This window comes from Hyaena hyaena, unplaced genomic scaffold (assembly GCF_003009895.1).
Source record: "Hyaena hyaena isolate Hyena2069 unplaced genomic scaffold, ASM300989v1 scaffold_146, whole genome shotgun sequence".
NCBI classification, from domain to species: Eukaryota; Metazoa; Chordata; class Mammalia; order Carnivora; family Hyaenidae; genus Hyaena; species Hyaena hyaena.
In genome coordinates, this window is record NW_024080778.1 from 2,033,230 (window position 1) to 2,096,308 (window position 63,079).

Consider the following 63,079-nt stretch of genomic DNA (forward strand, 5'->3'; position numbering starts at 1 on the left):
TTCTGTGCCCTTATTATTGCTTTACTGGGAAGAAATCTGGAGTAACAGCCACAGGCAGGTTATTCGTAAATGGCCTTCTCTGGCTACTCCCCCGCCACTGCCTCTTTAAATAACAACAGGCAGAGAAGGACAGATACCATATGTTTGCACACATAGGTGGATTAGGAGGAACTTAACAGAGGACCATGGGGGAGAAGAAGGGGAAAAATAGCGGGGAGAGGGAGGGAGGCAAACCATGAGAGACTCTTGAATGCTGAGAACAAACAGGGCTGATGGGGGTGGGGCGGAGAGGTGGGGGAGATGGGCATGAAGGAGGGCACTTGTGGGGATGAGCACTGGGTGTTATATGGAAACCAACTTGACAATAAACTATATTAAAAAAATTAAAAAAAAAAAAGCAGGCCAATGAAGATGGGGAATAGTTTTTGCCTAAATTTTCATCCTTTACTTTTGTAACTATTCAAGCATGTTATTACAATTTTAAAATTATACACGTTTATTTCAATTCAAATTTTCACCGATTAAAAGACTGCATTTTATTAGAATCAATTTACAGGCAGTTTGCAGCAACGATTTCTCATGGGAAAAAAGAGAGAGCAGACAATAATCATTCAGATTCTGGATGTGAATGAAACCTCTTCCTACAAACCAAGCACATGGAGATATTCCCACAATCCATCGGTATGATCTGAATAAAGACATGGCATCTTATGCCCAAAATGTAGGTTAAGGCTTCTTGAAGCTGCAGGCAGCAAATGTTCACATAGAGGCAAGACGCAGGCGCCGCCCAGCGCAGCACTCACAGACACCGCACACGCGTGTCCAGTGGCTTGTTCCTCTCCCGTGTGGCAGTGATGAACAAAAGCACGCACTCGGAGAAAGTGCTGTCCCCTTGACAAGTGAAGGAATCCAGGCAATTCTTTACGAAAATGATAAGGTTCAAAAGAAATGTTTGCTCCAAGGCACCCAGGGTGTAAAGCTTTTTAGAAAATACACAGAAATGAACAGACTAAAAAAGGGAATTAGTTCTCAATGGAGGAATCTGCTATTATTAGAACTAGTGTAAATCATTACTCCAGATAGATGACAATCAAAATGCACATGGAACAGCCTGTGCTGTGTGAGGGAACGTCTGACAGAGAACATTCCCGCGGGCACTTGGGGGGCTGCTGGTACGTGCTTACGGGGGTCCTTCCCGGAGCCGGAGAAGCTGTGCCTCATTTGTACTTGTAATAGCCTTCTCCGGTCTTCTTGCCAAGCTTGTTCTCTGCTACCAGCTTATTCAAGGACGGGCAGGGCTGAAACAAGGGGTTCTTTACATCCGCTTCATGCCACCCTATTGAGAGGAGGAGAAAGGGCTTGGGATGAAGCGCTGGGTTTATTTTCACATCGCAGCATTCCCAGGGCGAGTCTGGGGGCACAGACTGGGGAAAAGGGTCCCTACTCTTATGTGGGAGAGCCCGGAGGCCACCACACCAGGGGTAGGAGGCAGGCTGCCCCGAGGCGGCTGTATGAACCCTGAAGCAGACGAGAGTGGCCCAGCTGTACCCGGCCCACCTGCTTCCCCAGTCTCTTCCTGGAAACTGCTGATGCCAGTGGTCCAAGAACAAAACCAGAACCAGTTATTGTGCTGGATGGATCCCTCAGTGGCACAGCGAAACAACTTTTAGAACACATGTTAAAAATCTGAATTTGCTGCCACTGGTATTTTGCATCCCCATAAAATACAAAATTCGTGCTCAGTGAGAAGCGTCCTCACTCCCAGAAGTATTCTTTGTGAAACTCGGAAGCACGAGCTCCACTCAGCTTCAGTAGCCCAGTTTTAATAATTATCTTTCCTTGTTCTCAGAGCCACTCCAGTTAACCAGGTACACCTTTACATGGCCGTGCATTTCCATTGTGGTGGAGGTTACCCGAATCAGCATTTAGGGCAGAATGACACCACGTACCACTGTCAGTTTCCTGGCTGTGACACTGTACTGTGGAACCCTTAGAGGAAACTGGGGAAGGGGCACACAGGGCCTGTCTGTGCTAAATTTGAAACTTCCTGTGAATCTATAACTGTGTCAAAATGAAAAGTTAAAAAAAAAGTTTCCCTGTGAGGAGGCACTAGGCAGTCACATTTTTCCTTTTCCTGCCATCTTTTAACTTGAATCTTTAAGCCGGTGGTGGGGCAGAACTTTGGAAGGTCTAAGACCCCCTTATAATTTCTGTTTTAAATAGGCTTTATAATTCGTAGCTGCAAGAGACTACCTCAACTGAAGTACAGAGACACAACAGAGAATTCCAATTCCTACCGTCCACAATGAACTTCGTAGTATCCAGGCCCACGTAATCAACAAGCTCAAATGGGCCCATGGGGTACCCAGCCCCCAGCTTCATCGCGGTGTCAATGTCTTCCTTGGACGCATCACCTAAGAACAAGAGGGCAGCCCTTGTCATATAGTCAGCCCCAGGATTAACTAGAGTTTTACAAATTCGCACATTCAAAAACACATCCAGAGGCAGGATTTCTGGCTACAGGAAGATTTCATCTCAGAGCTACATGCCAAATAGATTGCAAGACTTCCAAAGCTACTCTGCCAAGCTATTCTGTGAGGTGAATTCTAGAGCACTGCTACCTGGTTCATGGAGAGAGAAGGGCCTGGTGGCCTGGAAACATTACTTCTTTTTAATGGATTGGGATTTTCCAACTCCAAAATTAATGTACTACAACTTTTAAAGCTAAAGCATGTTTTTTAATTGATAAATGGACTTTTTTAAAATAGAAAAGAACTAAGCTTTATATTTTTATGTGTATTATATGCATATTTTTCTTTTCCAGCTTTCTTGGTTTTGTAAGTAATGAGTACTTCTTTAAACTCACATCAACAGTTTAGTCAAGATGAAGTTTAAAAAGAAGGCCGAATCAAATTTAGAATTGCCAAAGCAAGTGTGAAAGTGTGTTTAGTAGAATAAGATAAGAGCCAGTGTGCTTTTTCCTTGGAATTTTACGCTTAACGATGGTCCTTGGGCCACAAGAAGTCTTTCAGACCAGAGGCTTGGAATGGGACAGAGAAGAAACCAGACAGGCCCTCAAGTACTCCTGACACAGTGGGAGGGCTCAGATGTGTAAAGCAAACACCCCACCAGGCCAATGCTGAAGGTTCATGAAGAGCCACACTGTGTGGGCAGAGGTGGAGAGATTTACTCACAGCACCAACCTGTCACCAAAACCCACTACTGAGGCCCAGGTCCTGAAGAATGAAAGGAATCCCAAGGGATGAGTAGGCAGGAAGGGCATTCCAAGCAGAAGGAACTGCATGTGCAAAGGAGAAATGAGCAGAGACACAGAAGCTGAGGAGCAGATTCCGCTCAGAGGGTTTTATCAGACCCCGAGGCTTCTACCATGTTAGTGACAGAATGCTAAAGGAAGGCCCACCACACCCTGTGCCTGCCCGCACCTGCTGCTCCCTGTGCTTGGTACCCTCCCTCCTCCAACACCTGACCTGTGATTGGCTCAACCCCTTACTTCCCACAGGCTTCTCTGCTCAGGTGTCATCTCATCCAACGCCCAAGCCCCTACCCACATAGAAACTAGCAATGGTAAGAACTCCAGGCTAGGACTCCCACCATCCTCTTTACTTCATCTTTCTCCACGATTACTAGTTACAATCTAACACGTGATCAACTGGTACATTTACAGTGGCCTGTCTCCCCTCACTAGCATATATACTCCTGGGGATAGAAATCTCATAGCCTAATGGTTCCAACTTACCTAGAGCCATTTAGTCATATCTATATTCAAGGACAGATGATGAATTCTAGAGGCAATTCTGTAATTCCAGAATCAGAGACTTACTTGAAGACTATTTCTTTACAAAAAATAATATGAAGATACAGCATATCAAAGAAAAAAATCTAAACAGTGTTATAAACTTGGCAACTCAAATTCTGAGTAATACAGAGCAAAAGAGGCAAAAAGAAAAGAGGGAGAAATAAAACAGAATGGTGTGTCAAGTGGGAGTTAAATATGGTATTGTGTTTTAGGCCAATAATTCCTAAACTTGTTTATAAAAACAAGCACTTCGCTGAGAATCTGAGCCCTGCCCCATATAAAACACACACATGCACAAAACTGCATCAGTTTGAGGAGGTTCCTGGAACCCCCTCCTTACCTCTCCCCAGTTATGAGCCCCTAACTCTAGACAAGACAACAAAGAAAAGCTTCCTCAGTGAACTCCTGGACCTCTGCATGGTGGGGACCAGGAAGCTGCTCCAACAGGTTTCTTCCGCTGGCTCATCAGCACCACCTACCTACAGTTCTTGGCATCCACAACAAAGTGGGGAAGGGGAGAAGGGGGGATACAGCACCCAGGGTCAGAAACCCCACACAGCCGCCATTCCTCTCTTCAGCGACAGCCACCTAAGTGCCTGTCCTATATAAGCACTTTGGGAATGTGAAGATGAGGAACGTCCCAGGTACTGCAGCAAAAAGAGCATAGCAGCAAAGAAAGACATGCACCATGCCATAGGGAAGAAGAGTGGCAACCGCTCTGAGGGAGAGCCAAAGGGTAAGAAGGTTAAAGTAACACAGTTTGTGTCCAGCTTGGAACACTGAGGATGGGGCCTTCTGATGAAGGTGGGAGTCAGGTACGTGGTGAGGACAGTCAGGGCAGAGGGGAAGGTGAGAGCAGGTTCCCTGGAAGAGAATTCAGTAGTCTACAACAGAAACACTAAGTCTTGAGCAGAGAAAAGGCAGTGAGCAGGATACCACAGTGAGTGGGGGACAGGCCAGCACAGCCCTCCCAGAGCAGCTAACCACCTGGCCCCAGCACCTGCCAGAGCTGCCTGGGACCTGTCAGCTGGGTATTAGACAGGTGTGGCTGTCTGCTCCTGGGTGCCAGCCTGCTCAAAGATCTGGAGAGACAGCCCTGGCCCACAGGGACAAGGTGACCAACTGCACCAACCAGGCCTCAGCTACAGTGTGAACAGAAGCCACACAGACTGAGAACACAGGCTGAAGGACCGAGAAAGAAGGCCCAAAGAAGCAGCTATGAAGCTAAGAGCGTCAGAGAACAGTGGCGGGGAATGATGTGCTACTACAGGGCACGGGGAGCTGGCGAGAAGTACGGGTGCAGGGCCCCAAGAGCTGCTCAGTTGCCACAGGGGCCAGAGTGATGATGAGGTGGCTCTGCTCTAATGCAAAACACATCCTCCTGATGGGCCCCCACCACTGTGGAGTATCACGCACACCTCAGGCTGGTAGTGTTTATGGACCAAATGTGCGTGTCCCCCAGAATTCACACGTGGAAGTCCTCCCCCCTGACGTGATAGTAACAGAGGTAGGCCTTTGGGAGGTGGTCAGGATTAGATGAAGTCATGACGGGGGAGCCCGAGGATGGCATGAGAGCCCACCTAAGAGTCAGGAGAGCTGGTTTCCTCTTCCTGCTCCCTGCCATGTGAAAATACAATGAGAAGTCAACAGCGTGCACCGCACAGAAGGGCCCTCACCAGAACTGCACCTTCTGGAACCCTGGCCTTGGACTTCCAGCCTCCAAAACTGTGAGAAATAAATGTCTGTTGTTTATATGCCACCCGGTCTGTGGAGCCGGAAATGACTAGGACAGTGTTGTACAGAGAAACCCTTCTCAGAGAAGTCTGGAAAAGGCTGGGCCAAAGTCACGGAGTGTCTTCGCTACACGAATCTGTGGCTGGACCCTGAGAGTCCCCCAGCTTCGTGGGGGCAGGTCCAGTATGCAGTGTCTCCTCACCCTCCTGGACAACATGACAAATGAATGGACACGACAGACGAGAGAGGAAGAATCCAAGACAGCTTCAGGTTTCAAAGTAGAAGCGATGCAGTCCAGCCGACTGCTCAGAATGGGCACGCGGAGACACGGTGGCAGGTGGCAGCTAAGCACCCAGCTCAGTGTACCAGAAGAGGGGGCAGCAGCATGGGGCATGGGGACACGGGAAGAAGCCTGAGGTGTGACCTATGGAGCCCTGACCGCAGTGTGGCTGCCGGGCAACAGCACCTACCCTAGGCGTGACCCCAGATGTGACCCCAGCTGCTCCAGAATCAGATGCTCTGGCTCACGGGCCCCAAGGAGGCATGGGGAACAGGGTGAAGGGGCAAGCAGTGCCGGACTGCTGAGGGCAGCTCCACGGGAGGTCTAAGAACACATCCCCCGGGGGTCGGACCACTTGCCCACTTCCCCTCACAGGTAACATGTGATGGGTAGGGTCGCCGGGCCCACTGCCAGCGCGAGGGGAGCAAAGACCAAAAAATGCCTTTCAACTTACAGTCAGATACAAGGTATATCTGAAAATATTATCAAAGTAACAGTATGTTTCGGTGGGGAAAAAAAAACCATTAAGAGGTGGATTACCCACATGCTACATTCTAAAACACTACATTAAAAAAAAAAAAAAAACCTGCCTTTCAAAGTTGGGTAAAATGCTTCATGCATTCTTTGAGGTGTAATTAGGCATATTTGTTGATAGATAAACACAGAAGTGTTGGTTTGATCTTGAAGCAAGTGTGGCAAATGATTCCATAAAACAGAGAAAGTTTTAATATTTAAAGCAGATTTTGAGGAAGCAAATGTGCTTTCATCTCTCTGGAAGAGCTGGTGTAAATATTTTGTTTCAAAAATGACACTCTCAAAGAGTGAGCATTTGTGAATGAAGTAATTGAAAACAATTACACTTGCTTTTTATACAGTCCTATTAAGGCCTATTTGCCTCTGAAGCAGACATGATCGTTACCTCTCCAGAAATGTGGTGGAGAAGGCAGGCAGGAAGCTGAATGCCATTCTATAACCTTGGGCCATATCCCAGGTTTTTTATTTCTACAACAGGGGAAATCATTCTTTGTCAATCAACAAGTACTGAGAAAACCATTTTAGACCCTTCTTCAGGTTTAAAAAGGAAATGCATCAGAGCATCAATTAGTAAGGATGGGGAAGGTTCTTATAAACAGTCGCTGTCACTTACCTCCCACCTGTCACACTGTCACACATTTTAGAACTTTAAGGAACTTTAAAGGTCCCCTAGTTCAGTGACTTTTACAGTATTATTTTTATTATAAGCAGGAAACCTTTTCATCAAAAGCAGAGATTTGGGATATAAATCCAGGCTGGCTACACAACTGCTCTGGCTGAGACTGTAAGGGGCGGAAGTGGGTCCAGAGCCACATCCCAAAGGCTCAGAGGCCTCACAGGGAACCCAGGAGGCCCAGGAACACTATGAAAAAGGTCCTCAGGTCCAGGGCGAGGCTGGTTCACAAAGCTAGAACACAGAGGCTCTCCCACACCATGCACAGCCCAGCCTACCCCGCAGCGCCTGCTCAAGGATGTCACTCCCAGTGAGCAGGCGCCAAGGGCTGTGGCCTGCTGCTCCCAGCCCAAGTCAGGACAGCTACCTCGTTCCTGCAGCCTGATTGCTTCCAGGAGGTATGGCACCAGGAGACGGTTCACAATAAACCCAGGAGTGTCCTGTTTTAGGAGAGAAAAAGAAAAGACGAGCGAGTTTTCAGTAAACTTTATCTTCTGTGAAGTCACCAGACTGCCCCTTCTCCCTGTGCATTATATCACCCACATTCATCAAGCTCTGCATTTTCAAAATTTGTTTTGAAATACCAGCATGGCCCTATTTCTATCATGCATGATAATTTATCCAACAATTATAATACATGAAAAAAAAATTCAAACCTACATGTCCCCACTGCAGGAATCCTGAAATAAAGGCAGATAGAGGCAGACAGGTCACTGGAAAGAACACAGCTTTGAAGTCAGGCAGATCTGGGCTCAAGTTTTAATAGTTTCTGACACTGTGATATCCTGAAATCAGCCTCATCGTTTGTGAAATAAGAGTAACAATTTCCCCACGTTGTGAAGATGAATCAGAAAACACATAACTGCTGCGCACATGGCTCTCTTTTCAAATGGTAGCCCTTACTCCTCTCCTCTCCCACATCCCTTGCAGGAATCTAGAAGAAGTGCGCTCCATCTTGAACAACCCTCACAGGAGCACTACTTCCCAGGCTCCATGGAGCCATTCTTGGGCTGCTCGGGAGTTTCTCATCCTCCGGCCTTTCGGGGCCCCGGTACCCTGGATGAGCCTCTTATACTGCACACCGCTTTCATTGACTTCCTCCTCATTACCATGCTGAATCATCTCTCCTGGAGGCCGACTGTGGGCTTTGATTCCACCTACTGATCTCTTTGGGGAACTATGGGGCAGGCTGGGTAATTTTTTCGATGGTATTTATGTGAAGCTGATTTCCACTAAGTAAATGGTGTAATTTTAACAAAAGGCTATGATGTTCCTGCAGATAGCAATCCTCACTTTAGCCCTGGGCCTTGTGTTCCATTTCTAGCACACACTAGCTACTCCATAAAGGTCTGAATCAAAGACGGCCTGCCTCCTGAATTACTCTTACAGCTAACCTGCCTGGATGCTGTGTAAACAGGCAATAAAGTCGCAGGATTTGTACCTCCTTTTACTCTAGACCAGAAGAAACCATGTCCTCCCCTAGCCCCCACTGGAACAAAGAAATGAACAGTTTTACCGGTGTAACCACAATTGTATTAATGAAATAATCTGACTTTATAACTAGGGCAAAAGTTCTTTTCAGCTTCAAAAAGAAACTCAAGCCATGGTATATGAAGCACCCATTTACAAGGTTAGAAGCCAGAAGTACTCTGGGGAAAATGTTTGCTCCAATTATAATACATGGAGCTTTACATAAAGTTAATATTTACATAAAGGGTGCACAGAGCTCAATAACGAAAAAGTGCTAAACTCACAAAATATTCAAACTCAGTAGTAATCAAAGAAGTACTCATTAGACTAAAATGGCATTTTGTCAATAACGTTATCGGCAAGGGCTTTTTTCCCCCCATCATACTAATATTCAATGCCAGTGAGGATTCAGAGACACATACACTCACGATTCTGGTATGTCAACTAGAATGTAAAGAGACACAGTCCCTTAATAAAGTAATTTAATTTTATGTAATTGTATACCTTACATTTTTCACGCTCATTTGATATACTTTCTTTACTGTACTTGCTATGTGCCAGTACTTCACAAATATTAATCCATTTGCTCCTGATAACAGCCCTGTGAGACAAGCACTGTTACTACCTTTACAGGGAGAGAGGACACTGAGGCACAGCTAGGTTAAGGAACTTGCCCAAGAGCACACAGCTAACAAGTGCCAGAGCCAGGATCTGATCCCGTCATGCTGGCGCCAGAGTCCATGGCCTTAGCCTTTATATACCACCTTCTCCTCACAAAGTTTCACTACAAAGAAAGACACATTCCAGGCACATCAGTGTCATTCTGCTACTCTGGATATTGGTCCACTGCAGTCCCACAGGCCACACCAAGCGCACAGTCTGCTTCTGTACAGTCTCACTGCAGTGCCGATCCTCACCCCTACTTGTACTCTCTCCTTGTGCTCCCCTTCCAACAGTAGAGCTGGGTGGTTTCAACAGAGACCGTACCTTCACCATCTGGCCCTCTACTGGAAAGTCTGCTGACCCTTGTTCTTTGTGGCTGCCTTATATTGTCTGGATGCTTCAGAGAGCCTGAATAACTGACTAGAAAGCCTTCAGGTATCACCTGGGGAAAGAGCTCTGAAATGACATAATGGGCAATTTTACAAGATCACAGAGTTCCCATCCCCACATCTGCTGTGGCCACTCCAATGGAAGAATGGGTCATCACTCTCCACAAATTAATGATTATGAGGCTGAAGATAATCACTGCATGTCCCTGAACTTCCACTTGCTCATCCAGCTTTCGACTTGCTTATATATCGTTGTTCTAACACCATTACTGCTTTTTGCCACTAACACAGCATAAACCAGTAAGGAAGTGCAGCTATAACATCTGATTATTGATGTGATTTTTTTTTTTTTAATCCACACAATTTAAAACAAAACAAAGAATGAGTGTTTAAAAACGAGACTCCCTGGGGCGCCTGGGTGGCTTAGTCAGTTAAGCGTCCAACTTTCGGCTCAGGTCATGATCTCACGGTTCGTGGGTTCGAGCCCCGCGTCAGGCTCTGTGCTGACTGCCAGCTCAGAGCCTGGAGCCTATTTCAGAGCCTGTGACTCCCTCTCTCTCTGACCCTCCCCTGCTCATGCTGTCTCTCTCTCTCTCTCCTAGAAATAAATATAAAAAAAAAAAAAAAAAATGAGACTCCCTAGTAACAGTCCTGGACAAGGGGACTAGTGGAGGAGTCCACTCTCTCAGGCCACGGGGGCCAGTCGACAGATGACTTATTCAGGTGATTCATGAACGATATGAGTTTTCATCGGTTACTAAAGTGCTGAGAGTTCAAACTGGAGAATACTTTAGAAAGGAAAAGTATACTGTAGGAAGAGCCACAATGACAGAAAACATTCTGGTCAGAAAAGTAGATGCATACTTATAAAAAATCTGTAATGGTAGGCACAGCCGACCATCTTGACACTTGACTGTGTCAAGTCACACAGAAGTGTAGCCCTAAGTTTTGGGAAAACTGAAGAGGAATGACAGCAAATGGAGACTGAAGGAAATAAAAACAAAGCAGGGGACAGCAGCTGCAGTAATTTCACATATAATGACTGAATATCTCATGAAGGGAAAAAAGCCCAGAGGCACGCTTCCCACTCAGCCATGCTTCTTAATGGAAAACAAGACACAAAACAAAACCACAATGCCACAAAGCTGAGAAACAGCTTCGTTAATACTACCTAGGGAGTGGGCCCTTCCTCTCTCATCACGTCCCTAACCACCTGTCATGTTCTTTCCCAATGTGAAGCGATGGTTTTCAGTTGGGAATGCAGGATGCATGTGCTCAACCGGCTGGGTCTGGAACACAGGCTCCTTGGCTCCCCTAAGCCCAGCAGGGACAAAAGCCAAAAGGGTAACAAAAACCATTTATGGAAACACAGCAACTCATCAACGAAGGCCAGAGACCCAGAGAAGTCTTCTATTCAGCTGAAGCTCTGGCTCCATTCAAATATCAAACTACCTACCTCACGGCCTTGGGCAAGGCGCAGGAAGCGGGCTCTGCTGCTGGCAAACTAGAAAAGATCCCCAGCTTGCTCTCTGCAGCCACAGACAGGCCTGAAGTTAAGAGTTCCTCAGCTTTCACATCTTTCTACAGAAGAATTCTACCCCAAATAAGTCGGTTCTGAGGAAAATGACCCCTTCCCAAGGCGCCTATACTCTACCTTACAAGAAACAGGATGCTTTCCCAGGGCTTTGCTGAAGTCTACCAGAGATTCAAATGTCTTCTGGCTGGTCATTGGTGTCTTTATGACCTGGAAATGCAAAGCAGAGAATTATGACCAGAGAGTTAGCAAACAACTACAACAGAGCAATTCAAGGAACCACTGATGTTAAATGTCTACACACAAGGTGGCAAGATAATTTTAGTTCCAGAATAGAAGGATCTCAAGTCAGAAACAAAGAGTTTACCAAAATGTTCACCTCAAGACACTGAAGTACCACACAGAATGTACAAAATCAAGGCTTAAAATATAAATGTGGAGGGGGGCCCAGGTGGCTCAGTCAATTAAGCATCCAATGTCAGCTCAGGTCATGATCTCGTAGTTCGTTGAGTTTGAACCCCACACTGGGCTCTCTGCTGACATATATATATATATGTATATATATATATATAAAATTTAAATCCCAGTTAAGGAACTTCAACAGGAGTCAAAGCAAACAGGCTTGGCTTCTACATTACATCCTTTATTTGAGGTCAGACAACTCCATCAGCGCCCGTGCCTCACCTCTCTACTATGCAATGGGGTAATATTTAGCACACTGTCCATCTTGTAAGAGAGCTGTGTGGCTTAATGAGCTTGTACCTGTGCAGAATGAAAGGTGCTATATAAATGCAGAGATCATCATTGTCCATGTTTAATGTGATCACAGTTTGGGGCGTGGTGTTACATTACAACACTAAGGGAAGTAAAAGAACAGCACAGAAAAAAAGCACCACGAAGACGGGGAGGAGGAATGGGATGAGACGGACCAGAAGTCTGCTCTGCAAACACCATAAATCAAACAGCAACTCAAGAGTCATTCCAAAGGAAGTGTCACAAGGCCTCCAACAGAACCCCACAGACTGAACTAGGACAAAAACTGCTAATTATAGTTTCAAACATAATTTGTCAGTTTAAAAGAATCAATGGTAAAGATCCTTTAACAGGAGTATGCATGTTTAATCATCCATTCAACAAACGGCAATGTGCTATAGATATTCTTATAGGAAAAAATACATATACACATGTATGAGTCCAGTCCCAAGTTGCTCAACAAGCTGCTCAACTCCGATACGATTCATTTTCATGCTCACCACCAGCAACACATATGCAAACACCCAAGAATAAAAACTGAATAAAGAGCACTTTTAGAAAATATTTTCTAGAAAATGGTAACATTTGCTAAGCATTAGCTGTTAACAATCAACGTGCTACATTTCCAAATACATAGATGTACATTATTAGATAAATGCAGTTGAAAACAGCATTACTAGAGTTTGAAGTAAATCTAAAAAATGTGTCTTTATCTCCAAAACACATGTACTGATACAGTAACTAAAGAAAGTAATTAACAGGTGCGGGGGGGGGGGGGGGGGCTCATTTGGTTAAGAAAGTAATTAGTCCCTAAGCACTGAAATGCTGAAAATTCCATTTCACCTCTTTGCTCTTTTCTGCATAAGAATAAACACAGTTTCTTTTATTACCCCCACCTCTCCCCTCCATTCCTCAACTTCCTCAAAAGCAGCCTTAGAAAGTGGGAGTACACTGGAAGAAGCGGAGGAGAAACTTTAGCAGAACAGATAAATTCCTATCACAGGTGGGTCAAGAGCTGTCTTTAACCATAAGGAAATCTAGTCATCACTAAACTGGAGGCAAAGCTGGTGGGGGTGGGGGCATGCAAGATGAAAGAGGGAAGGGCTAGGAGGAGAAAGCAGACCCTGAGCCTCTCCCAGAGAGCCCGCCAGTGCCGAGGTCTGCCTGGCTCCACATCCCCCACACTTCGCACGACAATAACTCTTCAGCCTCAGAACAAATGCTACTTTAATAGCGGCTGCTCCTCAGACCCTGTAATTAGCCCCCTGTAAAAGGCAAGCTGCCACATTTCAGGTGCAAATTGTCTATTGTGACTGTCTCCAGCAAACAAGCAGAAGCAGCCCAAACAGGATCACTGGGGCCTGCTCCCCTCCATCTCAAGGGTCTGTGGTCAGGAGGTTCGGACTACGGGGGGCTGTTTTAATAGCTGTGATCAAAACACATGGGAGATGTGCCTCATCTGGGGATAAGACAAAGGTCCTGTTACCTGGAACAGAATTCACCTCAGGAATGGTGGACAAGGTGGTACAGCAGCTCCTATGTAAAACCAGGCCAATAAAATTCCATTTACAATCTGGAGCAAGCTGACCCCACCAAGAGACACTATAAACACCTGTGGCTCTGCCCTCTGTGGTCTCGTCCAGCCAGTGGCCTTTGGTGCCGTCTTCCTGGTCAGACACCTCTCTCTGCACTGCCCATCAATTATGGAACAAGTAAGTACGTGACCTTCCACAAAGCCAGCAGCCCTCTGGGACATCGCTGGTCAGAACACTGGGCTACAAAGGAACAAAGCACAGCAGTCTTCCTAGATATCAGGTGCTCTTTCCTCTTCTGGCTCTGGAAGGACAGACTGTGGCCAGAGAAACTCAAGCACAAAGACCACCTTCTGCCCGCCCTTTCAAATCCACCCAGAGCAATCCCCAGTGGTGGCCAGGGTATGAGTCAGAGAGCAGGACTGGGAGAGCCGGCGGAGCCAGCAGACACACACAAGCCCACTGACCTCCACAAGCTTCATCATGGGCACGGGGTTGAAGAAATGGAGCCCGGCGAATCGGTCCTGTCTTGTGGTGGCATTGGCTAAGTCTGTGATGTGCAGAGAGGAAGTGTTGCTGGCAAAGATTGTGTGTCTGTGGAGAGAAAGATGGTGGAGCATTGGAATGAGTCCCATCTCTGGAAACACACAGGACTACTCTCAGTGCAACCACACAGGGCGACTGCCTGTTGCCCTGATCTGTTGTTCTGACCTCTGGAGGAAGTCAAGGAGAAGGGATCTTTCTACATGAAGCTGAAATCAAGTGACCAGATTCATTTAAATTCTGAAATTTTAAATTAGGTAACTTAAAAGTTACCTGTTCCAAAGGGTATATCTGATCTTTACCAATCTTCCTTTAATTTTAGGGAGCAACATTTCTCTACTTACACTAGTTAAATTTCAATGATATATAGGAAAAAAGAAGGCCGCTATTTAACCTCAGTCACAAAATGGAACCTAAATGAACACAGACTAATGAAAGAAAGGATGCATCACAGACCCTCAAAATAAACCAAAAAAATTTGTAAAGAAACACCTGAATCCTCAATGAGAAACATCTGATGAAAAACAGGAGATGAGAAACATGAACTAAGATCTTTCCTCCTCAAGTTAAAAGCTTTAATTTTCCACTTAATGGGAATTAAAATGAAAACAGAAGAAAACCAACATAGTCCAAAAAATGTTTTAAAGTTACACGGGTTGGTCTGGGGAAGGAAGGAGACATGTGCATCATAAATGTAATTCAAGGTGTTCTGCTTATAAAATCTCCTAAAATAGAAGTACCATCTATTTTGTGTGTGTATAATATTAGTTAATTTTTTAAAATCCATATTGATTTAAACCAAATTCAGTTTTTAAAGACCACAATAAAGTGGGGTGCCAAAGGTATTATAGGCAAATCTTTAAACAAAGACAAGACTTCTAGGCTTTCCTACAGCGCCACCTTGTGGGTAAACATACATAAAACTGCCTAATGCTATTTAGAACCACAATGGCCTCTTCAGTGCAGCAAGGGGAGGGGTCCCTTACTGACCAGATCTGGGGAGTCTAGCCTACCCAAAAGGCAATACTAAATGTGCTTAGAGTCAGGGGTGACTGGGAGAGGAGGGACAGGAGAAGAAACATGAGTGGGGCTGCACTGTGGCACTGTTCACTGCACAGCATGAACCACAGCATCAGGGCCACGGCCACCCAAGGCTGTGCTAGCAGGGGCTGTTACACTCATAATGCGGTACCTGTTTATAGGACCACCTGAAGGGCAACTTGTCTGCAAAAGGTACAAATGAAGGCACACTGGAGAGCACAGTTCGTTAAAGGGGCTCAGTCCAAGTGTCTCCCATCCAAGGCACTCCCAGCATGTATTTGAGCAGAATGGGAATGATGTCACTTCCTCACACACCTCTCTCAGTAGGGCTGGGCCAGCTCTGCTTCTAACAGCTCTCACACTGCCCTCCTTCCACACACACACAGTGTGTGGACAGATTAAACGTACAGGGCTGCCTTATTTTCCACAAAAAAGTTTACCCTCGGGGCACCTGGGTGGCTCAGTCGGTTGGGCGTCCGACTTCGGCTCAGGTCATGATCTCACAGTTCGTGGGTTCGAGCCCCGCGTTGGGCTCTGTGCTGACAGCTAGCTCAGAGCCTGGAGCCTGTTTCGGATTCTGTGTCTCCCTCTCTCTCTGACCCTCCCCTGTTCATGCTGTCTCTCTCTCTCAGAAATAAATAAAAAATATTAAAAAAAAAAAAAGTTTACCCTCTCCATTTTCCCTGAAACACTCGACTCTTGACCGTCTTTGGTTTTTCCCTAACACTCAGGGACCCAAAAAACTACTTTTCTCTTGAATGTACTTAACAGAAAATCGGTAGCACAAACATGATGATTGTTAGCAATGCCTTCAAGCCTTAGTACGGAGAAGGCAAGGTACGGAAGGAGGTGGTGGGGCTGAGGAGGACTGGAGAGTCCATACTTTGTTGGAAGTGAAAAGACGGACTCAGCTGGGACCGACTGTGGGCCCTGGGCAAACTCTTCCCTGGTACTTTTTGTACTGCAGTTAGGGAAGTCATGTTCTTTTCCAGGACACCTCAGGGCTCCCACCTGGAACTCTGATGCTAGAACTATTTATTACTCCTGCTACAGGATTAACTAAAACTTAACCATAAAGTATATCTCAACCAAGCTGCCTAAAAAGACAAAAAACAAAACTTTGTAGGTATTCAGTAAAGGTGGTGGTCTAAAATGAAAACAAGAGTGTAGCAAAGGACAGCTGGTGTCCAGAAGCAGAGTCACATCTATGGTGTGCCTACTCTGCTGTGCCCTGTCACATGCCACAACTGTTTTATATCACCTAAGTGAAAGAGCCTAGTACAATGCCTAACACACAGCAGGTACTCAGGAAATGTGAGCTCAATTAAATTAATATCCTCAACAGCCCTGAACAATAGGTGCCACTGCTCCTATTTTGCAGATTACTAGGGAAACTAGTCTTAAGAGAGTTAGAACTGTGAAGGTCTTGGAAATTATATATCCCTAACCCCCAATTCCAATTACAGATGATAAAAACTGAGGGCCAGAGGGGCGCCTGGGTGGCTCAGTTCGTTGAGTGTCTGACTTCGGCTCAGGTCATGATCTCACGGTTCGTTGAGTTCAAGCCCTACATCAGGTTCTGAGCTGTCAGCCTGCTTCAGATTCTGTGTCTCCCTCTCCTGCTCATGATCTGTCTCTCAAAAAATGAATAAACATAAAAAAAAAACAAAAACAAAAAAACAGACAAACTGAGGGCCAGAAAGGCTTCAGTCAGAGAGGAAAAGAGGTAGGGAACATGGCCGCAGGCCACCTAACTTTCCCCTAACAGTCCATTACTCACGCTGACACGGGAGAGGAGTCAGACCAGTCACTGTCACTAAAGAATGACCACCATTTCAGTAAAGGCCGAACTTCCTGACTACACCCTTCCTGGGGTGGGAGGTGGTTTACTATCTTAGAGGGCTTGCTTCTCTCTTGGGAGCCAATACCTGGACCAAAGAGTCCTCTGTTTTTGCAGGCTATAAATGTCAGCGTGAAGTGAATGACACTGATCAGCAGAGTGACACATGGGTGACAGAGATACAGGTGTCTCCTCTCTGTCAGGAGCAGGACTTCTCCAGATCCCAGGCCACACAGCTAAGAGGGCTCACACTCCAGCAGGCTGGGATGAGAGCGTTCCTCTGTAGCCACTGGTCGCTGGCTACCTAAGAACTGCTTCTGTCATATAATCTTATTCTGACTTTCAGTTCTAAACAGGAAAAGTGAAGTGTGGCTAAGCAAGCCCCAAGGAGAGCATGAAAAAATCAGCCAGGTGTCACAACTGTCAAAAGCCAAAAGTCAAATTCAACTGCAGGCTCTGGATTCTGAGAACAAGAGCCGCACATGTGCAAAAGCTTGCTGACACTTGTTGGCACGGCCAGTTCTGAGGCCCTGTATGCTTCACCTACGCAGGGCTGACTCACCTCTCCCACCCTCTGCCAAGAAACCTGGGAAGAACTCAATGCTCATGTAATGCTCCCAAGTGTTTTGACTTAATCCAGATAAAGCTCAAGATAGGAGCGCCCAGGGAACTTTGTGTAGACAAAGAGGCACTCCCTTCAACTACACCATTCTGAAGGTTGTCCTCAAAACAAGTAGTTTTGTCACAAAACTACAGTGAGTTTCCTCAGCATACATCTGAGGACATGCCCAAGCCTCCTTGTTCTCTGGCCTGCGAGGGCCCATGGCCCAGACACTGCAAGAGGCAAAAGACTGTCCCTGAATGGATCCTCCACTTTCCCTGTGGGAAATTCCACCCTCATTTTGGATCAGCTGGAGGCAGCCCAAGCCTAGGGAAGCAGACTGGGAGGATGAATACAGTGTCAGGTCTTCTGGAAACAGCTATGGGATAGTCAATAGAGAAGGGGGCTTGGTGTCAAAAGGTACCCTCCTGGGAGAAAAGCCATGCCGGGCAAGGGAGCCCTCGAACCCAACAAGAATGCCCAAGGGTCACGTACTCTGAGGCAAACTTGTCCAGCCTCTTGAAGAGCTCGTTCTTCAACTTCAGGTTTTCCACGATAGCCTCCACAACCAGGTCTGTGCTGTGGACCACAGATGCTGCGTCCGTGCTCGTTGATATGCTGCTCAGGGTTTTCTCCACAAATTCGTCACCTGCCTAACACAGTGGGAGAAAGGAGAAGAGAGCATTCACTGGACTCATCCGAAAATGCTGTGATTTGCTGCTGAGGCGGAAGGAGAGAGGAGGGCAAGGACAAGTGAACACGGCCCAGAGGCAACTGGAATGCTCCCTGAAATTCTGAGAAATAAAACTCCCTACTTTTCTGCTTAGGGACGATGGCGTCTCAGTATACTTCTAGACACCAAGCAAGGGGCAGCCTGGGAACATCCCAACTGCCGTGTACAGGTCCTAATCCTTCACACTCTTTGGCAGCTCTGCTCCAGTTAGCATTGGCCTGCTATCTATCTGTTCAGAGAGTGAGCAGACTGCCATGCACAACAGGCTTCTAGAGAGCCTGGAAAAGAGTAAAAGCTTAGCTCAGCAACACTCTTCAGTCTGAGAGGTGGTGCTGACTATTCATCTTTTTTTTTGAGAGAGAGGGCACAAGTGAGAGAGGAGCAGAGAGTGTGTGAGAGAGAGAGAGAGAGAGAGAGAGAGAGAGAGAGAGAGAGAGAGAGAGAGAGGGAAAGAGAATATCCCCATCCCAGGAGGGGCAGGCAGAAAGAAGGACAGGCAGACAGAGACAGAGAGGAGCAGGGCTCATGGTCACCTGATGTAGGGTCACACTCATGACCCGTGAGATCATGACCTGAGCCAAAGTCAGATGCTTAACCGACTAAGCCACCCAGGTACCCCTGACTATTCATTTCTAAGAGAAGATAGACAAGAGCTGAGTGAGGGCGAGAGATGGTAAGAAAGCCAAACAGAGCAATCCTTCCTCAATAACTGCCCATTACCAACCAGCAACTGGTGTTGCAAAAACATGCCAGTCATGGCCTCTGCTTGCAGAGAGCTTGCAGTCCCATTTTTGTCTCATCTGTGACTCCAGATTTCCACAGACATACCTCAGGACAGACGACAGCACCTCTAACAAGTGCCATTTTATTTCAGGATGTAACTCGTCCATGGGGCATCAAAATCAGCAGCAGCAAAGGCATCCAAAACCATCATGGAACAAAACAACTCTCAGAGCTTTTCCACAGAAATATAATGTGAGATGATGGCAGGTGATTTTAAATTTTCTATTGGCTGCATTTTAAAAATTAAACATGTAAAATTAATTTTATCTAACCCAATCCATCTAAGATACTATCATTTCAACATTAATCAATATAAAGAGCAGTAAGAAGTTGCTGGGGATACCTGGGTGGTTCAGTTGGTTAAGCATCTGACTACTGGTTTCGACTCAGGTCATGATCTCACAGTTCATGAGTTTCAGCCCCGTTTCGGGCCCCACATCGGGCTCCACGCTGCTGGTACAGAGCCTGCTTGGGATTCTCTCTCTCCCTGCCCCTCCCCTGCTCTCTCTCAAAATAAATAAACTTTAAAAATAAAAGGCAATGAGATGTTTTACATTATTCCTTCCTATTAAGTCTTTGAAATCTGGTGTCTGTCTTCCACATGCAGCATAAATCGATTTGGACTAGCCCTGTATCGAGCTCTCCACAGCCGCTTATAACAAGTGGCTGCTGTGCTGTTCTGTGCAGAACAAGAGGCATACGGTGCGTCAATGAGGCTGAAGCTGACTCATCCCTCCTCCAAGCACGTCTCAGGCAGAAATGAGAAACACCAAGAGACGAGACTCCCGAAGAATCACTCATCCAGAGCACACGCATCTTTTTTTTTATTCTCCAAGTGGGGCCCAGAGCCTTTGCTCAAAGGGGACAAGCAGCAGATGTGTACAGAATAAACAAATGAAAAATGCAAATTACTTGGGTTCAGACTCACTCTGTCCTTGACTCCAATCTCCAGGGCTCTCAGCACCCCCACCTGGACCTTCATCACAATCTGCCCTACCTCAGGTCCCCCTATTATTAAGGATATGGGGGACAGGGACAGGGGCACCTGAGTGCCTCAGTCAGTTAAGCATCCAACTCTTGGTTTCAGCTCAGGTCATGATCTCATGGTCAGTGAGTTCAAGCCCCGCATCGGGCTCCATGCGGACAGTGCAGAGTCTGCTTTGGATTGATTCTCTCCTTCTCTCTGCCCCTCCCCTGCTCACTTTCTCTGTATTTCTCTCAAAATAAATATACAAACTTAAAAAAAAAAGAATATGGGGGACAGGTAAGGTGACAGCTGTTAATATGCCTGTGTTATCTATTGCTTGGATTTCTTCGGGGAGAGGGCAGAAGTTATCTCCACTCCTACCCCTCTGATTTTAAAAGGCAGCTACATATTTAAAAAAATGCAAACCAGGGCACCTGAGTGGCTCAGTCAGTTAAGCGTCTGACTTTTGATCTCAGCTCTGGTCATGGTCTTGTGGTTTGTAAATTCGAGCCCTGCCTCAGGCTCTGTTTTGACAGTGTGGAGCCTGCTTGGGATTCTCTCGCTCTCTCTCTCTCTCCCCCTCTGCTCCTCCCCTGCTCATGCTGTCATGCTCTCTCTCTCTCAAAATAAATACATAAACTTGAAAAAGAAAAAGAAAATGCACATCAAAACCACAATGAGATACCACTTTACACCACCCATAATTGATATTATGAAAAAAATAAAAAGCAAGTGTTGGCCAGGATGTGGAGAAAACTGGAACCTTCGTACGCTGCTTGTGGGAATGAAAAATGGTTTCACCACTGTGGAAGACAGTTTGGTGGTTCCTTAAAGAGCCAAACACAGTACTGTCATATGACCCAGAAATTCTACTTCTAGTACATATGTGAACGAATTAAAGAAGGACCTGAGCAGATAGTATATCAATGTTCCCTGTACCAAAATTCGTCAAAATGGTCAAAAGGTGAGAACTAAAAGGTCACTGACAGAGGAATGAATAAACAAAATGTGGTTTATAGACATACAGTAGAATATCCTTCGAGCATGAAAACAATGGAGTTCTGCACATGATACAACCTAAAGGAATCTTGAAGATAGTATACCAAATAAATCAGTCAAAAAAGGACAAAGAGCATATGATTCCACTTACCTTAGGTCCCTAAAGCAGGCAGAGTCAGAGAAACAGAAAGCAATTAGAGGTTACCAGGAATTGGGAGAAGGAAGGAATGAGTAGTTATTACTTAATGAGTATAGAGTTTCTCTTTGTAAAGATTAAAGTTTTGTAAAGAGTTGTGATGGCTACACAGCAGTGTGAATGTAATTAACACCACTGTACCTTTAAAAAAAGCTAAGATGGGGGCACCTGGGTGGCTCAGTTGGTTAAGCGCCTGACTTCAGCTCAGGTCATGATCTCACGGTTCGTGGGTTCGAGCCCCACATCGGGCTCTGTGCTGACAGCTCAGAGCCTGGAGCCTGTTTCCGATTCTGTATCTCCCTCTCTCTCTGACCCTCCCCTGCTCACACTGTCTCTGTTTCTCTCTCTCTCTCTCTCTCAGAAATAAATAAAAAACATTTTAAAAAAATAGCTAAGATGGCAAATTTTATTTGACATATTTTATAATAAAAAATTACAAAAGGCAGGATACTTGAGTGGCTCAGTCAGTTGGACATCCAACTCGTGATTTCAGCTCAGGTCATAGTCTCACAGTTCATGAGTTTGAGTCCCATATTGGGCTCTGCGCTGGCAGAGCAGACACTGCTTGGGATTTGCTCTCGCCTTCTCTCTCTGACTCTCCTCTGCTCATGTTCAGTCTCTCTCACTCAAAATAAATAAACTTTAAAAATTTTTTTCAAAAGGCAACTAGACACACCACTGTGGTCACTTGAGGCAACAAAGAGAACAAACACCCTACCTGCACTCTTCTCTGCCTGTCATCCAAGACCAAAGGAAATCAATCTTAAGCAACTTTAACAAGGTGACAAACATAAAAATTTACTTGGTGACCTCAGCAGTATTTCTCATTAAATGTGAAGGCCCAAAGAGAACGAGTCAGTGAACCAGTGTCCAGCCTTCTGGGGTTCCTCAGGTTCTTATACCCCTTCTGCTACTGGGAAGTGAGAATGAGTCACTCTGTACTTTCCTCTCTGATAATGACATTATAAATGGGCATGAGATATTATCTAAGTATTCAAAATTTTCTATCTAAATGCAATGTTTATTGCATCACTCCATTTTTAACTTACAAGTACAAAAATTATCTTCCTGTTTCACTCTCCTCCATCAGTATAACAAAATAGGTGTTAATCCTAAATTCTCAATGACAGAAGGAGTTCACTACCTGCAGAAACCTTCTCCCCTACCTCAAAATCTACCCAACAATACAGTTATTTATTTCTCCTGTTTTGTAATCAATCCTCATAGAATGTTCAGTGATTATGTTATTTATACTGGTCTCAAGTTATGGGAAAATGAGCTTTACAGAGCAAACTGAAAAAGAAGCAAAGGCCATCAAATGTGATATGGTCAGAGGAATGATCTTGAAATCATATAAAACAAAAATTACCTTGGGGTTTTCTGCAAACTTCTTCTTGGTCACTTTCCTAAGGTTTTCCTGAATCCCCTTTCTAGATTTCGCTAGTATGTCCTCTGTCTGGTCCACCAACACTACTGTGTGGCCAGTTGCTGCAGCAACCTAGAGCAAAAAAAGAAAGAAAAGTTAAAAGAAAAAAAAATAGTAGCGGTTCATATTCCACAGGAACTTTGCCATCATTCCATTCAAAATGCTGAGTAAACATAATAAGGCAATATTAACCTAACATATACCTCTTGCCAGGCACTGCTCTAAAACCTTTCCGTGGACGACAAATTCTCAAAACCACCTTATAAAGATAAGAAGTATGTGTGCTGTCACACAAGAGGTAGGCAGCAGAGATGCGATCTGAATCAAGGCTCTGAAGGCCACACAATAATCCCTTCCCTGTACAGCACTGTCCAACAAGGGAGCCACTAGCCACATGTGGCTATTTAATTGAAATGGACTAAAATTCGAAATTCAGTTCCTCAGCTGCACTAGCCATATTCCAAGTGCTCAAAAGCCCACTCACAGAGCACTTACTCCCCATCCACCATCTTTTTCCCTTAAAATTGGAGCATATCCTATGTGGCTTGATCACTTAGCTCATCTCTTCTGCATCCTTAGATCAGTAAAAGGAAGACTTTAATAACTGTGGCAAAAAGATTCCAAGGGCTATTTAGTGACATGGCTCCCATGAAAGTAGGTCTCTGGTGATCAGCCAACTTAGGAAGGCAGTTCCCCTCCCTTCCCCATCCCACCTTGGCTAAGTCCTGAGGGGGTACATTTAGTGACGCTGCTCAAAATTTACCTGAAGCCAGCTTCGTTTAGCTACACTCTGACAAGTCAATCACGATTTCACCATAATTTGCCAACAGCTTTGGCAAGGACTGTGGAATAGGTAGTGTAGCTAAAAATAGGTCATTGGGTCACATTACAGGTAGGCATTGTACTCAGTTCAAGCTGTAAGTAAGAGGACACACGTGGCCTATAACACAAATACAAATGATGCAGGACACTAGCACAACTGGTATGCCTCTCAGGGTCTAAGAAGACCCTGCAGGGCCACTGCTTCAGAACTCCTGTGAACCAACAGTGAGTTGGGGAGGGGCCAGTTAGCTGAAATGAACCTGCCCAGAGATGACAGGAAGAAATGGTTCTAAACTACTCTCATGATGGGAGAGTTTTTAAACTAGGCAACTAAAATTCAAAGCTGAAAACCAGAAAGGAAAAGTAACAGAAAAGCAAAACTCAAAGGCAAAGAGGTTCAAAGCCCTGAGCCAAGATTTCCGAAGAACACTTATAAAAATTATAAGACAGGTTTTAAATGGAAGTTAATTACAATAGCACTTAGAGCCTCTTCCTGAGAAAGCTTCATAAAGAGGCTGCAAGTCTGAGCCTATGGGGCCTGTAGGCAGGCGGCCTCAGTACTGCCAATGCCCCAGAACCCTCCTGGGGACCAAGAAAAGAAAATGCTGCCAGGACAGGAAGGTCTAACAACCACAGCGGGGTAATGGTGGTAACGAGAATTACCTTCTGATAAAAGGACAGAGGCAAGCAGTGAACTTGCCCTGTTGGCAGAAGCACAGGCTGAAGGCGGGCAGCACGGCCAAAGTAAAACAACGTCCAGAAAGCAAAACCCCCATCAATCCAGAGAAGGGTTTCTCCCTAAGTAACAGCAGACCCAGGCTCATCTTGCCAACACCGCAAATCACATGACACAAATCTGAACCTCTAATAAATTCAGAGTAAAAAAAGCAAGGGCAAATTTAGAAACAGTGCAGAAAAGGCAACACTGTAGGCCTGAGACTGTTATCTTTAGAAATGCCCTTGGCTGGGCTGGCACCTGGAAACTCTGATTTGGAGAGGGTTCCCATCCTTCCCGGAGAAGAATGGGTCTCTGTGCCTAAACTGCTTATGCATTGTGGTTTTTGCTGAGCACCTGCTGTCCTTCTGGAAGTTGGGAATTTTGGCATGTGCCAGGCAGAGGGTGCCCATGTGACCAGCCCCAGTGAAAACCAAGGGCCCTGGGTCTACAAGGAGCGTCGATGGTCGACATTCCATATGTGCCACCACAACTTATTCCTGGAGGAACTGTGTGTGTCCTGTGTGACTCCACTGGGAGAGGACTCCGGAGGCTTGCCCCTGCTTTCCTCCGGACTTTGCCCCAGGCACCTTTTCCCTCTGTGGTTTCTGTTTTGTATCCTTTTGCTGTAATAAATGGTAGCTATGGGTATAATTACATGCTGGGTCCCCAAACCCGGAGGAGTGGGGGGGATTTGGTGGAGAATCCTGATACAGAAACTAAGAAAATAAATCTCAAATTCCAGATGCAGTTGGTGATAAAATTAAACTGCCTGGAGACAGATAAGCCCTGCGGAGCAACAGCTGAAGGGAAGTGTGAGGACCACGGATGGGGGCACCTGGCCTGCAAGGTAGGGTCAAGCAGAGGTGCTGGCTTAGGGACCTTCCATTTTTGTTTTGGTTCCTCTGAGAGTACTTCTGGAATGACGCAAGTGATTTTCACTTTGTCCCTCTTAACCTTTAACCTAGATTATCCTTTGACAAGGCCAGAAAGGATTCCTCCGATTTCTACATGACTAGGTCCCAATCCACTTTCCCCCTCTGTGTCTCTAGCAGGTATCACTCAGGCTTTTTTGCTCCTCACGGAAAGAAAATTTAAGTACATTTGGCACAAGATAGTACCAAAGCTGAAGGAAAGAGAGATAAAGAAAGAAAATGAATGCAGTGTCCTTCTGCTTAGGGACTTTATAATCACACTGATAATACATGGGGGGAAAACCCAAATATATAAGGCTCCATACGTGGGAAGTCAAATAAAATAAAAACTGCCATGGTGAAGAATCCTATCAGGCTTCTGAACTCAGAAGGCTGGAGTAGAGGAAGACATCTAGAATGGGCCAACTTCCAAGGAATAAAGGATTAACCATAAAGAGGGGGGCAGGGAAGGGACCAGTAAGGGGTGATTTCACACCTTTTCTCTAGAATCCCACTTTCAAAGTTATTATAGTCATGTTTGATTTTGACAGTCATGGGGCATTTTTTTGTTACACAAGAGATAAGCCACAATGTTTTCCTTATACAGTTGACCCCTGAACTTGAGGTTAGGGGCGCTGACACCTGAACAACTTGGGGTTAGGGGTGCTGACCCTTTGCATCACTGCAAATCCACGTGCAACTTTTGACCACCCAAAACTTAACTAGTAAGCCTACTGTCGACCAGAGGCCTTACCAATATCAATTAAAGTATATTTTTGCATGTTTTATGTATTATATACCATACTCTTACAATAAAGCTAAAGAAAATGTTGAGAAAATCATAAAGAAGAGAAAACACATTTAGAATACTGTAAAAATCCATATTTAAGTGGATCTACACAGTTTAGACCCAAGTTGTTCAAGGATCAATTATAATTACTTTGTTTAAACTGCAAGCAGAACCAAGCCTAGAAAGGAAAGTGCCCTTAAATATTCAAGTAAACTAGAGACATGTGCATTATAAAAACACTAAAATTCAACCAGGAAAAACCATGGGCCAGAAAAGCATTTTCAGCCTATATCTTAGAGGATAGGATACGCCTATCCTCTTAACCAAACTCCCCCTGCCATTCCTTCTTCTGTCCTCCAACACTCCAACCCCCGCAAGAAGACACTGAGCAGGTGGGTCCCTGCCTTGCTTCACTCTGAATGAGCACACGAGAGATAATGTGTGTGTGTAGACACTGGTCAAAACAGCCATTAAATCAAGACTCTCCAGGCAATGTTCCGAAAAAGCAATGTGCACATGTCAAATGACCATGTCAAAGCGAGCGTGTAAAAAACATTTGTCTATTTTCTCTCTCAACCAGAAGACGCAGGAGGCACAAGGAGGGGCCAAGCCTAACAAGAGAGAAAGATGACAGACCTTCTTTCCCAGCGTGTTACTGATCACATTTTTGCTCTGCAAAACTTCCCTTAGCTTCACAGTGCCTCACTGGTCTGAAAAAGGCTCAATTTTTTCTTGTTTACTCAAATGTCTAGAACATTTTCTAGGATTTTGGACTCTCCAAAGTGCCTATATTGGTACTTCTGGTCTAATGAGAAGGCAACAATTGTATATTCTAAATAATTCTCCCTGACAGTTTTGTTTTTGTAAACATTTTCTACTTCAGCTTTTCTTTCCTTGATTAACTCATAAAACTTAAGGAAAGTAAGAAGGAAGTCTTATGGTGTAAATTTAAATTCCTATTTAAAAATTTTTTAATGTTTATTTATTTTTGAGAGAGACAGAGAGCACACATGTGTGAGTGAGCACAAGTGGGAGAAGGTCAGAGAGAGAGGGAGACACAGAATCCGAAACAGGCTCCAGGCTCCTCAGCACAGAGCCCTACGCAGGGCTTGAACCCATAAACCATGAGATCATGACTTGAGTTGAAGTCGGACACCCAACCGACTGAGCCACCCAGGTGTCCCAGGACATTCCTATTTAAACCCTGAGTGGATATGTATGATTTGGTTTGAATGGAGAAAATACAGGTGGAAAAGAGAAAATTAAATTCTCCATGAAATATTTTCCATTTTATGAAGCAGCTTTTTGGTGCAGGACACAATTTATTACATAGAAACAGGTGAACATTACAGCATCACTTCAGATGATTTCAAGTTACAGCAATATTTTCATTCTAACTACTGGCAGACAGCACCCAATCTGATGTTCAAGTTCCCTGCAATCACTTCCTGCAGACATATTCTAGGGATATCACGTCAGCAAGATCTTGAAGACAACTTCATGTCCTATTTGTCTTTGCAAACCTAAGCTCATGGCCCATAGTCAGCATTCAATGTTTACTTGATAAATAAATAAATAAACAAAAACAACTACCCCACTGCCTGGTGCATATTAGATGCTTTCCATAGAATGAGTCCAATGTTCTTTGACTATATTAACCTACTTCAAATGGGATTGGTATTCCTTTCCTACTGTCGTGTGTCTAAACCGTGCAGCACTGAGATGGACTCAGGATAAAGAAGTCTGTCCCTTGCCCCCCTGCGTTCCATGCCAGACCTGAGAACTGCATGACTCTCCTCCCAGACTGGCTCTATGAGCTGCGACTGCTGTAAGCATGGCTGGACAGCCACAGGCCTCTTAATGAAGGTCTGCTTGCTTCTTTCTAAATTATTAATGCACTTGTCTTCCTTCTCCTGTGAGACCCCCAAGAGCTAGGAGAGCTTACAGAAGTTAACAGTCTCTACCCGCAATTACCAGAAAGAACACAAACCCTTAAAAAAAAAAGGGGGGGGGGAAGCCAAATGCAGCAAAATTAAGAGATGCAATGTACTGAGCACTTACTATATGCCAGATACATACTTTGCATCTTCCAAGACTATTTCTGATCAATCCAACAACCTTGCTGAAGTAGACATCAACCTTGTTTTGCAAATGAAGAAAAGGAATTAGAGAGGTTGAGTCACTCGCCCAATATCACTCAGCTGTTATGCTGTTAAGTCAGAGGTCAAATTCCAAGGCTGCCTGGCTCCAAAACTTTTCTTGTCCTCTAGTTAGAGGAGTACAAGGAATGCTGCCTTATTTGCTGAGACAACCAGCTTTCAAGATACAAAAATAATAAAACACATTTTACAAAAACTTCATTGACTTTTTTGTATTCTCTTTTCCCCCATGCCTTCCTTAGTAACTATCATGGACTTGGCGACATCTATATAAATTCCCCTTAAATAACATGTCAGTTTTTCTCCAAACTGGAGTCCTAATACACTTTTAACAGTTTGATGAAATCAGAAGAACCATTCCACTTTGTAGATGAGGTAAACAGGGGCTTAAAGAGGTTCAATAACTTGTGTATTTCCCGTGGTTTAGGGAGAGAAAGTGGTATAACAACACAGAGAAGCAGCTTTCAGTTCAATCAAATCACAGTCATATTCACAGCAAAAAATGACTTGATAAACAAGAACATCTCTTCAGATAAATGAGAGCTTCCATGTGAGCATTAAAGCCTCAAAAGACACCTGAAACAGCCTATGTTTCTAGAACAGGAGTTCTCAAAGTGTGGGTCCTGGACCAGCAACATCAACCTCAGCTGGGAACTTGTTAGAAATTCAAACTCTCAGGGCGCCTGGATGGCTCAGTTGGTTCAACATTTGGCTCTTAGTGTCAGCCTAGGTCATGATCTCATGGTTCATGAGTTCAAGCCCCAATTCGGGCTCCACCGCTGACACTGTGGAGCCTGCTTGGGATCCTCTCTCCCCACCTCCTCTGCTTGCTCTCCGTCTCTCTCAAAATAAATAAAGTTAAAAGAAAAAGGAAAGAAATACAAATTCTCAGACTCCACTCCCAATCCAATAAATCAGAAACTATGAATTAGGGTCAGAATTTTAACAAAGTCTTCCTGGTGATTCTGATGCTCTATGGTCTGTGCGCAAATCTGGTTGCCGGTTAGAATCAGGTGGGGGACATTTAAATCAACCAATGTCCAACCCTCACCTGCAGATACACTGATTTACTTAGTCTGAAGGCACTGGCATTTTAAAAATACCCCCAGATGCTTCTAATGCACAGCCCACCAAAGCATCACTCTAAAATAAAGAACGTGTCAGCCCTGATCCCTATCCCCACCCCACCCCCAGCTCTCCTGCATTGCCAACTATCTGCTCAAACCACTGAGAGGCCAGCAAATCTGTCCCTAAATCAGTAGGGTTTCCAGGTCTTCCTACTGCCCTACCTTTGAGAAAGTTCTAGATACTATCCAGAAGCCTCCTCTCCTCTAACTTGTTTCCAAATTCCTCAAGGAAAAATCAGGTCCCACCAGGCTCCTACTTCTGCCCAGGACTCTTGAACTTCAGGGTCTTGCTACATCTCCCCTAAAACAGAACTTGCTTCTTAATTCCTTTCTTGAAGGTCAGACCCTGAACACTTGTTTCCTTATTATGTTCCAGTACCTTCCCTTGAAATGGCTCTCTTTTAGCCTTGATCTCTGACCACATTTGCATCTATACTGATCTTTGATGACTGCTGGTTCCTGGCTAACTCCCAACAGCCTTAAGCTAGCCGCTCCCTATCTTCTCCACAGGCCACAATGCGAGGGTAAAATCCTGAGCTCTCTGGAGAAGAAATCCCTTTAAACATTCCACAACAAACCGAAACCAGAGGCCACAGAGGTTTGCCGTCCCTAGTAACAACTACAGTTTAGAGTGCTTCCTATATGCCAGACATCAGGCCTATCCTATCTCGTTTAATTTTATTTAACCAATTCTCAAGCATCAAATGCCAATTTTAATGAGGTGTCACTTTATGGTTCTGTAGTCTATTCTCTTGAAGACAATTATGAGATTAGAACCTACAGTAAGGGCCGCCTGGGTGGCTCAGTTGGTCGAGCGTCCGACTTTGCCTCAAGTCATGATCTCATGATTCGTGGGTTCGAGCCCTGCGTCGGGCTCTATGTTGACAGCTGGCTCAGCCTGGAGCCTGTTTCAGATTCTGTATCTCCCTCTCTCTCTCTGACCCTCCCCTGCTCATGCTGTCTCTCTCTCTCAGAAATAAATAAAACATTAAGAAATTATTTTAAAAAACCTACAGTAAAAGAGCATATGATTATTTTTGACATCTGGAACAGGAAAATACATTATGCAGTTACCACTACTCCTACAGCTAATTACTGATCCCAAGACAGGATCCATGTAACACAAGTTATCTACAACATGAGTATTGTGCTAACCACTGAGAGAGGCTCAGTTCTTCAGCATTCAGAGCACTTACATCTTTACCAAGTGCCTCTAATTGTTCCATTCTCCCACTTCTTTCTTCCATTTACGGCAAAAGGTTCTTGGAGGAGGCACTGTGTCTTCCCTTGGCACAAGTAACATTGTGTTACTTGTGTACAAACAAGTGTACACACTGGCATTGATGTCTCAGATCTTATTAGTGGTACAATAAACATTCATGTCATCCAGAAGATGTTTAAAATTTCAAGATCATCAATGAGATGAAAACACCTAATTTTTAAATTTCTTATAGAACTTTCAGAACCTCAAAATAAGCTTTCATAAAGACCCTAGTTTGAAAAGCAACGACCTCATCAAACCTTTCTGAAAACCGTAAGATCAATGTTAAGAAAGAAATGTATCCAAAAAAATTATTGAAGGAGGAGGAGGACGAGGAGGAAGAGAAACTTCCATAGCAAAAGTCTCCCAACAGAGTTTTCCCCTTTCAAGCTTATCTCTCCCAACCTTAACAGATGTTTATTTCATTTTCTTAAAGTGCAAAAGTCTCCATGGGTTCATGGTGGTTAGGGGAGGAAGAAACATGTCTAAACAGGTCTAAAAGTATAAAACTCGTAACTTCTAAGGCCGTCCCACACAGTTTCTTCAGCTGCTTCTTGTCGGCCTTAAAATCTCTTTCCCGGGGTTGGGGCGCCTGGGTGGCTTAGTCGGTTAAGCGTCCGACTTTCGCTTAGGTCATGATCTCGTGGTTCGTGGGTTCGAGCCCCGTGTCAGGCTCTGTGCTGACTGCCAGCTCAGAGCCTGGAGCCTATTTCAGAGTCTGTGTCTCCCTCTCTCTCTCCCTCCCCTGCTCATGCTCTCTCTCTCTCCTAGAAATAAATAAAAATATTTAAAAAAAAAAAAATCTCTTTCCCGGGGCGCCTGGGTGGCTTAGTCGGTTAAGCACCCAACTTTCGCTTAGGTCATGATCTCATGGTTTGTGGGTTCGAGCCCCGTGTCAGGCTCTGTGCTGACTGCCAGCTCAGAGCCTGGAGCCTATTTCAGAGTCTGTGTCTCCCTCTCTCTCTGGCCCTCCCCTGCTCACGCTGTCTTTCTCTCTCTCTCTCCTAGAAATAAATAAAAATATTTTTAAAAAATCTCTTTCCCATCTAACTTCTATCAGTCTTACTTGTAAGAATCATTCCTTTTTTTTTTTTTTTAATGTTTATTTTTGAGAGAGACAGTGAGTGTACGTGAGGGGGGGAGAGGCAGAGAGAGAGACAGACACAGAATCAGAAGCAGGCTCCAGGCTCTGAGCTAGCTGTCAGCACAGAGCCCGACGTGGGGCTCGAACCCACGAACCGTGAGATCATGACCTGAGCTGAAGTCGGACACTTAACCGACTGAGCCACCCAGGCGCCCCGTAAGAATCGTTCCTAATTGCTGCTGAGGCCCACTTCTCTCCTATGACAGATACGGTGCTTTAAGGTTCTGGCTTTCCAATTACTCCTCCCCAATGAAATCCTGAGTCCTTCAAGTAGTTAGGTTTTCATTCATGGCTTTCATTTATACTCTGCTTTGAAGACTAAGAGCAGAGCAAGATTGCTGTGTTGTTCTGGGAAGCCAAATAATTGTACAGCAAAACCTTAGTTTGTGAGCATAATTCATTCTGGAAACATGCTTGTAATCCATAGCACTTGGGTATCAAAACGTATTTCCCCTAACAAATAATCAAAACTCAGAAGATTCATTCTACAACCCAAAAATATTCATATACAAATGATTACAATGCTGTAATAGAATACAAAATAATAAAGAAAATACAAAACATAAAGAAAAAGAAACAAATTAACTTGCCCTTTGAAAACTTTCATGGCAGGTGTGAGGGAGACAAGAGAGAGGAGGGTTACCATGTAGAACATTCACTATCACTAACAGAATCACTGTATCTATTGGCTCAATGGAATCTTTTTCTTTTCATGCAACTTTAACAACGAACCTGTCCAAGGACACTTGCTTTTACTTCCTTTTGAGGATTTCGTGGAAATGTGACACTACATTGTCTTTAAATAGATTCACTGCTCATACCGCTACAGCCTTATTCAGGTGGTGCTTTTCTACAAAATTCTGCAGTTTCCCACATTTTATACATCTCCCTAATCTCATCTGAAGTGAGGGATCCCTCCGCCTTTTTCTCCTTCTCCTCTGCAGATGAGATGTAGACGTAGACTTCTTATAAAATCTTGCAATTTCAGCCACTCGCATATCTCATTCTCAGTGATTTCCTTACTTCCACCATAATCATCTCTTTATTACCACCTTTCTTTTCAACCTTTTTCTGCACAGGGGCCACTGTATACACTCGCACAGATACTGACTACAGTACAGCATTAATAAACTCTTGTCATATGCTGTATTTAATGTAACTGGCAATAAGGCAGCAGAGAAAGGGTCTATTATCTGCAGGCAGACTGATCTAGAATGAAGCAAAGCATTCCTAAGCTTATTCTTGTCTGGAAAAGCAAAGGACTGTCCATATAAGTGCTTTGAAGTGACAAAAAATACACTAATGCCAGTTGTGGGCTCCTTCCAACGTTTTGAAAAAAAAAATCACAGATTGCTGCTAAACACCATAGCCTGACACTGAGCAACTGAGCACGGGAGACCGTCACTCACATCCCTCATCGAGAGAAGAACTACTGGCTCAGTTGTGATCATGTGATGTTCAGTGTCATGGACTACTCATATTACAAGACATTGCTTGCTTATCAAGTTAAAATTTATTAGAAATATTTGCTCCTGGGTGTTATACATAAAGGATGAATCACTGGGATCTACTCCCCTGAAATCATTATTACACTATATGCTACTTAGATGTAAATTTAAAAATAAAAAATAAAATAAATTAAAAAAAGAAATGCTTGCTTGTCTTCCAGAACACTCACAGAACAAGTTACTCACAATGGAAGGTTTTACTGTACTGGGGTATACAAACAATATGGACAATGGGGAAGCCTTTGAACAGTCTGGGTGAAAAATGTAGAGATTATTAGAAAATGTTTTCCACCAAATGATCAAAGGTCATGGATAAAACACTTAGCTTCTTAGAAGTGAGCATTTTTGATCCCCTCCCCAACACCTGAGTTCCTCTATAGAGAGGAGAACTACCATTTAGAGTACCATGCTGGCTAGATCTCCACATTCGCTCCATCAAATGACTACTGCCTACCACTGACTCAACATCTGTCATCCGTACTTCTTTCAGGCTCTGGAATAAGGTAGTGAATAAGTCCCCTGCTCTCAGGGAGCTTTCGCTCCTCATAAATTACCCAGTTTCATCTCCATAATAGTCTTTGGAGGAGGTATTATAACTAGCAAACTGAAGGTCTGAAGGTGACTAGGATTTGAAGGTAAGCTGTCCCCATCTGGAGCTCACGTGCTGGCTACTTTTGACCCAAAAGGCATTGCTGGGTCTAAGTGGAAGGACCAGTCCATCTGGAGCTCAGCTACCAGCTGTGAGATGGGAAACATTCCATGACCTCTGTGGGCCGTCTCCTTATCTAGAAAAAAAATGGGGCAATAGCGTTGTTGAGAGGATTAAAAGAGTTAATAATACATGCTAAACACTCAAAATGGTGCCTGGCACATCATGAGAGCTGACTATTTTTATTCTAGGCAGCTTCTTTTCTCCATCTTCAAGGGTCTGAGGCCTAATACTAGATCCCCGTACAGCCTCCTAAGGTAAATTATTTTATTTTGCTTTTGTTCTTACACCTTTTCTTTTTAAAGTTTATTTATTTGAAAAGACAGCTTTTTTAACAGATGGTGTTGGGAGAACTGGACAGCAACATGCAGAAGAATGAATCTAGATCATTTTCTCACACCATGCACAAAAATAAACTCAAAATGGATAAAGGACCTGAACGTGAGACAGGAAACTATCAACACCCTAGAGGAGAAAGCAGGAAACAACCTCCTTGACCTCCACAGCAGCAACTTCTTACTTGACACATCCCCAAAAGCAAGGGAATCAAGAGCAAAAATAAACGATTGGGACCTCATCAAGATTAAAAGCTTCTGCACAGCCAAGGAAACAACCCAGAAAACTAATAGGCAACCAACGGAATGGGAAAAGATAGTTGCAAATGACATATCAGATAAAGGGTTAATATCCAGAATCTATAAGGAACTCACCAAACTACACACCCGAAAAACAAACAACCCAGTGAAGAAATGGGCAGAAGACATGAACAGACACTTCTCCAAAGAGGACATCCAGATGGCCAACAGACACATGAAACGATGCTCAGCATCCCTCCTCATCAGGGAAATACAAATCAAAACCACACTGAGATACCACCTCACGCCAGTCAGAGTGGCTAAAATGAGCAAATCAGAGAACTCTAGATGCTGGCGAGGATGTGGAGAAACGGGCACCCTCCTACACTGTTGGTGGGAATGTAAACTGGTACAGCCCCTCTGGAAAACAGTGTGGAGGTTCCTCAGGAAACTAACAATAGAACTCCCTTATGACCCAGCAATAGCACTGCTAGGAATTTACCCAAGGGATACAGAAATGCTGAGGCATAGGAGCACATGTACCCCAATGTTCATAGCAGCACTCTCCACAATAGCTAAAACATGGAAAGAGCCTAAGTGTCCATCAACAGATGAATGGATCAAGAAGATGTGGTTTATCTATACCATGGAATACTACATGGCAATGAGAAACAATGAAATCTGGCCATGTGTAGCAACATGGATGGACCTTGAGGGTGTTATGCTGAGCGAAATAAGTCAGGCAGAGAAGGACAAATATCATATGTTTGCACGTATAGGAGGATTAGGAGGAACTTGACGGAGGAACAAGGGGGAGAAGAAGGGCGGAAATGGTGGGGGAAAGGGAGAGAGGCAAACCATGAGAGACTCTTGAATGCTGACAAAAACTGAGGACTGATGGATGTGGGGGGGAGGGGGAGGGGCATGGAGGAGGGCACTTGTGGGGATGAGCACTGGGTGTTATGTGGAAACTAATTTGACAATAAACTATTTGTAAAAAAAATAAATAAAGTTTATTTATTTGAGAGAGAAAGAGTGTGTCAGTGGGGAAGGGGCAGAGAGAGAGAGGAAGAGAGAGAGAATCCCAAGCAGGTTCCACGAGTTGTCAGCGCAAAGCCTGAGGCGTGGCTAGAACTCACAAACCAAGAGATCATGACCTGAGCTGAAGTCAAGAGTTGGAAGCTTACCAACTGAGCCATCCAAGCACCCCTGTTCTTATACCTTCTGATCCCAAGATCTGTTCCGTTTCTGGTTTTTATTTTCAGGTTTTCCTTTCTATATCCTTCCTTTTTTACAAACAGACTGAGATCTCTATTCATTTAAAAAGAAAGTAGGAGGGGTGTCTGGGTCGCTCAGTGGGTTAAGTGTCTAACTTTGGCTCAGGTCATGATCTCCTGGTCTATGAGTTCAAGCCCCACGTCGGGTTCTGTGCTGACAACCCGGAGACTGGAGCTGCTTCGGATTCTGTGTCTTCCTCTCTCTCCACTCCCTGCCTCCTCATACTCTGTTCCTTTCTCTCTCAAAAATAAATAAACGTAAAAAAACTTTAAAGTGTTTTTAAAATTTAAAATTTTAAAAACTTTAAAATTTTTTTAAAAAATGAAAGTTAAGAAAAAGGTGGGGAGGGGGGAACCTTCAAACTTCCTTAACCACTGAAAGCTGGCCTTCACTGCACTACCAATTACTGGATGGCAGAGTAGTATGTGGAACACCAGTTCTAGAATCAGACTTCCTAGGTTTAAACCCTGGCTTGGCCACTGACTGCATGACTCTGAGCAAGTTAAGCAGCCTCTCTATCTATAGTTTCCTGATCTGTTACAAGAGATAACACAGTACCTGTCTCATTGGATTGCTGTCAAGATTAAAGTGAATGCATCTGAAGTGCCTAGACCAAGGCCAGGCTCACAGAATGTGCAATGACACTTGCTAACTGCCCCTCTTTCACTTTCTCCCCCGGTATGCAATTCCTAAACCCCAGCAACATGGTTGCCTCCACTACAACTGCTGTATAACTTATCTGTGATCTTCTAACTGCTAAAGCGATTGCCTCTTCTTCAGCTTTATCTACTTTTCCATGGCCCTGCACACCACCAACCAACTAGGGCTTAGTTTTTGAAACTCTCTCCAATTTCCTATCTCTATTTCTTATCTCTGTTCCTCTTAGCCATACTGACTCCTCTTAATATTTCAGCCTCTAAACAAAGGTATCCTTCAAGGTTCTTCTTTCAATATTCTTTTCATCCCTCTATCTTTTCCTTCTGGACTCTCAATCATTCTCATAATTCCAACTATGCCTAAGACTAACACATTCCATCTTTAGTTATCATCTTGATATCCTATAGTCATAATCTTGACCCTAAATCCAGTTCTCTTTGAACTTCATTAATGGTACCACCATTCTGGCAGTCACAATTTGCGGGACAACACCTTTTTCTTAATCTTAACCTTTAATTACAGTCTTAAAAAATTCTACCCATTATTCAAGGCCCACTTCAAATGTTACCCTCTCAATGAAGCCTTTTCCAAAGAATGTGCTCTTTTTTCTGTTTTGAAACCACAGAGCTAGACTTTTACTGGTCTTACTATGGTACTTTATACCCAAGTAAACCATGTCATTTGGATCTTTGTTTAGCAATTTCTGCTTCTAGATTTAAATTCCTTATGGCAGAAACTATTTTGAGCTTTTACCTTCTAGTATTTATCATATGCCCTGTACACAGTGGCTGTCCCATAAGTAATTGCTAAATATGAAATACTCTGGAGTATAGTAACTGGGGCCTGTACTCTTCCCCAGCCACACCACTTCCTCCTTCTCTGTACTATTTCATGGCTTCACACCCCTGCCCAGGTGGTTCCCTCTACCAGGAAGCCCCTTTCCCCTCACTGCTGCTTGGATGACTCTAATCATCCTTTGTAATTCAACACAGAGACTATTTGTCATTTAGTGAAACCTCCCCCAACCTCTAACAGAGGTAGTCACTTCTTGAAACCTCTACTGATTTATAGATACAAGAATCTTCCATACAGGACTCCAAATGCTGAAAGAAAAACTGTAGATCTGGTGTGAACCACCAGCTGTCAATGGCCACTCAGTTATGTAGTGGCAGCTCAATCACCAGGATATGAACACAACAGATAAATCAAAACCAAACTGGCCACAGGCTATTTTATGTTGTAAAAATCTCACATGTTTCAGAATAGTCATTAACCAATCAAAAGATAGGAGAAATTCCAAATGTGAAATATAAGAGATAAATTAGACATGGAAACGTTGACCAACACCAACTTTTAATGATGAACTCAAGATAATGCCTAGAGCCCTTTCCAAAAGACCTGTTGCGTTATCCACTTCAGAATCTGAATTTGCTGTTACCACACATACCAATATAGGGCAATATAGGGTGGTTCTGGCACACTCATATCTGCAGTCCAACCAGGATTCCCAGTAAATATGAATTTCATATACATATATATATATACTGAAGGGGCATCTGGGTGGCTCAATCAGTTAAGCATCTAATTTTGGCTCAGGTCATTATCACGGTTTGTGAATTCGAGCCTCATATCAGGTTCTCTGCTGTCAGCCTGGAACCCACTTCAGATACTTGTGTTCTCTCTCTGTCTCCCCCCACCCCCTGACTTGCACCCTCTCTCTCTAAAAAAAAAATGAACTTAAATATATATGTAGTACATTATATACATGACTTTTTTTTTTACATATACTTTTTAAATTTCCCTTTTTCCTTACCGTAAGATGTATCATATAGGTAGGATCATATCAACGCATTTAAAAGTCTTACCTGAAGGCACTTAAACCACTAAAACTTTCATCTGTATCTGGTCACATCCCAGATGACAGACAGGCGATCTGTCTGCCTTTATTAGTTAGTTGTTCACGCTTGTATTTCTTTCTCTGGACAATGAGCTACTCAAGAGCAGCAACCACATATCACCTTTTACCCAACCCAATACCCAGCACATGCAAGACACTTAATATTTGTGAAAAGAACACATGAATGAATAATAGATTTATTCCTAAAAAGGCCCAGTTTGTAAATTATTTTAGGACTAAGTTCTCAAGAAGTGATGATTATACAGAAAGGCTAAAATTAACAACACAGGAAACAACAGGTGTTGGCAAGGATATGGAGAAAGGGGAACCCTCTTACACTGTTGTTAGGAATGCAACTTGGTGCAGCCACACTGGAAAACAGTATGGAAGTTCCTCAAAAAATTAAAAACAGAGCTACCCTATGATCCAGCAATTGAACTACTAGGCATTTACTCAAAGGATACAAAAATACTGACTCAAAAAGATATCTGCACCCTGATGTTTACAGCAGCATTATCAACAACAGCCAAATTATGGAAAGAGCCCACATGTCCACTGACTGACAAACAGATAAAGAAGTTGTGGTGTGTATATATACAATGGAACATTACTCAGCCATAAAAAAAAAAAAAAAAGGAATGAAATCTTTCCACTACCAATGACATGGACAGAGCTAGAGAGTATTATGCTAAATGAAGTAAGTCAGAGAAAGACAAATACCATATGACTTCACTCATATACGGAATTTAAGAAACAAAACAGATGAACATGGAGGGTGAGAGAAAGAGAGGCAAACCAGGAAAAAGACTCTTAACTATACAGAACAAACTGAGAGTTACTCAAGGAGAGGTGAGGGGGATGGGCTAGATGGGTGATGGGCACTGAGGAGGGCACTTGTGATGAGCACTGGGTGCATATGTGATAAATCACTAAATTCTACACCTGAAACTAATACTAAACTGTATGTTAACTAAATGGGAGTAAGTCAAGTCAATAAAGACTTTAAAAAAAAAAAAAAAGAAGTTGTGACTATAATTAGAAACTACAACAAATTTTATATGACCTTCAGGTTCTTTTAGAATTAAAAAAAAAATCACATTACTTTGAAAGGGACAGTAACAACAACAAAAAGAGCTAATAACTGTTATATGGAAATCAACCTGACAATAAACTATTAAAAAAAAAAAAAGAGCTAATAACCAGTCTTTTGGTCAGTTAACAAGCAAAAAAAATGCTACAAGTCTCTGCTATTTTGGCAAGCAGACTAACTGTTTTCTGGCACTGGTGGCTAAGATACCAGGCAATAGGGGAACTGAAGGGCAACTGCTGTGCAGTATATACAAGCACCCTGTGATTTCAAAAATGAACTTATGCTTGATTTCCTCCCGCATGTGAATGTGTCCTATACCTTTTATCCAAGGGGCTGCAAGCAAGGCTAGAGGCATGCAGACCCTGTATTTGTGACCATCTGTGAGGGGCACACGTGTGAGCCAGGTCAAGGAGGGCCATAGACACACAAGCTCACTCCCTCCAACACAGATTTCTTCTCTATCACACTGGGGAAACAGAGGCACCTTAGTTTCTCAACTACTACAAGATCAGAGATCAGAAAAGCATTATGGTTCAGGTTTATTAGCTATAGATAACCAAGACCACTGATTTTTAGAGCAGAAAGGTACCTACCCTAAATATTATTAGTGTGGTGGATTTCAAACTTTTTTAGCCATAAAATCCTTCTTCGTGCATACAGAAGAGCAATATATAAAACAGAGGTCAGGGAAGGGATCAATTCACATCCATTCTGACGACTAGTATAAAACCAAAAACAAAGTAAGTTACTGGCAAAGATGAGAAATCAGCACCCTTGCACACTGCCGCTGAGAACCTAAAATGGTACACTATGGCAATTCTTCAAAAAATTAAAAATAATTACCTATTATCCAGCAATTCTACTTCTAGGCATATACCCAAAAGAACTGAAAGGACTCTTAATAATTTAGACCTTATTAGTCTTTTGTATACACATATTCACAGCAGCATTATTCACAGTGACCAAAAAGTAGAAGCAACTCAAGGGGATAAAGGGATAGAGGAAATGTGGTGTATACATTATTCCACTGAAAATATTCCAATAGACTATTATTCCTTAAAAAGGAAGGAACTCTGGGGCACCTGGGTGGCTTAGTCGGTTAAGCGTCCGACTTTCACTTAGGTCATGATCTCGCAGTTTGTGGGTTCAAGCCCCGCGTCGGGCTCTGTGCTGACTGCCAGCTCAGAGCCTGGAGCCTGTTTCAGTCTGTGACTCCCTCTCTCTCTGACCCTCCCCTGCTCACGCTGTCTCTCTCTCTCTCTCTCTCCTAGAAATAAATAAAAAACATTAAAAAAAAAAAAAAAGGAAGGAAACTCTGATACACGGTACAACATGGATGACCTTCAAGATATAACACTAAGTGAAATAAGCTAGTCACAAAAGGAAGAATACTGATTCCACTTAGATGATGTACGTAGAACAGTCAAATTCATAGAGACAGAAAGTAGAATGGTAGCTTCCAGGGGCTGGGGCGGGGGCAGGGGGAGCTATCTTTAACGGTTACAGAATTTCGGTTTGGCAAGATGCAGAGTGACAGATGATGTCACAACAACGTATAGACACTTAAATGCAGCTGAACTGCAGACAGGTCTCCCCTACTGTCTGGAAGGAGAGCACTCCTATGAAATCTTTCATAAGCCAAAATGGCATAAAGCAAAGAAGCAATTACCATTAATTTAAATGGAAAGTTTTTGAGCATTCCCACACCCAAAAAATAACTTCTCTTAGGCTTTTCTGATACCTTAGGACACATCTGCTAACAGATACACAAAATAAATCCAGAGAAAGTGCAAATGCTCACAGATACAGCTCAAAGCCATGGTGGCTTGATGCTGAGTGCACTTTTCCTGAGAAGGGGCTGCTCAGGGTGTGCAGTGCCTCTATAGTGGCTCGCTGCCAAACAAATGCCGAATGCTACTTTAGCTTTTCACCTTCTTCCAAAAGCAAAAATCCCTTATGGATTTCTTTCAGTTACCAAAAACAGGTACTAATATAGATCTTTCATAAAAGCAAAGTAGCATAACACAGACTCTTGGAAAGTGAGGATTATCTACATTTAAAAGTGGCTAAAATGATAAATTTTGTTATGCATATTTTACCACAATTAAAAAAAAAAAAAACCTTTTATCTAATCCAACACAACGCTTTCATTTTACTGAGAAAAGAAACCGAATTACAACAGAAAAACTATTCACTTAAGGTCATATACAGGCAGTAGTGTTCTGTCTAAAATGTAACTCTGTAAAAGGTACTCTGTCTATAATTACTCCATCAAAGCCTTCAATGGCTCCCAGGGACTAAGGAATAAAACTTAAGTTCCTACATACAGCACGCAAAGCCCTCCAGGATGGAGTCTCACCTCATCTCCAAACACAATGTTCACTGAGGCCTGACACTTCACCACCACAAGGCCCACAGCCTCCATGTCGACTACTGTCTCACCTCCTGGCCTCGGCTCTGTCCACACCCTCTTCCCAACTTCCCTTCACTAAGCCCAAGTATCCTACACACTAAGTACTGAGAATCACAGATACTAAGTAAGATCACTTCCAGACCTTACACCCCAAACTTCTTGGCCTCAGCCTAGGCGTCCTTGCTGTGTTCCTGTTAACACCCCTGCACACCTTTACCACCACGCCCCCCACACTGTTATCACCCTCTGCTTCAGTGTTGTCTTTCTTCCCTACTGCAGGCCCCTGACAAAATGTCAGGTGTCTTGTCCACGAAACACCTGGATCCCACCCAGAAACTGGGCCCCCAGGAAATACTGACCAAACATATATGGCTGGTAGGAAAACCAAGATGAGATTAGATCTCCTGAAGATCCAGAGTTCTTTTCATCCATGTAGCTGAGAGGCCCCCTCACAATGTGAAAATAATTACATTCCCGAGGACTCGAAACCATACTCATTCTTCTTGAATTATACAACAATATCACCCAAATTATTCCCAACTCTATGAGGAGACAGTAGTGGAGAAATGGAACACAAAAAGGAGGTCTTTTTTTCCTTCCTCCCATAGACATCTGTTACTTTCACAGTAAGGAGGACTGTTCCTGGCACTTCAACTTCAGTGACCATAGTTTAAATCGACCCACTGAGAACTCTTATTCTATATTACAGTACCTAACCACTGTAAGACCTTGGGGACAATCTGTAATGGAAAAAAATATATATTTGAAGGCTATGTCCTCAGCTCCATGACTTCCCTAGCCTTGGTGGAAGGCAGGCTTAGCCAGAGAGAAATATTTTTAGACAAGGGTGCTTCAGAGCTATAAAAATAGGCCAGGTGAACAGCACACTTGTCAAAGCCTCAGAGTACTCCAGCCACAGGGCCAAGTAAACATGCCAAGCAGGAGCACGCTGGATTTATCTATTTTTGCAGACATATCACCAGATTTGAAGCGGCTCCTCTGAAGCCTAACTTGAATGGTAAATTAGTGAGAACTACGGCAACTGATAGCGCGAGCTGTCCTATAAGCCCCTACACTGTAGGGGACTGTGTTTCACCAACATTACATTCTCCCAGAAAACTATTCTGACTGCCTTCCAATTCCCAGAATAAGTGTACTGAGTAGTGCTCAGATGCTGATTGCACCCCAGAGGCTGCTGTTCCTTTGCATCAGGGCCTGCCCTTGAGCTCATGATTTGATCCATGGAGGGAAAAAGTCATAAATCACATGCACTTCTCAGAGCTGGCAATTCTGGGTTTATGATTATCTCTGATTGCGTAATACCTTGAACTCTGCCATCAACGCAAACTGCCTTCACTAACTTCAACAATCAAAAAAGGCATTCTGCTGAGGCCTTCAACCACCACTGCTATCATAACCAGTTGGTTTCTTCTGAAAACAGTTTGATTCATTGGCTGACTTCTTTTTATCAACCGAGATTTTTTTACTTCAAAAAGTTCTTCTAAAATTCCAAAGAAATGTGCCTCCATTTTCAGATGAGAAATCTGTCAAATACAGAAATGTTTTTGAAAATTCAATAAGCATCTGGATTTGCTAATGCAGAGAAAGGAACTCCTCTCCCAGGACTCTCTCCTCCCATCCCTCGCCAATTCTGGAAAGGAGAAGGGATAAATGGACATGTCAATAGCATCAACCAACTCTTCGTTATATTAAGTATCCCTCCAGGATGTAGCCATGACGAGCGCTTTCTGAATACAGGAGACAGTTACAAATCCAAACTGCTCTCTAGGAAGATCAGAATGGCAATGTTTGCTAGAATGAGTGGGTTTCTGCTGAAAAGGACCAATTAAGAGGCTCCCACAATTCAGGTATAAATGGCTGGTCCAGGAATTACAAAGGGGAGAGCAGGGGAAAGAACGTTCCTCAGAGAGAAAAGCCTCAAAGTCTTTTATAGCACAGAGGAGGCTACCACGATGACCCCATCTTCAGATGTATATGTGGCTGGAAGAAAAACAGTGGTAATGACAGAAGGAGGAAAGTTGCAGGAAAAGCTGGAGGGGGGAAATGGAGGCTACATGATGAATAATTAAGTCTGGCAAGTGAGTTTGAGTCTATCTCCACAGAGAGGTAGCCATCAGAGCACCCAGACAGAGGTCATCAGTGAGTGATTCTTTGAGTCTAGAGCTAAGGTGAGATCACACTGGCATCCATGGACTGCAGATACCCACGAAGTATCCCCTTGCCCATGCAGGCTACACTTCTCTCCCCAAGACAGCAGCAGCCAGGGGTGCAGGCAGAACTGTGGTTACCAGGGCTTCAGGGATCAAACATCTTCAAAGACAGTTGAGAGAATCCAGAAGTAAAGAAGTCATCACCAGATTGATCTGACAAATCTACTTGAAAGCAACTGACATTTACTGAGCAGTTACCATTGAACATTAGCAAGTCTCTTAAGCACTTTGTTCATTTAGCTCTCACAGTGCTATGAGGCAGGTATCCTTGTTCACAGATAAGGAAACAGGCAGAGAGGGGTTAAGTGAGTCGCCCAAAGTTCCTACAACATGGACAGGTAGGGCTGGTCGCCAAGCTCCAGTAGGCACCTCAATCTCTGCACACTTTCAAGTGTCAGGCCACCACTCACCAGAAACTACTGCATTGTTAGTACAACCCAGGGAGACAGGAGAGAGAGCAGCAGTATGATCTCCCTGTGGTCCCAGGAGAGCTAGGTAGTGAGGTTTGCGACTAAGGCGCCTACTACGGCAGATAAGGAGAAAAGACAGAAGTGGGAGGAAAGGATATTAGAAACTCAAGCAAGGGGCTTGATCAGTGAGGCTGATCTAGGAACATGGCAAAGAAAATCCAAAACCTGACTGAGGTGCCATTTCTGCTCTACAATGTCCAAACATATTCTTTGGCATCTTTTTTGACTGTCAGACCCACCTCTTCTACAGTATCTCCAGCCCCACCCCAAGTTCAATGACTAATATGCTGACAGGAGCTGGTTTCGTTGTTCCAGTATATCATGAAGATCAGAGAAGAGGCCAGTAAAGAAGTGAGCAACAGAACAGGAAATGAGGGAAGAACTTCATGACAAATGCATCCCAAATCCTTAAGGAGGGAGTTAACACCTGGAATAAAAATATTCCCTCCATAAAGTCCACTCTAAGACAGCTTACAGCCAGGTGACTGTGCCAGTCTCCCGTGATCCTGAAACTTTCCCCAGGCCACTGCACTGTTTTCAAGCAAAGTTCAACAGAGATGTACTTACTGGAACACAAGAAAATAAAGTTAAACAGTACAAAGCAATCATGACCACTCTTCTATTCAGCATCAGAAAATTCAGAGTTGAGGACAGAGAGAAGAGATGGATGAACAAATTCAGCTGCTGGGGAGGAAAATGCTTACAGGTCCACCTGAGTCTTTATCAAGCATCACAAAGTAACAGAGATGTCGGGAAAACATTCATCTGCAGCTTAGAATGTTCTCCCCACCCTACCCCAACTTTTTGTTAATAGTCTAAGGAACCTCCCCAGAAGAAATGTGTTATTTTTGCTTTATAAGAGGAAGAACAACAACAACAAAGTGAGAAGAATCAGGCCACAACCCCTTTCCAAACTTTCTCATTTCCTCAAAGAAGCATAGTGCACTAAAAGAAAGGTTGTACGAGGAGCCCTGAGGAATCCAGCGTCTTGAATGGCCATTTCCAGCGAGCCCACTGGTTCCCCTCCAGTAACTTAATGAAAGCTATGAGCTCTCTCTGGGGTCCTCAAATGGGGGGGTGGGGGAAAAGCAAGGAAGGAAGCAAGGATTCATTCTATCAGTTGAAGAAATGCACAGCTAGTAGCCTTCTTTCTTTTCTCCCCTCCTTTATAGAACAAAAAACAACCGGTCCCTCCTTCAAGGGTCATTTAATGCTGTAAGCTTCTTTGCTGGCCTAAGTATAAGGCTAAAGATAAATAAGTAATCAGAACCATCTCAGACGTCTGTAATGGTTAAACACACAAAACAAGTTAACCTTACTAAATATTAACTTGCAGTCTAAGGGATTTTTTTTTTAATTTAAAACAAACAAAAAAATGACAGGCAAAGTAGATACTCTTGGAGAATACAAATGTATAAATGGCCTGTGCTCTGATCAAACGTAATGAAGCACAAACCTCACTTGTCTGAAACTGACACTGCTTCAGAAATGTGTGAGGCTCCCACAAAATCTATTTTAAAAAATATTTTTTAGTCAGGGAGCCTGGGTGGCTCAGTTGGCTAAGTGTCCGATTTCAGCTCAGGCAATGATATCACAGTTCGTGGGTTCGAGCCCCGCATCGGGCTCTGTGCTGACAGCTAGCTCAGAGCCTGGAGTCTGTCTTCCGATTCTATATCTCCCTCACTCTCTGACCATCCCCTGCTCACGCGGTCTCTCTCTCTCTCTCAAAAATAATAAAACATTAAAAAAATAAAAAATTTTTATCCTACCCAGCACGACGTGGAACATGTGGCAAAATGAAAAATTTTACAAAAAATTAAAACTGTAAATAGAACTACATGTTGAATAAAACGGAAACTACTTCAGAAAGAGCTCAGGAGAGTGAGCACAAATGCATAGCTTAGATGCTAGTTTGGGCCAGTGTCTTCAAGGCTCCACTGAGGATTTACAATGGGTGGGGGCAGGATAAAAAGTGCCTTCCCTCTTTTCAGAGGTCCACAAACCAACCAACCCCAGCATCAACTGACTTTTGTCTTCAAGATTAGGCAGGTGAGAACAGAATCATGACCAATATTCTCTGTCTAAATATTATAGGCCTACCTCAGCAGCAACGGTCACAGTTGTGAGTGTGTGTGTGGAGAGGACAAATGGACAAGGATTACTACAATGAAAATAATAATCGTAAAGGCAGCTGTCTGTGAGCTCTTATTCAGTGCCAGACACTGTGCTGCGTGCTTGACATGTAGGATTCATTCAATCCTCTCCATACTCCTCCTAGGCTAGTACTAGTATTAGTCCTACTTTAGAGATAAGTAAACTGAGGCTGGAGGTTAAGTAACTTTTCCACCTTACAATGGTGAGCATAGAAGCCATCCAATTCCCCATATTGAACTGGAACCAATCTATATTCAAACTCATCAACTAATTTATCAGTGGCACTCAATAAGCAAAACATACTTACCCTATGCCAAAAGAAAGTAGGTCAAGGAGCATAACAAATGAGGTGCTACTGCCTAGAACTACATGCTGCAGGGCAGAATGCAAAAACAGGTCGGTGAAACCAACTACCTGACTGTGGACACAGAGATGTTTCACGGGAAAGCATGGTGCTTTCCACAGGATTAGAGCTGTCCCCTGAACTGGCTGAGGCTCTTTTAAACCTTGTTATGTAAGAATGGAACTACATTCCCTATGAATGTCCACTACTTAGACTTCTGGTCTTTATCAAGTTTTGGAACTTTTGGAATGACAATTTCATATTTCCAACCAGTGGGGTAATTAACTTTTTCCCCCTTAACTTTGAAAAGGCACTCCCTGCACCAACCACTCAAGGCTTTGACCGGGCCACATCAGTCATGTCTCCTTTATTAAATGAATGCTCCATTATCATACTCATAATTCCAGGTGCCTTTCATGCAACAAAACACCACCCACCCCCCCCCCCCCCACGATATCCAATAAGGGATGCAGCATTACAAAAACTGAACAATTCGATTCTGTACAAAGGTGGAGGTGATACTTTGCACATAGTTTCTAATCCTCTTCCACTTGCTGTCTCCAAGGTACTATCCAGAACAGTTTCTGGACCCATTTCCGATATCGTTATTGGAGGCTTAAGGCCCTACTATCTTCTCACCAAGATGTTGTTTAAGTGTTTTTAAACCAAAACATTATTTTACACCAGCGCACAACAAATCTCACTCTCACAGTATTGAGAGATTTAGGTGGAGCATGGAGAATATAAGTGCGCTCAAGCTAAACTCTGAGTATTATAAAGTATATAGCATGGGGAACTTTTAGGTTTAAGGGGCTTACTCCTCCTCACAGCTAACAGAGGCTACACAAACACCAGAACCTAGGAGCCAGGGCATCCACACAACAAGAAGGACAAATGTATGTCCACAAAACATGATCTCAGGGGGCGCCTGGGTGACTCAGTCAGTTAAGCATCCGACTTTGGCTCAAGTCATGATCTCACAGTTCGTGGGTTGGAGTCCCCCTGTCGGGCTCTGTGCTGACATCTAGCTCAGAGCCTGGAGGCTGTTTCAGATTCTGTGTCTCCCTCTCTCTCTGACCCTCCCCTGCTCACGCTGTCTCTCTCTCTCTCTCTCAGAAATAAAACAATAAAAACAATTTTTTTTAAAACCCATCTCAGAAGAAAGAAATGAGACTGTCAAAAGTCAGAGGAATAAAAACATTAATAAAATACTGATTTTAGGAGAAAATGCAACCAATATGCTGCAAAAAAAATTGCAGGGGAGAATTAAGATATATAGCAATTAAAAGAATTTTTTTTAAAGCAAGCATGGAAGTGTGAACTTAGTTGCAAAGAGACACGAAAAAAGTAAACTTTAAAGACTGTAGCCACTGTACTGGAGTACTCCCTTAAGAAAAATTTGGTAACTGCCTCCCCCTTTGAGAAAACGAAGTGCAAAGGGCTGAAATGCTAAGAACAAAATCAGCTAAGATAAGAAAATCACAGTTCTTCAATATGAGCTGGAATGTAACAGCTAAAAATAAATAAATAAAATGGAAGTATCACAGTATCCTGGTAATCAATTGCACAACTGACCCCGTATCACACCTCAGCCGAAACAGGGCAAAGTCCTGAAGATGGGCAACGAGATTAGACAGACACTCCTCCTGAGCCCGCTATGGCTCTATCTTCCTCTCCCACTCTCCCTAGAGCCTACACCGCGCAGTTCTCAGCACGAAGTGTAATCGGTCTAAGCTGCCTCGCCAACGCGCTGCAGCTGGGAAAAGTCCTCACAAGTTCCAACTAGGTAACTTCACAAAGTGTTACCAAAGTGATTACTATTACTATGATTATTCTTGATAACCCACAAGCAAAGGGAACAATCACATGGCAGGGACCGGACGACGGATCATTTAAGAGAGCAGGAAACAGCTCTGACAAAGACTGCAGAATTCTAGAAAACTGGTAAAATCAAAACTGTTCGCAGTCCAGGTCTCTGGGAGCAAATTCGGTCTCCGCCCAACAGAGAGCACGCATGTTATTCCTCAATATTGTGCACACATAAATAATACTATCTTCTCTGCACAGCCCGCTTCCGAAGTGCATTCAGAAACACTCTCCACAGAGCTTTCATCCGGCCCTAGAGGGGGGCTGGGATTTAGAGACGAGGAAACGCAGCCTCGGTCAAGAACACTGGTTCTTTGGGGGAGTGAAGACTCAGGCCGAGACTCGAGACTCTTCAACTACACGGGTGACGGGCGGGGTGGAATTTCCCCCGTCTCCCGGGGACGCTGGCCTCTCGGCGGGTCTCCGCCGGCCAGCGCCCGCATGGAGGGTCCGCTGCCCACCCGGCGGCTCACCTGGGCGATGCCGGCGCCCATTAGCCCCCCGCCGATGACCGTCACGTGCTTGACGATGATTTTCTTGGCCGAGGCGGAGGCAGTGGATGAGGAGGACACAGAGCGCACGAACTGCCGGGTTACGAAAGCCATGCTGCAGAGATGAAGGCCAAGGAGGCAACCGAGGCTACAGAAACCCGCCGAAGTTTTCCGCCTCGCAGGGACTAACAGCTAACTGACCTCTGGGGGGTGGGGGGGCGGAGACCTAGGCCGCCCCTCCGCACCGCGCACCGCGCGCCCTCGCGTTCAGTGACGTCACTGGCGGCGAGGCGGAGACTCGAAGCGCGCCCCGCCCATTGGCCCGGTGCGGGGGTTCCAGGATTGAAAGTCCGAGAGGGGCTTCCGGGCCCACGTGGGCCGCGCTTACTAGAGGGGAAGGGGGCGTGGTCACAGCTGGGGCGCGCGGGGGGGGGGGCGGGTGCGCTTGAGTTTCGCAGGCGACTCTGAGTCCTCCTGCCTCGCAGGCCTGTACTGTAAAAAATTATGGACAACTCTGGGGGCGCCTGGGTGACTTGGTTAAGCGTCCGACTTTCGCTTAGGTCATGATCTCGCGGTTCGTGGGTTCGAGCCCCGCGTCGGGCTCTGTGCTGACTGCCAGCTCAGAGCCTGGAGCCTGCTTCAGTCTGTGACTCCCTCTCTCTCTGACCCTCCCCTGCTCACGCTGTCTCTCTCTCCCTCTCTCTCCTGGAAATAAATAAAAATATTTTTAAAAATTATGGACAACTCTTGAGATGAACTACGAGCCATTGCCGTGCTAAATCCTCATCTTTGATGCTTGTGCGTATTTCGGCGCTGCATAAATGCATGCTGTTTGGCTGTGGTGATTATTTTAATGCGGTGGATATTGATTGTTTCTGCTAAAACGGAAGGAAACAACCTGCTTCACCCAAAACAAATGCCCGGTGACCCACGAGTTCCAATGCAGAGATCAGGCCCACGGGAAGGAAAGGGAGTTGACTTTTAATTACCCATTTCAACATCAGACATCTGTCAATGCAGTGTAAGTGGACCTTTTAAGGTCAAAAGCAATCGTTGTGAAGTAACTTATAATAATACAAAGCATGGGAAAAGAATGTCTTTCCAAATAATGGAAGATCTGATACCAGTTAGGTCAATCTTCTAATTCATGTGAAGAATTTCTAGTTAATGTACTGTACTAGCTGTGATATAGAATCTAAAATATAGATACAGAATTTAAAAATAATTTTTAAAACCTACAAACACACCAAACGAAAACCGTCCTTCCCTCTCAGACTAAGTAATCCACTTAGTGAATCCTCTGTTCACCATTCTTTTGCTTTGATCTCATTTTGATACCTAATTCTGTAAAAATATGGTAGAAGTGGGGCGCCTGGGTGGCTCAGTCCGTCAAGATTCTGACTTTGCTCAGGTCATGATCTTTGGCTGGTGAGGTGGAGCCTGCATCAGGCTCTGCTGTCAGCACAGAGCTTGCTTTAGATCCTCTGTCCTCTCCTTTTGCCCCTCCCCTGAGCTCTCAGGCTCTCTCTCTCACTTTCAAAAATAAAGGAAAACATTTTAAAATATTTTTAAGAATATGGGAGAAGTGCTATTGCTCAGCGCTCTGTTAGGCTTGGGACAATAACTAGGGTCACTACTGGTTAAGGAGACAGTGTTACATCCAGATAACTCAAGTCCACTGAGAGCTAGAATGTAGCAAATGCAAAAGCATAGGAGAGTAGAAAGGGAAAAGAAAGATTACACAGAGAAATCTAGTAACTTGAAGAACACGCAATTTATGAAGAAGAGAAAATTCTATGCTGAGGAAGCAGCATGTGCAAAGGCAGAAACATGAGAAAATATCACCAGGGGGAAACAGAGGAATTGGGTGTGATTAGAAATGAAGCGAGGATGGTAGATTAGGAGGATGCATGGATGATTCTTCAGGTGGATTTTAACTTTTTGCTCTCATTTGTAACTTGCGTTTAAGGCAAAGTCAAAATTGTTAATTAGTGCCGTCACCGCAAACACTTCTTAATTAAAATGTCTGTGATGTAAAACAGTGCCTGAAAATGCTACATTTTCAGGTCTGTAATTTGTTTTCCTCTGGGAAAAAAGAATTTAACCACAGCCGTGTTTTTTTAGTGATTCTCAAATCTGAGGCTGACTGTATTACCTGGAAGTGTGATGTAAAGAAAGGAGCACAGCAGGGAGAGTTAGGAGTCCTGGCTGGGTCACTCGTGTAAGGTATGGTTCAGCACGTGCACTTCCTGGGCTCCAGTGTCCTTATCTATCAAAAGACATGACTGTATACCTTTCCAGCTGTTCCATACTCACAGTCTTCCCCCAGTTGGCAGTCTTCTGAAGCTGGAGGTCCACCCTCCCCCCCTGCTCCAGCCCAGTCCTGATCAAATGAGTTACAATAGAATCATTCTTCTTTAACCAAGACAGCAAGTATTTTCCCAAGGGTGGCCTTGGCCTTTTGGGCATCCAGTAATGATTTCTGTGGTCCCTGACTGGCACTTTCATCCTGTTCTTGGGGTTGTGCTTCATTTCTCTCTATAAAGAGAGGGGGAACTGGGAAGCATGACCCTGGTCACTGAACCAATTCAGAGACAGCAAAGGGAAAGGTTGGCACAGAGAATGGAGTAAGAGATGACCGCTTTTATTTTTATCTCACAAATGGATAATTGTAATACTTAGAAAAATACATTTCAAAGAAGCATTATTTGAAAATATGCATGGGGGGGTGTTAAGAGTGGCAGAATCGGGGAGTAGAGGAAGTCTTTTGCCTCCAACAAGGCGGCAATGGACAAAAAATAAGAAAGTCTTCCCACTATCCTGCTTTATGAAGCAGGCAGGCAGAGAGCTGAGCTGACACTTAAGTCTTCCAATTGTCATGCGATAGACACAGTGCCCCGAGGACAGGGTGTGTTAATAATCAGGAGCATTAATTGGGACAAGATTCATTTAGTAAGTTAGACTTTTCCTTATAATTGTGTGAAATTAATGATTCCTGGCTTACTGGAGAAAGAGTGAAAAATGGATGCTGCCTCTCCTGTTTTGTTGAGTAGTTTTTAGGTCTCATGTAGCAGAAAACCAGAACCTGTGCCTGCTTAGGGCAGCGTAAGAGCAAAGCGAAGAAAGTTCAACCCGGAAATTTACTGACTGCAACATTAATGAGGGTTGGCAGTGTCACACTTGTCAGCATGGTTCTCAAGGAAATAACTGTAAGATTTGCATAATCAAGACACAGCTAGTTTGAGAAGGGCATGGTTATTTCTTTGTATACCCTACTGAAAGATGTGCTCCACATGATTTATAAAACATACAAGGTAAATCTCAAATAACGTTAACAATTTTACAAATACTGTTAGCATCTTGAGATTTGGGGTGGGGGGGCGTATCATGGCTGACTTTAAATATGTGTCTTGGCTTTTACTTTGCTGGCTGGCTGTCATCCCAACACAGCTAGCTACTCTCTCCCTCTATTTCCCCTCTACTTGGGAAGTTCATCAAATCCTCATGATAACCCTTTTGGTAGGTGCCAAGGGTACCCCTCTTTTATAAAGAAACAGAGGTACAGAGAGGCTTAGCAACTTAGTCAAAGTCACACAGCTAATGAACGGAACAGGGAGAATTCGAACCCATGACAATGTGTTTTCAGGGCTCATGTTCTTGACCACCATCTTGCCTCTCCTGATAACAACCCTAAGACTACCACTGCTATCCTCCTCTAAGGGTGAAGAAACCAATGTTCTGAATGGTCAAATCGTTTATTAAATTTAATTCACCTAATAACTGGCCAGGCTCAGATTTGAACCCACTCTGACCTCAAGGTCCTTTTCATAATTCCATCCTTCCTAGTGTCCCTGGTACTAGATCACTATGTTCCCTTCCTTTTAAAAACTCTATCCACAGTATAAAGACCAAACTTCTAAGTCCTCACCTCAATATTCTAAATTCATCTATTTCCTTCTATTCTTTCAAAGTACCTTAAATTCTAGCCATAAAAACCAAAGATGCTTTTCTTAACTTTTTTATTTTTTTGTAGGCTCCATGTCCAGCATGTAGCCCAATGCTCACAACCCTGAGATCAAGACCTAACTTAAGATCAAGAGTCTGACGCTTAACCAACTGAGCCACCCAGGTGCCCCTGCTTTTCCTAACTTCTTATTTTTCATAAAGACCCCAATTGCTAGCTTATTTATAAATGAGTTCAAGGATAAAATACATTTTTAACTAACTATAATTCTCAGAGATTTTCAGAGTCAGATATTTAGAGTTAAACAAAGCTGATAGTGACTCCTTGTTTATTTTTAAAAGTAAAATGATGGGGAGTGCCTGGGTGGCTCACTGGGCTAAATGTCAGATTCTTGACTTTGGCACAGCTCATGATCTCCCAGTTCGTGGGTTTGAGCCCTGCATTAGGCTCTGTGCTGACAGCTCAGAGCCTGGAGCCTTCTTCAGATTCTGCATCTCCCTCTCTCTCTCTGTCCCTCGCCTACTTGTGCTCACTCTCTCTCGCTCTCTCTCAAAATAAACATCAAAATTTTTTTCAAAAGAAATAGTAAGTGATTTCTTCATTGCTTTATGTGATCAAGAAACATGTAAGTCTAGGTGGAAAAATCAGAGGTGACCAGAATGTGGTCTTTACCTTTCAAATGCTCATATATATAGTAATAAATCTGGGTATAATCATGACAGCAAGTGCTGTTAGAGCTTTCCAGAGGGAAATGCAAGGAACTGTGGAAGAGGTTAGCTTGGGGTGGGGGGTGGGTGGGTAGTGAGGTGTCTGTGGGGTGTCTCAGGGGTAATAGCTAACAAACTTAGCAAATGCTCAATTTGCTACACTCTTCGCAAACCACTTGTTTTTACTTTTAACCAGTGTGATAAACTATGTCATCATGATGGAGATATTACAACAGACTAATGAGGGTGAAAAGCATAAGAAGACTTATAAAAACATTCCAGGCAGAGAGAAAAATGTATCCGTAGATTGTGAAGGAACGGAGAATAGAAAGTGGTCTGGAAATATAATTAATATAGAATAACTAAAGCAGGGGCACCTGGGTGTGTCAGTCAGCTAAGTGTCCAACTCTTGATTTCAGCTCAGGTCATGATCTCATGATTCGTGAGTTTGAGCCCCACATCAGGCTTTATGCTGACAGTGTGGAGGCTGCTTCAGTTTCTCTCTCTCCCTACCCTTCCCCTGCTCACTCTCTCCCAAAATAAATAAACTCAAAAAAAAAAAAATAACCAAAGCACAGTGTTCTTTAGAGTGAACGAAGATGAGATTGAAAGGTGGAAGGGGCTAGGTCAGAGTGGACCTTTATATGGGGTCATGGTCACAATTACATTTGCATTTTTCCCATTTTTATTTAGAAATAATTGCAAATTCAGAAAAATTGCTAGAATAAGAATAATGCAAAGAAACCCATATACCTCGTACCGAAATTTACCTATTGTTAATACTTTATACATTTACTTTATCATTTTTATCTATTATCTATATCTATCTGTCTATATATCAATATCTATCCATAATATTTAACATATGTATAATACATATGTGTATATGTATGTATATACACACATATAAAATATCTGAGCCATTTGTGGGTAAGTTACAGACATCATGGTTCTTCATCTAGTATTTCAATGTATATTTCCTAAGAATTGGGTGTTTCTCTCACATAGCCATAGTACAACTATCAACATTAGTAAGTTTAATATTGTTACAACATTTCTATCTAATTGATCACTTGTATTCCAATTTAGTTAATTGAGCCAATATCATTTATAGATTTTTTTTCCTTCTAGTACTGAATCCAATCTAGGGTTAGGTCTGGCATTTAGTTGCCATCTCTCTTTATATATCTCTCTTTTTAAAATAAGATATTTATTGAGATTTTAGTTAATTTGTTTTTATTTTTATGCTCAGGCACTGGCTTTGCCACGAACATTGTATTTGTGTACAAGGAAACTATATAAAGACTTAAATATCCTTTGAAGAGATCTTTCAAACACTATACTAATTGACAACTCATCCCAAGTCTTTGCATATCAGGTGGGGAGGAGGTTGCTAAACAAACTGAGACTGGAAAAAATATAAAGACAAATGCTACCAAAAGAATGTGACAGGAGAAGAACAGAATTTAGTGTCACCTTTTAGAATTAGAAATGCCAAATTGGTATATTCCTTGTGGAAAACTTTCTTTTAAATGAAACACTTACAAGAACTAAAGAAAAGTCTGAGTAGTGAGACTGAATAAGAAACTATAAGATATATAATATTCAGTAACATTCTTACAGTTGTTACACTTGTAATTTATTCATAAAAACGAGAATTATAAATAGTGTAACCATGTCTTTCTGGTCTTTGATATGACATTCTGAAATTTCTTAGACTATTTTGTGAGTATATGTTTACCCTTTGTCAATTTTTCCTTGAACTATAACTACAACCAGATTTGAGCCATCCTGGCAAGATATAGTTTGCATTTGAATATGTTCACATGATATGTCTGATTTGCTTCAACGATAAGTCAATGTAGAATGGGGATGGTGGAAAGTGGGTTGGGTGTAGAAGAAAGATTTGTGCTTAATGTCTATATGTCCATAGTTAATGTCTATCCATAATTAAAAAATAAAAAAATAATAAATAAAAAAATAAAAAATAAAAAGAAGAAAAGAGGAAAAAGTGCATATGGTACTGAAGCATGTTCAACTTAGATCACTATTATTTGCTTGCATTTTGAGATATGTTTTTAAAAATTTCATCTTGGTTCCTAGATAAAGTCATTTCATTTATCCTTTATCTCAAATACAATGTTTGGCCTAAATATCAAAAATATGTTATCCTAAGGGCACCTGGGTGGCTCAGTCAGTTAAACACCTGACTTCGGCTCAGGTCATGATCTCACAGGTAATGGGTTCAAGCCCTACATCGGGCTCTGTGCTGACAGCGCAGAGCCTGGAGCCTGTTTCAGATTCTGTGTCTCTCACTCTCTCCGCCCCTCCCCTGCTCATACTCTCTTTCTCTCTCTCTCTCTCAAAAATAAATAAATATTAATTTAAAAAATATTTTATCTTAAAGTTTATTTATTATAAAAAAACATTGTTTACATCCTTGTTTTTAGACTCCTAGTCAATGAAATACCATTGAATCAATTTCTTATGTTCCTATCATATTTCAGGTTATCATGTTAGTTGTTGGAAAGAGACTTATTTTATATTACCACACATTTCAAGTGTGCAAATCAATGACTTTTACCAAATGGTGCAACCATCACTATAAATCAGTTTTAAAACATTTCCATCCTTCCAGTAAGATCCCTCTACTGATTTTTCAGGCCTAACCCTGATAAGATTCTGACTTAACTGGTCTGGGGTGGAGCCTAGGCATCAGCATTTTTATCAAACTCCCCAGGTGAGTCTCAAATACTGCTAGAGTTGAGAATCACAGATCTAGCTGAACTCTATCCTGTGACAGCAGGAAAAGTCAAGGCACAGAGAGGCTAAGTGCTTACCAAAAGTTACACAGAGAAGGTAATTGTAGAGCCAAGGCTGCAATCCAGGAGGTTTTCCAGTTCAGTCCTCTTTCTACCACCTGCTTGTATTCCTGGATATGCCCACTGTAGGTGAATAGCAGAAAACAGGGAGGAGAGAGATGCCCAGCAACATCACAACGCCCTACTGGGGGGTGAGAGGAACATGAGGTCAATAGTTCCTGGGCACTGCCAGGATTCTCCATGTGGAAGGACATAACGGTGGAATTAGAAAGCTGTGCAGACTCCTGCGAGCTCCTCTCTCCAAATCTTTGACAAATGAGGGACCTGAGACCCAGAGAGAGGTCTGATTTCTGAGAGGTCAGCTACTGCAGGGACACTTGGGTCTGAAGTGTGTCATGCCCCCAGCCCCATCCTCATTACCCCACTGTGTTTGGCTTTCTACCTAGATACACTCACCTGAGGCAACAACTCTCACCACCAGCTTCAGCCCTGGTCCCTTAGAAGTTCTTGTCTACAATGTACCCCTACATCCATCATAGGATGATTTCTGAAAGAAGCAGGGCCTTATTGTTTTCTATGCAATTACATATCTTATTAACAGAGCAGAAAGAACTTACCACTCACATGGCTAAATGGTATTAAGCTAATCTCAAGCCCCCAGAGAAATTATCTTTAATTTCCAATGTAACTCTTGCCTTAAAATGTTTGAAGATCTTTATTTGCTCACAATGGGGCAGCAAAGAGCTTTTTCAATACACAGTTAATAGAGTATTAAAAACCTGATAGTGGTAGTACTTTTTATTTTTAAAGAAAATTCCTTAAGCTCTTTCTTTTTATTCCCATAAGTGTACTAGGAAGGAACTACAAGCATAGATTTTTCATTTAGGCAAAGTTCTTCTTCTTAAAGTTTTTAACATAGTGTGGCATATACTAGCCATTGAACATATTTCTTAAACAAATAAGTGATTGGCTTAAAATAGATGAATATTTAAGAACAATGTTATTTGACTTAGGTGCTTAAACTATAGGAAACAGGAACGCTGCCTTTGATGTTTTAGGTAGGTTCTTAAAATTTGGTACCCTGCTCTTAATTTTCCTTGACCATATGGTGGAATCAGACCAGGTATCTGAACATGTGACTTCTAGTTCTGAATCCAAGATCCATGGGCTGGTCATCTCATTGCTGATCCATTTCTTTTTAGCTTTAAAATTCTACAGTATAAAAACCCTACCATATTATCATTTTAGACTAACAAAGTTTCCATTAAAAACATTTAGTATGCTTTATCAAGAGCAATAAAAGCTTTCATTTTACAGATGAATATTCAAGTATTCTGAACCAAACAGGCTCTATGCTATAAGAAATCATAATCATAACTCCATGGATTATAGGTGCACAATTCATAATATGGTAAACATTACTTATTCATTTACTTTTAAAGGAAAAGATGTTCATTACAGAAAAGTTGAGAAACACAGAAAAGAGCAACACAAAAATTAAGCATAATTTTGCTATCCAAATTTCGGTCCATCTATAATTTTATTTTTTTAATTTTTATTTATTTTATTTAAAAATTTTTTTTAATGTTTTCAATTATTTCTGAGAGAGAGAGAGAGACAGTGTGAACAGGGGAGGGTCAGAGACAGAGGGAGACACAGAATCCAAAACAGGCTCCAGGCTCTGAGCTAGCTGTCAGGACAGAGCCCGACGCGGGACTCGAACCCACGAACTGTGAGATCATGACCTGAGCTGAAGCTGGACGCTTAACCGACTGATCCACCCAGGCGCCCCTGTCCATCTATAATTTTAGAAATAGGGATCATAGTGTGTTTAGATTTATGCCTTCCTTTTAAAATTGCTTTTAAAATTATTTTGTGGTATTTTGAGCACTCTTGATGCCATTAAGTGTTATTTATAACACTTATTAGATAATACTCTATTAAGCCATCCTTGCCCCCCTTCTGATTATTCTTAACACAATAGCCAGAGAGAATCCATTCAATTGTAAGTCATGTCATGTCCCTTTTCTATTCAAAACCCTCCATGGTTCCCATCTCACTCAGATTGAGCCACTATCTCTATCATCTGCTCTCCCTCCAGCTTTATCATTTCCTCTCCTATTGCCATGCTTCTTTGTTCACTCTACTTGAGATATCCTGGTCAGCGAACATTTCGGACACCTCCCTGCAGTAAGGCCTGGAGATATGCGGTTCCTTCTGCCTACATGCCCCTAGGTTCGCTCTTTGCTTCCCCTGGGTCCTCACTCAAATATCAGCTTCCCAGCGAATCTGATCTCTTTACCCAAAAGTGAAACCTCTCCCTGGCATTTTGCATCCCCCTCCTGATTTTATTTTTGTCTTTAACATTTATGACTAATACGCTACACATTTTCTCTTATTCACAGTTGTTTTTTTCTCTTTTGGAAATTAAGCTCTTTAATATCAGAGATCTTTGTTTTGGTTGCTTCTATGCCCCAATATCTAGAACATTTCTCATAATTATGCATGCATGAATGTGGCTATTACATTGCCCATAGTGTTGAGCATTTGGAATGCTTTGCTTTACTTTCCTTTTTTCTTTTGTTATCAAATATACCACTGCAATGAATAATGAATAACTTATCCCAGACTATTTTTATCTCTCCATTATTAGCTATAGATATATCTTAGAAGTAGAATTTATTGAGCCAAATGGGATAAATACTTACTTTAAAAAACTTCCGGGAGGAATGAGTTTTATCTACAGAAGAGTTGCACAGAGGGTTCAGAGAGCTCATGTAATCCCTTCACCCAGTTTCCCCTAATTTTGATATTTTATATAACCATGGCACGCTTGTCAAAAATGAAGACACTGAAGGCAGTGTTATTAACTAAATCCTGGACTTCATTGGGATTCGCAGCTTTGTCTGTTAATATAGTGCTCTGTTCCAAAACCCAGTGAAGGATACCCACTCTGCATAAAGAACAAATACATTAAAAATCTTCATGCATATCCTTAAATTTTCCTCCAGAAATGTAGCTCCAGTCTATACGGCCAACAGCAGTGTGTGAATGCTTCTCCCTTATCAATATTTGGTGTTTTCCTTTTTAAAAATATCTTTAACATTTGATGGGTAAAAAATTGGTATCTGTTTTAGTTGCATTTGCGATGAATTTTAACATTCTTTAACATATTGGCCATTTGTATTTTCAAAATTTTGTATATCTTTTACCTATTTTCATTTTACTTATTTTTTGTCAGTAGGCTCCATCCCCAGTGTGGGGCTGAATGCTCAACCCTGAGATCAAGGGTCGCATGCTCTACCCACTGAGCCTATCTTTAAAACTGAGCATTCTACTCACTGAATCATAAGCACTCTATTATTAAGAATATTAAATTTTTGTCAAGGCTGGTGGAATTATTTTTCATGATTTTGGAACACAGAAATTTTCTATTTTTATGTCACCAAATCTATTGTGCTTTATTTTTGTGATTGAATCTGTTACTTTTTTACACTTAGAAAATTAGCTCCCATTCCCATATTGAAAGTTTCACAGATACATACAATATTATTTCTATTTTTTAGACCTAAGTCTTGGGATTTGGGCATATGAAAAGAGGGAAAATGTGTTATTTTGATTTTCTAAATAATTAACCATTGGCCTAGCACTTTTCTTTTTTATATTATTTCCTGTTCCTTAATGGTATACTTTTATGCTAGAAGTTATGGGTTTATTATTTCTATTTTGTTTTATTGATTCATCTGAATATTCTGGTATCAGTACAAAACTGTTCAGCAATTCATTATTTTATTTATATTTTTCTGAAATTTTTTAACATTTATTCATTTTTTGAGAGACAGACAGAATGTGAGTGGGGGAGGGGCAGAGAGAGAAGGAGACACAGAATCCAAAGCAGGCTCCATGCTTCAAGCTGTCAGCACAGAGCCTGACTTGGGGCTCGAACTCACAAACCGTAAAATCATTACCTGAGCTGAAGTTGGACGTTTAACTGATTGAGCCACCCAGGTGTCCCAAAGCTTTATTTTTTTTTCTGACATTGTGTATGCGCACACATGTGGGGGAGTGGCAGAAGGAGAGGGAGAGAGAAAATCTCCAGCGGGTTTCATGCCCAGCAGGGAGCTGGCTGCAGGACTGGGGCTCAAGACCATGAAATCATGGTCTTACTCAAAATCAAGAGTAGATGAGTAACTAACTGAGCCACCCAGGTGCCTCTCATTATTTTTAAAGATAGTATTGACCAAGAAATAAATCCTCATGTATATGGTCAAATGATTTTCGACAAGGGCACCAAAACCATTCAATGGGGAAAAGACGGTCTTTTCAACAAATGGCACTGGGGAAATTGTAGCCATGTGCAAAAGAATGAAGTTAGATCTTACCTTACACCACGTACAAAAATTAACTCAAAACGGATCAAAGACCTAAGCACAAAAGATGAAACAATAACATTCTTAGAAGAAGATGGGGAAAGGCATCATGACATTGGATTTGGCAATGATTTCCTGATGGGACATCAAGGCACAGGCAATGAAAATAAAAATAGATAAATTGGACTTCATCCAAATTAAAAACTTGTGCATTTGAGTTTTAAAACTGGCAGGAAATGGGACAGATTGTAGAAGCTGAGGGTTTAAATAAACAGAGTAACCACAGATAAAAAAGAGGGCTGTGGAGAGAATGACCTGGGTGATGAGATTAGGGAGTGGCCATGTGGGCTGCTATAATAAAAATACCAGACTGGCTGTCCTATAAACAACAGAAATATATTTCTTACATTTCTGGAGGTTGGAAGATGCAGAGTCTGTTGAGAGCCGACTTCCTGGCTCCCGGATAGCTGTCTTCACGTTGCACTGTCACACAGTGGCGGGGCAAGGGAGCTCTCTGGACCCTGTTTCATAAGGACACCAATCCCATTCACGAGGGCTCCGCCATCGTGACCCAATCACCTCCTAAAGGTCCCACTCCATACACCATCGCATTGGTGATGATATATGATAGGGGGCACACAAACATTTAGTCCATAGCAGGGAGTTCTCCAAAAAGGCCACTTTAGGTCCCTCCAAGCTGTGACAGCAGGAGGAAGAGTGGCCCATGGAGGAAGAGGGCAGGGGTCTCATCTGTAGGCAAAATCCACAGGTTGAGGTATTAGAAGAAACTCTTCCTCCAGAGCTGACAAGTGGAAGAGAGACAAGCATTCAACACTTTGTCACAGGGGCTTGTGTAGATCCATCCTCCCACAAATAATGCTGGATTTGGGTGGGAGAAATCAGAGACGTGAGCTGTGATACCGTCCTGAGAGTCACTGTGCTCGGAGAATTCTCCTGTGGTCTCCCGCGTGCTTCTGTTAGAGTGTGGCCATCCCTCTCTCTTTGGAGGCCTGCTGCCTCTTCCATTCCCTGACCTGACATCTAGTTTAAAAATTTTTTTGTTTAGGGGCGCCTGGGTGGCTCAGTCCGTTAAGCATTTAACTTCGGCTCAGGTCATGACCTCACAGCTTCTAAGAGTCCCGAGTCAGGTTCTGTGCTGGTAGCTCAGAGCCTGGAGCCTGCTTCAGATTCTCTGTCTCTCTCCCTCTTTTTCTCTCTCTCCCCCTCCCTGGCTTACTCTCGCTCTCAAAATAAATAAACATTAAAAAATTAAAAAAAAATTTTTTTTTGTTTAGCAGTTAAAATGAGAAGCAAAAAGACCCCAGACACGATACTGTTTCCATTAAGAAGTTTAATAAAAGCGCTAAAAATTATGCTAAAGAAGAGGACAAAAATTAGATATTAAGAAGATATATAAAACAAAGTACTATTATTTTTACACTTCAAATAAGTCATAAAATACAAAATTGCAAAGTGTCAATATATACAAGGAAAGCATTAGCAGTCCTTTCAGTGACTTACCGTATAAAGAGGTTTTTAAAGTGCTACAGTCTGAGGCATTATATTTAAAAGTCTGATGAGCAGCTGTTTCAAACATAATCTCAGAGGTTTTTTTTTTTTTTTTTTCAAGTAAGCTACAAACTGGTTAGGAATGTTGAAAAAGTATTTATCAACTAAGGAGTAAAAAGTTGCTAATGTGAAATTATTAGTGCAATTCAAAAGCATATAAAATTCCAGATCAGGGACAAACCGTCCTGCTCAAGTGCAGCGTTAACCACACATGCATCATCTCATCAACTGCTCATTTGCCCACAATTCCTGGGCATTTCGTTTATTAGTTTTTCTTTTTTACTTGATAAAAAAATCCTCAAGGCATCTAGAGATTTGCCTGCATTTCATCCATCTATACTGAAAACTCAGAGTGGACTCCCATGGGATCAAGCTGCAGCAGTACAGAGAAGTGATTCAGAAAGAACTCTCTGGTCCCAAGGACTGGTAAGATTAAATGAACAATGTTACTTACTTACTATGTACCTTAACTTCTCTAACTTTCAACTCTATCAGCTACAAAATAACGTCTTCTTAACAGTTTCT

General features: G+C 43.0%; 1 protein-coding gene across 1 annotated transcript; it reads right to left on the minus strand.

Moving 5' to 3' along the window:
- Positions 1-478: 478 nt before the first annotated feature.
- Positions 479-49,383, minus strand: HADH (hydroxyacyl-CoA dehydrogenase). Its single transcript, XM_039238798.1, has 8 exons — positions 49,105-49,383; positions 22,452-22,580; positions 17,900-18,057; positions 13,847-13,973; positions 11,215-11,304; positions 7,406-7,478; positions 2,298-2,414; positions 479-1,336 (listed from the first exon to the last, which is right to left on the minus strand). The coding sequence occupies exons 1-8, from the start codon at positions 49,234-49,236 to the stop codon at positions 1,218-1,220; spliced, it is 945 nt and encodes a 314-aa protein (XP_039094729.1). The 5' UTR covers positions 49,237-49,383; the 3' UTR covers positions 479-1,217.
- Positions 49,384-63,079: the final 13,696 nt, after the last annotated feature.

What these genes read in the sequence shown, in the direction of transcription:
- HADH (XM_039238798.1), bottom strand. Translation starts at nt 49,236, where the DNA reads ATGGCTTTCGTAACCCGGCAGTTCGTGCGCTCTGTGTCCTCCTCATCC. An exon ending in CTGGACAAGTTTGCCTCAGA is followed by an intron (nt 13,974 to 17,899) that starts GTACGTGACCCT and finishes TTCTCTCCACAG; the next exon opens with ACACACAATCTTTGCCAGCA. An exon ending in CCATGATGAAGCTTGTGGAG is followed by an intron (nt 11,305 to 13,846) that starts GTCAGTGGGCTT and finishes TTGCATTTCCAG; the next exon opens with GTCATAAAGACACCAATGAC.